This window comes from Leptinotarsa decemlineata, unplaced genomic scaffold, assembly GCF_025532065.1.
Source record: "Leptinotarsa decemlineata unplaced genomic scaffold, Ldec_3_MD MMD2_tig00000882_RagTag_RagTag, whole genome shotgun sequence".
Classification (NCBI taxonomy): domain Eukaryota; kingdom Metazoa; phylum Arthropoda; class Insecta; order Coleoptera; family Chrysomelidae; genus Leptinotarsa; species Leptinotarsa decemlineata.
Window position 1 is genome coordinate 21,003,428 of NW_027412556.1, and position 72,089 is coordinate 21,075,516.

Sequence of the window (72,089 nt, forward strand, 5' to 3'; positions counted from 1 at the left end):
TGGCAAATTTGAGAAATCGTTTTTGTTTCGTTTCCATTGATTCAACCTATACAATTCGGAGGAAACCAAGTTTTTGTCAGAAACCTAGTATGCTTTCTTTTGAAGGAAATATAAATTTTAATGAATAATCTCGTAGGTGTTGATATTGAATAACATTGAAGTGTCTTGCAATATTCATTCAAGTGTATTTGAAAAACCGTGGATGTGACCCAAATTCTCAAACGTCATATTATATACTCCTTGTGTTGCTTCTTGAGTTCGTTCTATTGAATTTGTATGTGTTTTGAAGTTGTAGGGGTGCGAAATCATGTAGGTCAAACTTGTTGAATAGATCGTGGGACGTTTACATCTTGTTAAGTTATATGACCGAACTCCAACATTCAGAATCCAAGAGGAATTCTAATGAAGCCTTTCATAGATGATATGAAACGTACACAGGTATGTTCTGATAGGGGCTGTCACAAAGTATAAACGACTTATTTTGCAAAATGGTTACACCTATACATAAAGAAAGTGTAACTGATCGCTTTCTAAACCTGTGAGATATTCGAGATAAAACTACAGTTGGGAATATTGGTTACCTAATAAATAGATCAACTTCATTCATTCAATATATTACTACACATTATATCATAATATTTTTACAGTTAAGTGGAAAATGATTTATTCTGAGGAAGTTCCGGTTAGGCAACCTGATGTCTGTTTTCTGAAACTCATCTTATGATTCTAATAATAAAACGTGCAACAGAGATAAGAATAGTTTGTACATTGGGTACGTCTGATCTACTTGACTGAGGATGCACATCTTAGGGCTTTTGTAGGGCTACTGTGGAAAAAGAGTGAAATATTTCGATTCGATATCGATTCGATTTTCGATTAATTTCTTGAAAAGAAGGGCAAATTATGAATATGAATCTAGAAATGAACTTAAAAATTATGACTGAACCGATATCTCGCAAGAAAGGTATTTCAGTTGATTATATTCAACGAGCAACCTAGCTGTGAATTTTTGTATTTTTCTACAGAGTTATTGACCATGTTATTCTCAAAGCTGAAAAACGATGATGAAGTTGAAGACGAGAAGGATTCTATAAACTTTCGCTGCAACTGAATGCTTTGGATCTGTTTAACCGACTGAAAGTAACGGAATTCGGAGATCAAGACAAGCATTGTCAACTTAGATCATTGAATTCATAGCTGTCACGTTTGTTTGTTTGTTCCGCTTGTGATGATGAACCGAACCAATCATACGACATGGACAATGTGTGTGCAACTTGCCATATATCATTCATATCCAAAACCGGACCAAAATTCATGATGGAAAAAGTCACGAAACGTCAATGTAAAATTCAGCATTTTCATGTCGAAGGATTCATTAATTGAAAATTCCAGCAATGACCCGAGGTTCATCATCACTATTCAAAAGATTAGCTGCTTTGAGGAATTCTACCAATATTGTCAGGAGACTTCTCAGATCCACTAGAATTTGCGTAGCATCCATCATATCTGAAGTCATCGATGATTATATAATGCAGAAGTTCTTTTCCAGTTGAGAAAATCTACTTACTTTCGCATTCAGAGTTCTCCCTATACAATATTCGAATGAAAAGAGAAAAATTACTTACTTTCTAGAAATAATATTTTGTTAATTGTTTCTTAGAATCTGTCTGTTTTGCAAGAATCATTTATCAAATTTAATCTTGACATAAAATTCCAATATTCAACCTGTTTTCCTAGAAGTGATATTGTATTATAATACAAAAACTACATGTTTTATCGGATTTGATCATTTATTTAATATCAATTTGAAGGTTGAGGTTAAGGTTTTATTGAATTCGGTGGAGAGAATAAAATAAGTTACAGAACCTTAACGTACTTAGGCCAACACACTACAAATATTTCAGATTTTCTGCAAAACAAAGGCGTGAATATCACTTTCAAAACCAACAACAACTTAGGCATGCACATCAAGAATAACGAAGAGAAAAACTCTTTTTCAGAAAAATCGGGAGTGTATAAATTATCATGTGAGTCATGTCCGATGTTTTATATAGGTCAAACAGTGAGAACGTTCAAAGCCCCCATGAAAGAACTCAACAATAGTTTCCAGAATGGAAAAATAAATTCCACACATGCCACTCATTTTTTCACAGAGGTACATGAGTTCAACCATGGAATCAAGCCCCTCCATTTTCAGAAGAATATCTCTGAATATCTTATGAAAGATCAAACTGAATTGAATAATTCGCCATTATTAAATCTGTTTATTTCTAGATAAAAATATTCAAGTATATTTACGGTACTTAAAAAAAAATCATTCATATAGTTGATGATTTCATGCCCGACCTTTTCAGGTAGATTCATTCATCAGAAAGTAGGCATATAAATAGGTAGTATGTTAGAGTTATAGTATAAAATAGTTGTAATTTGAAAGTAACTTTTAGTTCACGCTTTAGGAAGCTGTTTTATAGTGAAACACATGTCACCGTTTTTGTAAAAAATTTCAAATGTGTGAGTTTGCCAATGAGCAGTGACGGTATATCAATATCGATATATATTTTCATCCCACTGGTATATTCCCCTGACAGGCCAACGTCTAATATTTTTATTAAACAAAAAATATTGACTACTCTGTGAAATTCGCTAATCCTCAAGTTCAAACATGATAACAGATTTTTCAGAGTTTTCAATAATTCTGATATGGAAATTGAATCATTTGTCTGTTCCAGATACGAGTATCTGGTCCTAACTGACACGTGAACCTGACTGATCGCGTCGCATGTGAATTCCAATCCTTGACGGTGAACTTGATCTTATGATAATAAATGTGCGTGTACTTTCTCTCAAGTACTGTAGTAGATTATCATTACAAAGTGAAAATGAAGCACTGAAAATAGAACAAAAACTATGTTACATCAATTCGTACATCCGTCTTGCTATGGAAAGTTAATTTCAGAAATAAGTTCATTTATACCAGAGACAAATCAGTTTATACTGATAAAGTGCAAGTGGCAGACTATGCAATACATAATATAGGAAAAAGGGAAAATTATTCTGAGGATAAAAAGTATTCTTTGATGGAGATGAACTGATATTTGGTGAACGACAATATAAGAGTATATTTTCTCACGAAAGAAATATTGTGTAATAATTTTAATCGAATTTGATACATATCAAGAGTATATATACAAGAAAGTGGTCTTTTCACATCAAATTACGAGAATGGCCGTTAAATCTGATTAGCCAGTGTAAGGAGGCTTATATAGATTCAAGTGTGCGTGGTGATCACGCATCTATTATTGTTTGGGTTACTTTGTTTGATGGACAGAGTTTGGTAACAAAATTCTAGAAATGAAGTATTTCATTGCATAGCGGCAACACTGTACACTGAAAGCAACGCCGCTATATCAGAGTAAAAATGGAGGGGCTGGTTTTCAGTAACGCGGTGCAAAAAATGTGTTGACTGATGTCAACTGACAAATTTAACTATAGCATATTGAAAAATATCTATTTTATTCGTGGAATGCAGTATTTTTACTTTATTTTCGTAAAATCACCCAGCTTCAACATAAACCAGTTTCAGAGTTGATAACAATATTGTAATAATGGTGAATATAAAAAAAATCTCTATCAAACAGCCGTTCAGAGGACTGAGTGAGAATATTAAAATGCATAAAGTGCAAGACATATGCCATTGATTTGAAATAGTATTCACATTGCATTCTAGTCAAACACGACTTGGTTTAAAGTACTCTTTCTATATTCGTACCCATATATACCTATACGTTTATGTAATATTCTTGATTTTTTTTTATTGATAATTCGTCATGAAGCACCCTAAATTTCACATTTTCATAAATATTATGATTGACTTATTTTAAAATGTCAATGAACTTTTTGTTTTGTTGAAAAAACATCCGTCACCTTAAGTGACGGAGTTGAACCTTCATGACTGGTGGCAAGAGCAATTGTTACCATTTTGAAAAAATGTAATCAATGTAGTAAAAATACAATACTTCATTAACGGTTATTTGGTTTTGAACGAATATCATAATTCTTTCAATAATAAAAGAATTCACAACTTTTTTCGTTGAGGAAATAGGAGAATCACAATCAAGTTATTATTTTTTTTGTCAAACTGCTCGAATGATCAAGCTACCGTTGAATTATAGTTTCAATTCCAGTTGATAATCAGTTATTTTTGAAATCATAATCTCATCGGTCAATAATCGTGATCCTCTTAATGATAAATGTTTCGATATTGTACCTTGAAAAACTGTGAACCGTCTCAAAAAGTACTATTTTATAAAGTAATAAAAACTCAGTCATTGACAGACACGTGTAACAAATCGTAAGTTGATACAAAGGACCTCGGTAATTATTACTTCGTTATATTTAAGGGATATAATGATATCTGAAGTATATTTCGTTGATTTCAATGCAATATTATTCGAATATATGATCATTTTCTTAGTTGTGTGTTTCGAAACACACAGAAGTGTTTCGAAATTATTAAAAAAATTCACCAATAGTTGTCATTGAACATATACTGAACATATACACGAGACATTTTAGAAATCATCTTAGCTGCAGAATATCCCGGTAAATATTGAATTTACATAATATCGGTCGATGATTTCCTTTTCATGATTGGAATATTTGGTATAACATCAAACATATTGATTATGTCTTATATCAAATTCTTTGAGATGATACAAAAATGTATCGCTATACATGTCACCGTTGCTCACAACATTTATATGCAATGCGAATAACCGTATACATTAGCTGAAAAATGGACTCAAGTGCGTCTTCTACTAACGACGTACTAATAAGGAAGCGAACGCCAGACAACCTAGACCACAGAAATTTATGTATTTCTGTATTGTAGGAAAATCTGTATTTTTCTGATGAACTGAAAACGTTGAGATGGCAAAGGTGTATTTCCGTTTTTTTTGAAGATGGAAGTTATAAGTAAACATTATTTTGATTAAATTTTGAGGACGTCATTACAAGAGTGCGAAAAAGACCAATCATTTTGGTTATTCATATAACGTCACATACATTTGTGATTAATGGTCGTCACAGAATATAGACATTTGTTATGAAATGTTTTACCTATATAAATATTTAAAATATTTGTAGAAACTCTTACAATATTGAAAATTTCCATATCATGTTTGTGCTGACGGAACTACGTATTGTTCCAATCAATGACTAGTTTGTGTTTGTCCCGATGTATTTATTCAAAACGTTAGAAATATTGGTATTTACGTATAATTACAAACATAAAATGAACGAATGTTTGAAGCTATAAGTTATCATTTTATTTAAGGATGTTATAAATACATATAAACACAAACAGAAAATGAAAATATGTAGGAAGATAAAAATAATGCCTTTATTTTAATAAATTAATAATGTATACAACTAATTCAATAGGGAACATCAATAGTATATATAACATCAAAATTAACAGTTCATTCATTCAGTTTTCATTAAAAAAATGCATGCATCTCCACTATCGAGCAAAGTTGGGGAAATTGGTGACACGTGTGAATCATTGTATTCGTGCCAGAGGTGCCAGTAGAGTATGCAGTATCTGTTTTTTCGTTAACTAGTATGATGTATAGGTCTGCTGTAAATAGATCCACCGTGATTCGAAAGTGTATATAGGTTATAACGAAAAGGAGTCACATTGTCTGCTGCATAATTGTTCATATCTAAACCATCTAGGAGAAATTCGATGGCAACATTCAACTTGCCTCTAAATCTTTCTGTTAGAGAGAATCTATCAAAATGAACTGAAATACGGGGAAACTTATGGACTGATAGATACTTTTCACATTTTTTCTTTCTTTGCGACTCAAACATATCGGTTTTTCATTTTCATCCAAAGTTTTTTCTCTTGTGAAGGAATCCAAGCATTGTGATAAACTCAATTGGCCAGTTCTTTGTGGTATGGCAAGAGACAAATCCCAGAAAGGATCACAGGTTTCTGATGAGTGTCCACAGTGTGTGTACTTCATCGTGGATTTTAATTGATCAACAAAATTATCTACAAGCAATATGTACTCAAATAAATGAGCCATGACTCTTGTGATTTTCCGCTGTCGCTCATTTTTTTGTCAATCTTTGTTAAGATCGGTTTGGTGTTCTCATTATGTCATTAACATCATAATGTTAACCTTCTGAAAGATAAAGAAGGGACTCCTGGGCATCTTGATGCACTTGACCCATGAATCGAGGTGCAAAACTCTGAATCTGACTATTTAAAAAGACTGTGTTCACTCCTCTATTAGATAAATCTTTTAACCACTTTTCCTCAAAAACTTCTGTGAACACTTTGATTCAAGCACACTACATACCAGAAACATTAGTATTGAAATCTTTCATGTACTCAACTTTTCTCAAATATTCCACTAACCACCTCATATTTGATAAACACTGGATTACACTGTTCGTGAAACAGGTGTTGCCAATATTTTACTCATTAAAACCAAGGGTTTCAATTGAGGAATATATCACTAATCTAATTGTGTTGTTGCTGTGTGTGTTGATATGTGTGTTGATGATACGTTCGCCACTGCTGTTTGCTTTTGAGTAATCACGAATGCGATGATTTTCCGCAATATTGGAACATCGAAATGAGGAATTTGAAGTTAAATTGTTAAAATGGAATTTGATAGATTCATGGTAGTCTTTTCGAATTTGTGAGAGAATGGTAACTTCAGAAATTGTTTATTTTTCTCTGTATCTTCTGAGAAAATCGGGAAGAGGTCAAACTGCTTACCGCATTTCCAATTGTTCATAGAAAATTTTGATTTCATTTGTGAGTTCAGGAATATTTCATCTAATTTTTGAGTAAACGAAAGAGTACCCAATATCGATGTGGCATTACCCCTTTCAATGGCGATACTGATTTTTCGAACTGAAAATAAATAGACTCGATTATCATCGGTAGAGTTCGTCATTCTTCTACCAATTTCTTTCAAGGATTCAGAAGCATGAAATCACAAAACACCAAAGGTTTCATTTGCAACAGGAAAAAACAGTAAGAACTCAGCAAAGTGGATTATTTTCCAAATTTTAATTTTTCTGGAATCATAGACGTAGCGGCAAGATGTGAAGCTGCAACTGTGTCTACGCAGGTGAAGTCCTAAACCAGAGGTTTCCCAAATTTTCATGCATACACTCATCTCGTCTGCACGCTTTCCATCACCTCGACAAACATGAAGGGGGTTCAAAAACAGAAAGACCCTCTGCAGTGGATAGAGCTCTATTTATATGTTCATTGCAAGAATGATGTCTTGAAAATCTGCCAGAACTAAATTCACAACTTAGGCCATGGTAACCATTTTTTTCTACAGTGGATCCACATCTGCATTTATGACTAACACAAATTGAAAAACCAAATCGAAGACCTATCAAAATGCATCATCTAAGAAGTTACCCAAGGAAGCCACGGGAATAGCATTTAGCCAGGCACTAGATTCTTTGGACATAACAGCTTTGAGTCTAGCCATTTGAATATTGGAACGTTCGGCTGACTCAAGCAATTGATTATGAACCAAAGTAATCATTGGATAATCCCAGACTTTCTGACACTTTTTGTTTTTGGTACGGGAAATTTCCGTTTGAAAACCATTTATTTTCACAATCGAAGTAATACTTATCAGATATTTCAGACAAAGATTTGGAAAGTATGGAGTTTGTGATGCACTGTTTGGAAACTTTGGTGTAGTACTGAATATTACTGGAGATTTTTCCAACATCAAAACATTATTTTAACACTTTGACACGTGTTTCGATCACCAAGTGATCATTTTCAAGAGGAAGATCAAACTGGAGTGTTGGGAAAAACTCCAGTAATATTAAGTATGGAGTTGATCAGATATGACAAAGACTGTTATAAAAGAGAAGAAATGCTCGTAGTGAGCATTTCTACAAAGTATACAATAAATTGGGGATTGCTAAACAGTAATTCAAAAGAAAATATGCTATATGGGAAGGAAGGCTATTGAGACGAGATGACAATAAAATTAGAGACTCTGTTTTCTATGTGAGGCAACGTAATAAAGACTACAGAAATCTTCGTGAATAAATTTGTAAGCATCTGAAAAGAATAAAAAATTTCACGTTTGTCGAAATTTAATTCAATTCGAATCTCATTTTAGTGATGAATTATTTTTTGAAATTCCAATTGAAATTGGTGTTGATAGACTTTGTTAGTTCATTCAAAGTGAGGCAGAAAAAAGCAGGACCTAGAGGATCGTCTTGTTGAACCCCTCTCTGAGATAAGATAAGAAGTATTTTTTCCGAAATTCAAAAATGTTGAAATTCGATAACATTGGTTTATTAAAGAAGCAAGGCAAGGAATAATTCCGTAGGTTTTTCGCAAAATGAAGTTTCTATGAATGATGTTGAAGGCGTTTTTATAATCTAGTTATCTAGTTTATCATGCTATCAAAGAGGCACCGTACAAAATAGAAGAAATATCGGGATTCAGTCGACCGCTTAACGAAAAGCTACACAAGGAAGTCGAAGAAGATGAAAGCTTTTCATCTTCACATCCAGAACTTTTTGATATCAAGTCTTGTAGATAGGAAGGTCTGAGGGAGTCTATTTCTCCTGCTGAACCTGTGCGAAATGATAGGATTGCTTTCAAGACTTGTTTATCGTCAATTTAAAGTGTAGTACAGTTTGTGTCACGTATTGGTTTTTGACAGACGTCTGCCGATTGTTTAGCTTGAAATTCAGTTAACGTAAAATCATCAAAATCTACAGAACTGTCTGTTGAAGTCAAAATACGGATTGCCGTAGTAAGATCGCCATCTGAAACTTTATTCAATACAGATTTTATGAAATTGGTTTTCTTTTAAGATCGAATTTTGGATTTGTGGGTAAACCTATCTAGACAGGTATTGAAAATGTTATTCTTGGTGAGTGATGGGAGAGACTTTTCACGATTTTCTTTATGTGATGGAAGACAAAAGCATATGTAAGCAAAATAAAGTAAATATTTCCGGTGATCTAACGAATTGCTCTGAATGCATTCATCAATACCTTTGCTCAAAGCTTCAGCGGCACACATTTTTGCTCCTTTGGGAATTGTCTTCAATATGTGAGAATGGGGTTTGAGACAATATATCATTGATAGCTTTGGTAGAACTTCCATCAGATTTGGATTCAATATTCGGACTCGATGTACAGGTTTGGATGGAAGAAGAAAACGTTGTCGACTCAGATTTATGAATTTTTGAACAGTGGTTTCTCAAAACTTTCTGTAGTTTTGAATTTCTTATAGTAAGATTGATATAACGTATATTTGATACTTGCATCGTGTTAAGTTAAGTTAAGATAGTTTCTCTGTAGAGGGTTCTTTCGTTTGATGTGGTTTCTTGATCTGCACATCATGACTGCTGGATAAACGATACTTTTCATCTATGAGATTTCTATTCTGGAAATTTTTCTCCACAGCAGGCCGTAGAGTTTCAGGTGTAGTGCATTGCAGTTTTATTGCATCACCGTTCTCTATCCGATGTTCAGCACATTTCTTCAATGATTTTGATAGCATCAGTGAATCTCTCACAAAAGATGTGTCATGTTTGGTAATAGGAATTTGCATTTTTGACTATCAATAGAAAAATGGAGGAACATGGACTCAGCGATCGGAGAAAAATCAGTTTTTAACGGAGTGCAAAAAACTCGACAAGTCACTTTGGGATTGAGAACTAAATAAAAATAAATATATGTATATATTATTTTCTTCAAATTCTCAAATTCAGTAATACACATTAGTAAACACATCTTATATGGTACCATCTCCTGTGGGTTTCATAACACTTGTATTATGTATCAATTGAATAAATAATTTTAGAAAAAATTATAAGTGATATTGAATGTCACTATGTATGAAGTCTATAATGAGAAATTCATAAAGTGTATTATATAACTGAATGAAACTATTTCACCAAGTGATATATTTTATTTTGATCACGTTTTCGATTCAATTCCTCTGTATAATTTCTCATGGTCACATTTATATCAATTTTATCAATCCTAAGCTTTGGATATTTGAATATTTCTCACATTCTTCAAATAGCAAGAATTTTTCGCATTTTCACGTGAATTCAAATTTCATTTGACTCCTTTCTATAAATGCTTTTGTTTCTCTAAATATCCCATTCTCATTAGGAAGAGTCAATTGTTCAGGATGCGTTATTTCCATTTTTTGTTCAGTCAAACAACAAAAAAAGCTGTAACAACATTTCTCATTTCAATTAACGAGAGAAATAAGTGAAAAGCCTTCTGAAGAACTTTTGCGTTATTCGTTGTTTCCTAATTAACTAATTGCCTCGTTAAAATTGCACGCATACTTGAGCAAATTCACCAGATATTTTTTCAGCATAAATAAACCATTTTTCAATAAATTGATGGATGTAGCCGTTACTATGTGGTAGGAGATCATGATGAAATGAGAAATGAAAATTTCTATGTTTTTTACTACTTTATTACCAGTTTATTGTTTAAGTTTGAAAATGTCCATATAGGACGAAACTGCAGTAACGTTAGTTACAAATAAAAGTGGTAAAAACATAGAAACCCTTTTTATTCTTGCTTATAACTATATCTTTCATACGGTTGATGTACGGATGAATATCTTTGGATATTTGGTGAGTGTATGAAAGAATGATCCATTATCAATTTCGAGTTTTAGATTTTTTTATGAATTCCCATGGTTTCCAGATTTTGGTTTATCAACGACATTCAAGAAATATCTAACTGGAATCATTCCACATTCGAGCAATATGCATTTCGTTCGAAGGTCTTGAAGGACACTTACCAATTGGAGGGAGCTGTGTCCAATCTCATTGGGGAAAAACTCATTCCCATCGAACGTATCTTAAATAATATTAATTTGTATATTTCGCAGTAACCAGGAATCGATCAACGTTGGAGATCAGTAGAATCCAGTTGGAATGACATTCTCATTGAGTGACTGGAAATAGCATTGACGAATGGTCTAGAAGTAATAGTTCTTAGCCATTCTTTGAAAAAAAAATGCGATGACCACACCTCTCATGATAGGTGAAATCATCGCAAATGTGTTATCAGTGGTAATAGAATGACTAACGAATGCCAACTGTGGAATTCATGAATATAAATGATGAAGAAGGCTCCTCAAAGGTGGCCTGTTGTAAAGTCAAGCTTCAACATGGATCGACGACTGAGATTCGTCTTTTGTCTTTCTCTGCAGCTTTCAATCCTAGGCATGTAATAATTTTAAGTGTTTGGCCTAGTGGTTACCGATTGGCACCACCAACGTCACTCCTCTAGAACGATCTGGGTCTTTTTAAACGAAACATACAAAGTGGCTATCGAACTGTTGAGTTTGTCAATAAGAGGGACAAGTTTTAACTCAAAAATAAACAACAAACACTTTATTGTAATATTTTCACTAAACTGTTCTACACAACTGTTTTTTGTGAAACAGTTTAGTAAAAATCTCACGACTAAGTGTTTCTTGACTAAGTTATGGATTTTCATCAAGTATCGGCCGATTCCATCACATATTAATAATCACAGCCAGACATCCAGTTCATTTGAAATTTTATAAAATTGCTAATTGAGATCAATGGTCAAAAAGCTCGAAAAGTGGGTGTCCCACGATTTGAACGATCGACAGGATTTGTCACGTTTTTTTGCTTCTGCACAACCGAAACGATACTTATCAGATCGTAACGTTTGATCAAAAGTGGATCTTCTGCAACAACAGGAGATATTTAGGACAGTGGAAAAGGCGAAAACTCAAAAAAAAACCATGGTTACTATATGGTGATCAGTGGCTGGTGTGATTCACTATAACTTTCTGCAACCGGACCAAACCATCACAGTAGGGTGCTATTGTATGGAAATCGATGAAATGTACCAATAATTGCATCAGCAGCAGCCAGCACTGGTCAATAGAAGAGGTCCAATCCTGCTCCACGACAACGCCCTTTCGCATATCACGATCCGAAAATTAAACGATCGTCGATGTTTTGCCTCACCCTTCTTACTACCCAGACCCCTCGCTAGCCGACTCCCACCTTCTCAAGATAATTTTTCAATCGACTTCTGTTACGTTGGCACAAGTGCACTTGTCAAAGGCCCTCATTTAGATCAAATTGAATTAGTATTTGCTGAGATATCACAGTTCAAAATAGACCCATCAAAAAGAACAAAACTTTTGAAAAAACTTTATGTACCAGTGAAATTCACCTACGTATCTATTGATAATTGGGAAAAGTTGAAAATAATTTGTCCTGAGAAAAGTTGAAGAGAGTTTTCAATTTTGGGATGAATCTTTTGTTGATTCAAATATAACTCCTTCTATTACTACTCATCGACGGATATATTAATATCGGGTTCATCTCTAATTTGTTGATGATAAATGATTGAACTCACCGCAAAGTTTAAATGAACATCTCGATGAATAGATTCACTTGTATTCGAAAACGAAACGAAATTTAGAGCAATACATATTTTTCAACTTTATTTAGGTCATATTTCGAGATGGAAATGTTATAGTATTTGGAAATTCAAACCAGACCATCTTCCATCTCATCATTTTTCACGTCATAAAGTCATCTCATTTCAATAATGTCACTCTCACTCTGAAATCAACTTCTAAAATGATCCGGATTCTTCATAAACTATGTCAAATTTTTCTACAATATTGCAAATTAATATCTTCATAAATAGGTTTTTTCCATAGTTATATTTATGTATTGATGAATATTGAAGAGGATTGACATTTACCTTCTCCTTTATATATTAATAGCAATGAAAGTAAGCATTATTTCACGAAATAACCTTTTTTTTTTAATTTTTATTTTCCTGAGCACAATCAACTCTCTTGTTGAACTCAAATTGTTACCGTCCACAATAAAGAAAAAATTAAAATTTCTAGTTCATCTCGATAAGTTTTTAGATAAATCCAATATACTTCACTCTAGAAAAAATAACCTTTTTATGAAATAATTTGTCGTATTTATCAATCTTCTGGAAATCACAATCTAGTCTATTTTGAATTGTGCCTTTTCCACACCCGCAGTTTTTTTATTTTTTAATATTTCGAATTGTAAGTTTTTTTAAATTCGGCGAGAAAACTGATGAAAAATTACTTTCGCTTGACAACAAATGATTTCTTTTCGCATTCAAACTATCGAAATTTAAAATTATTATTCGAGTTTGTGCACGACATATTTTGTCAATGAAAATTTTATATTTTCCGTGATCTTTGAGCACATAGAGATCACCTCACAAACAAGTTCCCAAAACACACAATTCACTATCCATAACCATAACTCAAATTATTTACTAGTCCATTCATGAACAGATAATCCGAAAAAATGTCAGCTGCAGTGGGAACAAATTTCACTGTCTAAGGCAGTATCCTTCTTTCACGATTACAGAAGACCAAATGAAATATTCGTGCACTCCTTGTGAAGAATAGTAAACTCAACTGAAGAGATACTATTAACCCTAATTCTCGGGCTTGAACTGGTCCATTTGACATACTTGCGGTATGGTGTGTGCGGATCATATAAAAAGTTAGTCTTTGGTAGGACATCCCATTCGATTCGCAACTTCGGGCATGTTTCTTCTGTTTTGAAGAAGCATTGAAAAAAATTAAAAGTACCTTCAATTGTTTCTTCAAAGTTGGTGAAAATTATTGTGACAATGGACTTCAAAGTGTTCTGTGTTGTGTTTGCTGGCTGTTTTTTGTTCGAGTTGATCCATGCTGGACCCATGGTCGATGATAAAAAAGGACACATCAATTCGGTAAGGCCCTTTGGACGAGTTATCGTCATCACCAATCATATTTTATTCTCAAATTGGGTTCGAAAATTTTTGCAAAAAAGTTTATGCTAGATTTGAAGCAAGAAAACTTCTTTCTTCGAACTGAATATTTTGCTAAACAAACCTATCAAAAACAGATATTTTTCAATGTTGTTCAATGAATCATCGTTGAAAATTGTCATGAATATCTTATCAAATCTTATTCAATATGTGTATAACAAAACGTGAATAAGGAATATTTTGTTATATTCGACATAAATTGATAAAACTCTTCATTAAAAACATAAAAATCGAGAATACCAACATATCTCACTGAAATCCGTAATCTTTAAATATGCAAAGAATGAGAATGAAACAGAAAACATCACCAATCATATGCATATATTTTTCTTTTTTTTTGTACACGCCTGAACAAGCATTACTAATTGCGACTAATTGCGAATCATTATATATGAGCTGATTTGTAATTGATCATAATCATACAATTGAATAATTTATATCCATAAGAAATCTCTTCGAACACCAGTCAATCATTTTATCATGAAACCAGTCAGATATTTTGATGTTTTATCAACTATAAAGGGGATTTATTTAATTATTGATCTAAATTCAACGAATGAAATTATTTAGATCGAACCTCACTTGATTTTATATATTTTCTCGTTTATACAACTGATATGATCATAAGTGATTGTGAATTGGGATGTGAATATCATGAGATCTTATGTTATCTGATCGTTGAAGAGTTTATTAACCGTCTACAAAACAGTTTCTGAAATCGAGTGTGAAAATCTGTTTTATGTTTGTAGAGTTGAAATTTCATACATACTACTTCAACAGTAATTTGTATGTGCAATGATTATGACTGAAATTTCGTTACAGTTTCAAATCATGTTATTTCAAGATTTAGCAGTTAACAATTGAAATTTTGGTGTTTTTTGATGCTTTGTAAGTAAATATCATTTAATGAAAATTGTGAATTTATTTTTTGAAGAATATTACATTGTTCAAATCAAAAGGTTATATTTTTAAGAGATATTGATTTTTGAGGAAAAAATGTTTTGGTCTTCTACTTCTCCATCTTGATACAAAAAATGTGGGAATCTTCCAAAGGAAGGAATGAAGCAATCAATTTCGAAAATCTATATTAAAGATGTGAAGATCATGCAGAGAAGTAACTTCCAGACACAAACATTGTTCCATTTTCACTTTTATGAAAGCCCGCCGGAATTTTATCAAGATAAAAAAAATGAAGAAATGAAAACATCGAAGTATTTCTTTAAAAAAATAATATGATACCTTTTGTTACTGGTTTTGATATCTGTTATCCATTTTGGACAAGCTCAAGTAATAATTAAAATCGATAGATTACGGATCGAAAAAACGAAATATTTGTCAATTAGAATAATTATGAATTGAAAAAAATCAATGGTTTCTATGTTCACAACTTTTGGTTGATATCGATACAGAGATCAAAATCTCACAGTAATAAGTAAACAAAAAAAAACACGAGAAAATACAAGAGTAATAGTATCCGGAATGAAAATTTCTGCAAATTGGGGAAGTGAAAAATGAAATTGAATATCTACTAACAATAAAGGAAATGAACTAGTAGTGAAAGTTTATGAGATGTGGAGTTGAAAAAAACATGTCATTTTCAGTAACCTGAAGAGATTGGTGATTATGAAGTAATTTCACTACAGTTTTCGAAAGTCTGCGGCTTTGGAATGTTTCCATCTACAATGTCGAGTAATTAATGAACTGAAGACAATTTTTTCAGAAAATATAGAATTTTGTAATTTTGAACTTGTTATTGAATTTTGTGATTTTTTCACAGAATATCTCAAAATATGCCAAAAAGAATTTCACTTAATACTATTTTCTTCAGGCAAGTTTCACTATCTAATTCACCCAAAAATTAATGCAATATGATGGTTCATCATATCTCAATTTCCTTGATCAGTTGTTTCAAAATTCATAGCCACACAAATATTCAACAGAGTGTATTTTCGCATCAAGTAAAAAAACTATCCTACCATTATAAAATAAAAATTAAAAAATGGTTTTCACGTTTGACTTGAATTTTCAATTTCCCCACTGCATTTTGGCTATTTGTATTCATATTGAAATTGAAAGTACAGAAATCGAATCGAGTTTTCCTGAACTGATGTCTACAAAAAGCACTTCCAAAGGAATTAGAAACTGAAGACACATTGAATTATTCAATTTATCATTTTGAAATGCCTTCATTTTCAAATATGAATTTTTGAAATAATGTTATTGATTCAATTCACCTATGAAATTTTCATTTCTGTCAAATATTTTCTAATCAACTATCAATACTTATCATGTGTTCAAATATTCATTCTAAAATAGAATTGACATATATCAGCAAACTTTTTTCTCAAAACAGAGATATCAAATTCAATCATTACCCTGTTGTTTTTTTGTTTTCTCTTGAAATTATATGAACAAAACTAAACATTTGTTTATTCCAAGCGTTTCATAAACGAATATTGCCGTAATTTATATACTGCTACTACCGAAAGAAATGAAACAAAAATATGGAGAAATAATCCATACATAATTAGTTTTTGACGCATAGTAATCAAAGTTATATCTAGCAGAAGAAGTATTATAATCAACATTTCGATTTCGCCTTTTCAATCATTGTTTTTTCTTTTGACAGGTGAATTCTGAAAACCCGACAATTGAAGAGTCCTTACTCAAAAAGCTCAATTCGAAATGCTCCAACCAAGATATCAGTTCTTGTATGATGTTGAAACTTGTCACTTACTTCAACAAGTTGATGAAAAAAGTGAATATCGATTTAGGGGAAGTTGAAATCACCCAAACTTCAACTGAACCAATCAAAGTGGAGAATTCTAGAAGTATAAATGACATCGAAAAAATGTCCGAAGGAGAACAACTGACTGAAGTTCTAACCGAAAAAGCATATGATTTCGTCAAGACAAGATCATTGAAATGGAGAGTGAGTATTAAATCATTCGTGATGGCATAAAAGTTATTCATCAGTTATGGTACAACTTATGGATTATCATTCGATTGAATAGTTTCCAAAAGATACATTTTCACTTCACATTGTTGCTTAAAGTCTTTGTCTTCACTTTTGATCCAACCTCCAAACTTTTTTGAAATACATAGTTTATGCCATGTATGCGAAGGTTCTCGTAAAAGTTTGAACGGGAGTTCAAAGTTTCAGAAATGTAAAATGAACTCCCAGTTCAGCCATTTCCGTTACAGAAGTAGTCCACAAGAAAGTATCAGAAAATATTTCAGGTACAATCCACAAAATTAGATTGCAGATGAATTTTTATCAGTGAAAATCTGACTTTCACTCTCAAATCAATGATGGAATTAAATCATCAAAATACAAATAATTGTGAAAAAAGCTTTATGGCTTCCACTTCTCGATCTTTATACAAAGAATTGTGGTAAACTTTCACAGTAAAAAGAAAAACGATCATTTCAAACTCAGTTGCTTTCTTCCATCTGAATCAGCTCAATATATTTGAAATATATTTCACAAATATGCAATCACATTTCAGTAAATTCAACTTTTCAGCTGATATAATTGTGATACCCTGAATTGCTGCAAATTGCAAACAATACTTTTTTTCCATCAAAGAGAGGCTACTATAATGAGCTGTATAATTCGAACGAGTTACCGAAGTTGCTCATTTATGAGTCTTTTGTAGGAATGTTTGATATTGCAGTTCAGAGAGCAAAGTCAAATTATCGAGAATTATTTAAAATTTCACCCTAGATAACTAGTGAAAATAGAAAATTTTGTTTTGCAATAGTCCCAAACATAGAATCCAAATGATCGTATATGAGCCTATATTTTGAAGTGGAATTCAAACAGTTTCAACTCGGTTGACGTAAACAGTACCAACGAATTCGGACACCGAACATTGTGAAACGTATGAAAACACTCAAATGTTCAACACTTATTGTTCCACAGAGAAAATAAAGCATTGCTCACATATGAAATATACTTCAATAACTATATTTTCATATTTCTAGGACTGTATGAAGTTTGGCTACTGTGAAAAATTATTTTCTCAACATTTCTAAATAATAATTTTGAATGAAAACAAAAACTGTTCCATAATTAACTGAACATATCATTATTATAATTGAAAATTGCAAAAAGAATACCAAAGAAACTCTTTTTGGGAGTTTCCCATTAATCTGTTAAATAAATATGAGATAGTCCATCTTAATATTTATTTTTCTATATATTATCTGCATGAAGATTCATAATATGAAAATTGGTGCAGTTCATTCGTCTAAAGTGAAATGATTATTCTATATGTACAACCATGGAATAGACTACTTACTGTCAGTGATGTATAAAAACCTGAATTATCATTTTACTTATTTCTCTCATCAAGATATCATTTTTCAACTCACTATACTTCTCTAAGTAAAAACTTTTCATGATTGAAAAAGTTACGATTCTGAAAATATCATAATCGGAAATATTCCATTGAACAATTGACTTCGGTCTAAGAATATAAAGCATACACATTTTTTATATTGATTTGTATAGGACACCAAGGCTGCTCCATAGTGACGTGGATGCTGATCTGTAAATATATTGATGAGCTGAAGTAACTGGTTGATAGAATAGCCTACCTCCTAGGGGTAATGTCAAATAATGAGGTTGTCGGAATTGGTGATAGGTGTATTATTATTCAAACGGACAGAGCGGTCATCAACAATAAAATGTATCAACAACAAAACACGAAAAGGAAAATCATAAGGGAAACCTCGAGGAACTAACGCTAATTCTTTTCTTGATCAGCGAGGAAATTCTAGAGCGGGTTTAGTTCTCGGCGGAAACCCCAGAATAATAAATAGTTCTCGGCCGAAATCCCAGAACAGAATGAATGCACCGGCTAAGAAATGATTTCGAAGTAACTCTCGAAAAATCATCACTAGCAATGGTAGGGGTCATAAATATAGTCAAGAAGGATCAACCACTTAGCACCGAATTCCTTGTCTCAATCCATAAAAGAGTCAACAATGAGTACCTACCCCAAACACCCCAAGTGATGTCGTTCTAAATATTCATCTTTTTTTCGGCAATAAACTTTCGTTTCGAAAGAAGAGAGCATTCCAAAGATATGCGATGAGAAAATATGAAAATGATGAGTAAAATTTGAAATAAAAGAATCAACGTAAAAAACCAAGCAGATGGATATTTTGGACGACTGCTCGATAAAAGAGTACTGAAAAGTTAATGTCCTAACAAAAATTTATAATACAAGATAAAAATCAATAAAGAAATAAAATGTTTCTGAACTGAGTAGTTGTAGGAAAAACCCTTCAATGTGATGAGAAAAACGAGTAACGAAAAAGCTACTGAGTGACCATTAGGTTCATATATGGGCTCTGAATCAGCAGTCAAGATAATGAAAGATTGGTATGTTACCAAATTAGGAAATCAATCACCCAGACAGTATACAGAATGAATATTCCTAGGAGCACTCTAGAGAAAACCTTCATGAAAGCACTGTTTGATTCAATAGATATCTGTTTCAATGGATGGGCTCAGAATAAAAATGAAGCTTCATCTGAAATACACCAGAAAGAGTGAAGAACAGAGACTTCAGTGATAGGTAATGCATCAATGCAACAGAAAGAGTTTGTCTTATATTTCGCGAATGTGAAACATGTGAAGAATTTAACAAACATTCGACTGAGGTCTTGTACAAACCAGAATTGCGAAAAAGTTCGCTGAGATGGATAATTTGTGAAATAGAAAAAATACTGCAATGAACTCAAGGAATTGCAGTTGCTTCTCCGGAGTCCTGAAAAAATAAATAGGCAGCAAACGAATTCTTCGTATTGGATTTACTCTTTCACACAGAAATATGTTTCGATTGTCTATCAGAAAATTGGTTTCCTAGTTGATGATAAGATGTATTTCAATTCACATCCGTTAGATACCCCTTCAAGGAAAATATTCTGGTTCATCCTTGTAGTTGAACTTTGTAAAGAGAAATGTTCTTTGTTACTATATCTTTCCAAATATCAATTTTTCGATATATTGGTATATCCTATATAGGAATAGAAAAATAAGAGAATGAAGAATGAATTCTCTGGGATTAACGAAACAATTTTGCGATATAGAATATGTTGGTGAAAGTGAACAGACTATCAAAGCTCACTTCAAGAAATTTTTTTTACATATTCGGTTACATAGACCACATGAGTCATCGGAATAACTTAGGAATGATTGAAATTGTTAAGAGCGGTGAATGCCTTTCGAAAATTCAAAAATGAAAAAATTAAAATTGAGATCTCTGAATGGTGAAAAAAGGTCCTTTTCCTAACCACAGTTTGTTTGCACTTTTACGTAATTACAGGTAGAAAATAGGTTGATATTAACAGGTAGCAAATGGAATCAGGAAGAATAACAAAATACTTGAAATTGATTAAATGACCCATATTACAAAAGGTAACGATTCTTGAGAATGGTAATATCATGATGATGCCAACTTGGTCAGCGAAACGCATGTTGAAAGACATGTAGGGAAAATTCTTCTCGAAAGATCCTTCTCTACTGTAAACTGAATTGCTTACGTATCACAATTGCATTAATTTCAGTATGATAAATTACAAATGAGGATTTCTCAACAGAAAAATCATATAATAAAGTGGAAAGAGTTCATTTCTAGAAACCCTTGAATTCACCAGTATCTTATGCTATGAATGCTACGGGCACACTACATATATTTCTGAAACTGTCAAATATATCGTTGACTGCAATTTTTTTTTCTTCAAATATGTTTTTATATGAACATATGCTCTAATCAAAATAATGAATTGGTTTTTTTTTTCATAATACTGGTACAAGGCACTATTTGATTATTTAATCTAGTTTCAAGTGATCTTCAATAAAGAATCACATCATTTCGAACTGCACTTTTTTATTGCTGATTCGAAAATGAGAATCACAGGGTTCCTGCTACTAGAAAAATAAAAAAATGGCTTATGTTCAAAGAATTTTTGGTCATTACTGTCTAAGTACACCAATTGAAAAAAATGTTCGTCCCATGATATTGACTGTTTGGAGACTTGATTCACATCTTGAAAAATATTTTTTGTCAAATCGTAATCAGTGATTTTTTACGAATATATGTTGATAAAATATTCGAGACACAATTTTCAATATATTTTCGAATTCACATGCAGATATCAAATGAGCATTCGTTATAGAACTTCAGAAATGATTTCCTCACCATTTAATCAATTCAACATAGCACAATCTGACAAATTTATGTGAAATGTGCCAGTGTGTGATGGCATAAATCAAATTTTCCAGCACTTTCTGCCGGAGAACAAAACAAGAACAGCAATAAATTCCTTCCCATCACGAGCATACACACTCATTGACCTTTATACATATAATAAGATTCAACAAGCGCTGAGTATTATGATTAACGTAAAAAGCCGACGGAATTCTGGGTTACGTAGACACTTACGCCGATGTTTTTTTCCGATAAAGAATTTCTAACACGTCGATTGAACATTTGTGTTCGATTGATGAACTTTCTTATGTTATTCCGGTTTTTTATGAACCAGAAAACAATGTAGGCCAGATTGACCTGAAAAAATCTGGATCTTATTCGAAACTTCCTGAGAAATTCAGGTCGAATATTTGAGTTTATTGGGTACGCCAAACTTTTCACCTGGGTATTTAAACAATATCAGTTACTCGTCTTTTGTTCGATGTAGAAATTTATTTTTGTACATGTACTGTGAATCAAATAAAATCATCGAAAAAAATATTATGATATCTATGTCAGCTGTTAGCACTTGTGACTTTTTTCATTCTCATTTGCATGAAAACAATCAAACGTTGAATTGTAAGACCTCGCCAATCTTAAATCTTGACAATAATGGGTATTCACTCTTCCAAAATCAAATGAATTTTTGAAGTGAATTAAATAATTCTGCGATTGAATAAAGATTCATCCAACTTCATCAATAACATTTTATATTATTGATTTTGCCTTAATAGTTTTAGACAGCGAAAAAAATTCACTTATTTCTGCTTATAGAGCTTCGATCTTGAATGATAAGGAAAACTGAAAATGAAAATTTATGAAATGTCTACTCATTTTTCGAAAATAATTATAATAATAGTTTTATTAACACCAAAATTATACATAGCATCAATTTATTATTCTGCAAAGTTGTGAATCAACATGAGAAAACGGTAACATATTAAAGCCATACGGTCATGCGTTGAATTTTTTCCAACCCAATAAAATAATGGAATCATTTCTGAGTATGATGTTTTTTATGAATGAAATGATATAATTTTGTTGTCGCGGAAATATTCGTAGTTTTTCGAAGGATTGCTACGAAAAGGTCCTGAAGGAACATTTAGTAATTTTGTTTTATAATTGGCGGTTCAAACCGTCGATTAGTGATAATGGACAGTTTTTCGGTCACAATAGACACCTTGAACTGTCGATTATGAAGAAAAATCATTGTGGCATATCAGCGCCTTTACAAGTTGCAGATTTATAGCAACTTATATCAATACTATTTTTTTTCTTGGAAGGAATATATAATGTAATTGTGTTATACTGTTTGGAACCTTTGGTGTAGTGATGTATATTACTGGAGTTTTTTCCCAACAACAAACAGTTATTTTAATACCTTGACATGTGTTTCGATCACCAATTGATCATCTTCAAAAGGAAGATCAAACCGAAGATATTCCTCTTGAAGTTCTTCCCAACAACAAACCGTTATGTCAACACTTCGACATGTGTTTCAATCACTCGGTGAACAAAACACGTGTCGAGGTGTTAAAATAACGGTTGGGTGTTGGAAAAAACTTCAGTAATATTCAATATATAATGTGACAAGAATATATCAACGTAGAACGAGACATCATGGTTCCAAAACCCTTTTCTCTTTTTTGGTGTTCATCTAATCACGTGAATTTATTCATTTCATTATATTTCTAAATTTCGCATAATTTTCTTTATTGAGTATCCAAAATGAATATTGAAATCATCAATTATTCTCAAGTATTTGTTTTGCAGCAATTCGTATTTTTTATGAATGAATTGCATATTCCGACTGGAAATGATTTGAAATTTCAAAAGGGGAGAAGAAGAAGACCATACAAATATTTTTTCAGAATTTCAGATATTCACTTTTAATATTCTCGTTTTCATCCCACACTTATCATCTATACAAATACAAAAAATATTTCCAATAAAGTTCCTTGTTTCATCGTTTTTCGAATAATATTTGGGAAATGATTTCCACCTATAACATTATTAATATCATTCCTCAAGTACAGTGAATTCGAGAAAATATTATTTTGTAATTTTTATTCGTATAAGTTGTATCATTATTTTCACATTCAATTCAATCAGCACAAGTTTGAGTTAAAAAAAATTGTTTAAAATCTGTTTTTCCGTTAGTCAGTACTGAGTAGGAATTCCAAATTATTTGATATGAACAATATTTCAGAAGCTTGAATTACCGAACAATTAGACTTTTTTCTTCTTGATTATTTTTCAAGGTCATCCAGAACATACTTCGGATAAATGTTGCCATTTCCACTTGTTTTCTAAATTAAGAGGAACTAGCCATTTTGGATCTATTTCTGAAATAGTACCTGGGTTATTGATTTTTTGATAAAAAAAATCACTTTCAAAAACAATCATAGTTTTATTTCTTAGCAAGTTCACTTATCCACTTTGAAGATAGAAGAAATATGGACAATTTTCTCCAGAAACAAATCGGGTAATGCTGTTTCGTTGAAGTTTTTTAGTTTTTTATTGTTTATGGATAGTATTTTTGATATTTTATTCGTTAATTACAATTCATTTTTTTCAGAACAGAACACATTGGAACTATTGAGTATTTTTCTAATTTTCGTTTTGTTCTAAAAATGTCCTGAACAATTCAGAGATTATTTTTCAATTGAAGAAGGTAAACTTTCACGGCCTTAGATAACTGTATGAAGTCAATTTTTTGGGTTTTCTGGCCGTGATCTGCAGGTTTTCATGCCTGTAGATCACGTCCAGAAAACCCAGAAAGTAGCCTTCATATATTTTCTAATTACTGAAAATATAATCACTCTGAAAATCCTTTTCAATATTTTCGAAAATGAACTTGTAGTTTCTACAACTTTGCAAAATAATTAGAAATGATTTACTCATATTTTATAGATATATACACGGGTTTTTAGAATGATAGTTTTCCTTCTTCCCAAAATTTTGCCTATTATTTTACTCATATTATCATTTTCATCCACTTCTGACATAATAAACTGGAAAAAGATTTTCGAATAAGTGAAAACTCTTTCAGCTATTTCGTTTTCACTCAATTCATGTGAACTCTATTCTATGTCGGAATTCACCAAAGTTGGAAATTTCACATCGACATCTCGATTTTTTGAGAAATTGGGTATTTTCTTATCCAGGATAGTTTAACGGTGGAATATTCAAATAAAAAATAGGGATTGAGTTACGAGAAGAATTATTGATTTTTGAGATTATTCGAACAATCCCACTGATAAAAAGTCAAATCTGATGTTTTCCTTATATAATTTATTTTCCTTAAATGCTGAGAATTAAAACTATTTTTGGGTAATTTCTGAAATAGAGCTCCTATGAACTACTTAGTATTCGACAGTTACAAGTCTGCATGTAATTAATCAAAACGATCGAATAGAGTTTTCCTAATTTCAAACTATCATTGTGCAAAAACATTCAATTGATGGGTTTCAGGAAAGTTGGGAACATTTCGTTTGATGTGTTGATAATCTCGTTATTGTCTAGAGCTCCCTTGTCGGTTTGGTCGTTAATCATAGTCGGGAGACCGAAATCCACTAATCTATCACTTATTTGCATATCTCAATTCAAAGTGCAAAGAGACTGTCTTTCATCTCAATTGCGACAGTAATGTATTATCATTTGTGAATAGTGAATGAGTTGATTCAGAATATTGGATTCTATCAAAGAAAGGTGAAAATATGTGAAAAATACTTATCGGTTGGAAACGCATGAATCAGTTGGACTAATTACATGCTGTTTTTGAAATCCAGTCTGTCATCTCGCTGATATAATTTTCATTCCCGAAATGAAGGTTTCAATCCAATTATGTACTTCGAGTACCACTGATTTTCAATGTAATTATTGAAGAGTTAGTTTCGAAGAGAGAATATTTTTACCACAAGATGATTTTCATTTTTCGAAATTCATATTGAACTTATCACGCGTTTTTTATATTTTCATAATACTATTTTTTTATTTTAACAGGTTGTAGATGGAGCTGAAGTCGTATTGTCAGGTGGTTCCAACAAGGACGGTGGACTGAACATTGGCTTGTCTCTCAGACCTACCAAAGACGGAGTTGAAGAGGGCCGCAAGAAAAAGAATAAGGGAGGCGACGGCATGAATGCAATTATTGCTGCTGTTGTGATGAAAGTCGCTTTATTGAAAGCTCTTGCATTCAAGGCATTGGTTTTGCTGGTAGGAAAGGCACTGCTCGTGAGCAAGGTAAGAAAATGTTGTCAAAGCGATTTTTATCCTTGATCTGATATACTAGATACTTATAGACTCGAACTAGAATAGAATACACTAGCACAGGCATTACTAATTATATTGAATACAAATAGTACCAGAGCTGATCAAATGATGAAAACTATTATTCAAATACATATATCAAATATGTATTCCACGTACGTTTCGACGTATATCTACGTCTTTTTTGAGGCTGAAATGAATTATTAGTGCTGAGAATATAAAACATATGAAAGCTCCAAAAATCAAATCTAACGGAGCACATTATGAAGATCCAAATAATTAAAAAAAGTTTCGTTGTTTCATTCTTTAATACATCATCAGTTCCATATATTAGGCCCCAATTATGTATTGCTGTCTTGAAAAACACGTGAGTACTTACGCGTCGAAACTCCTGCAATTGCTGTTCTTATTTTTCGCACCTCTCTCAAGAAACAGGCTGAAGAGAACAAAATTCGGTCTGGCAGACAGTGACCAAATGGAACCTAAAATAACGAATGGTTCGTTTGATACCGTGGCAGACATCATCAGTGTATTTGCCTTCACTACGAGGAAGAAGGTTATATTTTGAAGGCTTTTATTCTCTTCAATTGTCACTCCAGCCGTGGAAGCCTATATTTTTATAACGTAGACTGAAGTTCAGTTGAAAAATGATCGTTGAAATTTAACAAATTCAAAGTGAGAAACTTCAAGTCACAAAAAATTCGTGATGATTCTATGAGTTTTCAGCATAACGGGTTTGTTTTCCTATCTACATCTGTATTTTTTCAATCTTCATTGAATGAATCGAAAACTCCATAATAAAGCTGGCGTTTATGGAAAATTATCAGTAGATTATTGAACAATGAACAAACTGGACACAATTTAATGTCGATTAATTGTTGAGGAATGTTAGTAAATCTGCCATGAAATGACATATCTGTTCCATGGAGATAGGATGACTATGACTATTTGCTCATTTTTGTTCTATATTCAGTCGATAATTTTCCTGTTATATATTTATTTAGAACGGTACAGCTTTTTCATTGCATGAATTCCTGTATTCAGAAAATCCTTCACGTGGCATTGTTCGTTTGTCAAATAATTGAATTTACTAAGGACCACAAAAATAACATTTGATATTTTGAAGGTGACTTCCAAATCAGTTTTGTTTGCTAAAATTGAATCACTCATTAAAACGCATTTTAGTCCCGTCAACGTTAAAAAAAGCATATATGAAACTCGTTTACAGCATATTTACCCAAAGTTAACGCACTTATTTTGATGCAATCAACTGCTCCAGTTGAAAACGATATCACAGTGTATTATTATAGTGTATTTTTATATAATATAAAGAAAATATCAATCATCGGTAATTAATTCCAACGCTCACAAATACGAGTTTAAGATGATTGAGTGTGTCGAAATATAATTGAAGATATACGTGTAAAAGATATTTTAAAATTTCCCGAGGTTGCTCTTCTCGTTTATATACCTATATTCAAGAGTATCAGTGGGAAATGAACATGCACTAAAATAGTTATGGATCAGCAATTCAGTTTTGAGAAACGTTTCAAAAAGTAATATCGTTATCGTGATACTGATTATATCAACTTTTTGAAAACTCGAATCAGAAAACGCAATAACAAGGTTCATAGTGCAAATTTTTTCTCCTAATACCTATAATGTTTCCGTTTGAATTTCAAAATACTCGTCTGACTTCAAAACCTCCGAAGTCATCGTAAGTGAATTGATTTTCCACCAAGATTTTGACAACCACTACTTACAATAAATTGATGGATGTAGCCTTTATTACGTGGTAGAAAATCATAATGCAGAAAAGAAAATTTAAACTTTCTATATTTTTTACCACTTTTATTTTTAACTAACGTTACTGCAGTTTCGGTCAATAAGGACATTTAAGTTTGGAAATGTCCTTATAAGACGAAGCTGCAGTAACGTTAGCTTCAAATAAAAGTGGTTAAAAAAGTAGAAAGTTTCAATTCTCTTTTCTTCATTACCACTACTTACCTCGTCGCAAAAATGATTTTTCTGGAACAAAATTAAAAAAAAATATGAATATATTATCATTAACACTAGCAGAATTCAGTTATTCTGTTAATAATTTAATTTACAAAAAATTAAAATTTACGTTCTTTTTTCTCAAAGCCCACTTGAACTAAAATTATAAAGTGGGTTCTCTATTGGATTTGTCAATCTGTTTGTAACCTCTATATTGGTAAATTAATAAATAATGAATGTATTTTACTTTTTTCCAGTTGGCTCTTGTCTTAGCAGTCGTCATTGGTCTCAAGAAACTTCTCAGTTCCGAGAAACACGTGACATACGAAGTTGTAGCCCACCCTCATCATGATCACCATGAACATATTGATCATGGCCATTCTGGAGGTGGATATGACGCCCATGGAGGCAGTGGTTGGGGCAGAAATTTTGATGCTCAAGCAGCTCAAAATTTGGCGTACAGCGCCCAAATACCGGCAAATTGATTCCAGTTGATTTTATGTGATTTTATTTCAACTTACACGCACCATATTGGTGCTGACCATTCGTTTTAAGTAATTTATTACATTAATTTATTGAATTTGCGTTATGTTGTTTCTGTTGTTCCAATAAAAAAATACTCATTGTTGTTACATACCATGTGGTTTTCCTTTGGTTTCCTTTTGAATGAATTCTTGAACAGAGAGAATATTTTCATTCAACGTCACAGGATGAAATGATTTTCCTCAAACCATCATGAATTGTGGACGACTTCAAGAATGCTAATGGTATAGAAATCGAAGTAGACAAATACACAACGGTTCATTTCATACATCTCAAAAGAAAAAAATTAAGGGCTTTTCTCAAATGAGAAAAATGAAAATATTGTGGAGTTTGTGACCAGAACTCTTGTTCTGATCAGTATGAAATGGAACTCGTTAAATATAAACCTAGTTCACCCCAAGTTCACTTGAGAATGGTTTAGTATTTTTGTTAAGTGCAACTTTCATTTGTATAAGCACCAAACTAATTAAAACAGATTTAAAAAAACGATTCCATTTCAACATACTCGTATGTTCAAGTCAATTACAAAAGCTAATGTCGATTGGACAATTCAGCTACAGATATATCCAACATAATGTGACAAATAATTTTTTGCCAATTTTTCTGACGAAACTAACGAATTCACTTGTTTTAAATATTTCATAAGATTTGAATAAAGATGATTCTTTCAGTTTCAACGATTTGTATAGTTCATTCAAAACGAAACGAGTTTCATTATCAGTAACTAAAAAGATTATTGATCTCATTGACTTCACATAATATTATTAATGAGTTCATTCATCGAAAAAAACATAATCAAAATAATATTTCTTCCTTGGATGTAAGATGTCTGAATCGGCTATCAACTCGATTCTTCCATTGCTGAAAATTTTCATAAACATGCTTACCCGCGACGCCAGAAAAATCAGCATACATCTTGTCTATTTCTCAAGTTGAAAATCTTAATCTAGGATATCACCAAAAAATATCACCGTACCGAGGTTTGAGATGAAGAGCATTGTGATCAGAGTGTGATTGTGGTTATGTTAGGATGATAGAAGAATCGGAAGGTTTGGAAAATTTCATCACAGTGATTCCATAGTAACCCTATGGTGGAAAAGAAATGAGATAGAAAGTATATTGGTGCAACAGAGTACCATGATTGGTACCATGGATAAAAAAATCTCTTCTGATGTATTGATTGGATGCGAGTAGTGGCAATATCCTCAGTGGCTGAAACAGATTTTAGAAAATTAGTCTCATTCTAAAATTATGTGTTCAACTTCTTTGAAATGAGTGGAACAGTTTTCAGATAGATCGAAAAACTTTTAAAGTATTGAAAAATTTCGAAAATGGTTGACTAGCTTATGATATTAAGAGTATTTTCAGTAGAAGAATCAAATTGAGAATTGAAATCGATTGAAAATATTTATTTGATGATAGACAGAAACGATATTTTGTAGAACCTAAACTCGCGCTGAGTTGTCATTAAATATTTCAAGTAACTTATTGTTTCACGGTATGAGCATAACATCGATAGAAGGTTTCAAACGTTTCTTTGAATACTACGGATAGATTTTGAAAATCGTAGAAATATCAGAGAAATACTAGGAAAATATCTCAAGTGAGCATAACATCGATAGAAGGTTTCAAACGTTTCTTTGAATACTACGGATAGATTTTGAAAATCGTAGAAATATCAGAGAAATACTAAGAAAATATCTCAAGTCAAAGCGATGCAAAAATAAATGTAAGCATAAACAATTTGTGCCACTACCGAAAGATGGAATAAACAATGTGTAATTCTGAAAAATAATAAAAGTTGTTCCTGAAAGGAAAGTCCTGGATCGTATTGTTCTTCTGTGCAGTTGAAAATTTCGCCTAGATTTTGTAATTTGTAATTTTTGAAAAGTAATCTCCGGTAATGTGGATTCTAGTGTGGGAATAGTGGGTGATAGCTTTTCCAGAAAATCGACTGTGGAGTGGGACGCAAATTGTTCAGCTAGTAGATTTGCTTCTTTATGGCTGTTGTTGCAATTAAATAATCCGCTCGTGTTAGTAATGGAAAAGTTGATTTCGTAAAGTTTTGATTTGATTGAAAAACAAAATAGCATTTCTCAATAATCACATTGCGGCGATTCCTATCCGATGTTCACCGAACAAAAAGGTTCTAGGAGTGTTTTCAAAAAGAGACTAACGAAAACTTCATCTTATCAAGAAACGAGCAACAAAACGAAAGAAAAACTTGGAGATAACTGAACGAAGGAAAATTCTAATGAAAATTTGGATTTTTGAAGCGATTCCATGAGAAACAGAAAAAAATCACGGGAACACAAGCATCATCAAATTTACTGAAAATTGAAAGTAAAAGAAAAGACCAGATGATCACCAATTTAGTTAGGGATCCAACTGAGCATGTTATGGAACAGGGCCGGGAGGACTGGAAAGTAGTCAAAAAAAAAGATTCAGAATAAAACGTATGGTTTATGGTGAAAATGCTGACCTCACTATCAAAGGAATACCACAACTGGAATCACTGCACGTATGCAGAGTAAATAGTAATACCACATCCAAGAAACTAACGAAAATTTCAAAAATTAATTTTCATGAAGTCGAATGTCAATCATTATTTGCTAGATTTCCGGATCGCCATTCTCTGTCTGAAGTGACTATTCATGAAATAAACTGTGAGCGGGCAATAAATCCTCAAACCTGGACGGCGGGAACTTGCGTCAGCGAGTGTTTTCACCTGAGACCCAAGACGACAATAGAGACTGGAATATAAAATCGATGTGATGAATATCTCCTTGAGAAAGTATAGTTTTGATGTACTTTGTGTCTCTGCACACTGGTTGAGTGAAATTGAATTGTAATGCCAGTTACTACTATATATATATATATATATATATATATATATATATATATATATATATATATATATATATATATATATATATATATATATATATATATATATATATATATATTACAATGTAGGTTTTCACGGATGGTAGAATATGATGTGTTGATTTTCCGGGTGTTCATCCGTTGTGTACTATTCGATAGTCGACGTTTCGCCATCATCTCAGATGGCATTATCAAGACGAGTTACTGCTTCGCTTCGAGAGGTGTAACAGTTACACCGTCGACTATCGAATAGTACACAATGGATGAATACCCGGAAAAACAACACATCATATATATATATATATATATATATATATATATATATATATATATATATATATATATATATATATATATATAATCTAGAAATGAATAGATAAGTACTCTTTGATCATTCCCATATTGATTTCAATTCAAGAGCCACCGGTATACAGCTGTTTCAGCCTATTGGGCATCGTCAGTACCGGGCAGGCGGTCCTCGATTGAAGACAAAATGAGAAAAAACCAAGAAAGTACTTGATAAAAATAGCTGCGTAAACGCAAGCGAAACATAAGTGGAACCACCTATTGGTGTGACACCCAAGTCAACTTGCCAAGTTGGCGCAATTTTGGTTGCGCCATTTCTTTGATACTCAATTCTTAGAACTGGAAAAATTGAAAGCTTGTAGTGAATTATTGTATGCAGGTCATCTACTTGTTTTTGAGAGAGTTCACTGTGCAGCACAATATTAGAAACAGAAGGAGTTCAAATTTCGCATGCCTTCTACAAATGGTAACAGAAAACATAGATATGAATGTTTTCGAGTCAAATCCTGTTTTTATGAGTGAAATTAATTATCCAGGTATTAATAGCTTGACACCACGTGATAGGTCGAATATACAAGGACGCTGAAGCTGAAGGGAGCCAAAGAAAAATAAATCAGAAAAATTGTTCTGAGAAATTCTGAGATTTTCCAAAAAACGAAATACACCTTGAGATTTACATCTAACTATATCTATGCTACATCGTGCAAGATCGTGTTGGAAGGGGAGGTGGTGTGGCCGTATACTGTGAAACAAATATTGAACTGACAAAAATTGAATTAGAATTTAATGAAACTGAATTAGAACATATGTGGGTGAAAGTGAAAGTAAATAATATTCGAATAGGAATAGGTTGTTTATATCGACCACCTAATACAAGGTTTTCTGACTGTATTAATGTTTGAGAAAATATACTTCCTGCGGCAATACCTCTTGTTGACCTTATTATGTTAGTTGAAGACGTGAATGTAAATTTACTTGACACTACGAATAAAAACACTACTGATCTCCAAAATTGTTTTCAAGCTCATAACCTAACAGTACTAAATAACGAACCTACAAGAATAAGTAATATCAGTAGTACCCTCATTGACATAATATCATCGAGTGATGTTGATATGAAGTAATACTTGCACAATAAATGTTGATGGAATATCTGACCATTGTTTGGTATATACGGAGTTGACAAGTGAGGAGCATAAACAAAAATGCTTTTATAGAACATATCGCGATTATAAAAACTTCAATTATGATGAGTTGTTTGTAGACTTACTAAAAATGCCCTGGTATGACCTTTATTTATTGAATGATATACATGAAATCGTCTTTCCTTCAATACATATATGATTTCCATATTTGAAGTGCATGCACCAACAAAAACAGTAAAAATTAGTAAACCAAAAGCAACATGGCTTACAGACCCTTTACGAATGATGATTCGGAATAAAAATAATGCGATGGGAAAATTTGAAAGAACAAAAAATAGGAATGATTGGGACAATTTCAAGAACTTGAGAAATATGGTAACAACAGCAATAAGGAGAGAGAAAAAAGGGTATCTTAACTTTATTCATAACCAACTTGATTCCAAAAAGTTTTGGAATACTCTTCATCTTTTTGATATTGTCAGTAACAAAAAGTATAGTTCTATACCAGAACATCTAAAACTGCCTGGTAAAATTAATAAGAATTTTATAAAATCAGTTGAAAACATTGTGAATAAGCCCTCTAAAAAAATATTATATCACTATAGGATAAATAGTTTTAACGAAAACATATGCTTTAAATTCATGCCACTAACAGATGAGCAAACTTTCTCAATAATAAACAAAATCAAATCAAATGCCACTGGTTCTGATGGAATCTCCATAAAAATGATCAAACTATGTACACCTTACTTGATTCCGATAATCACTTTTATGGTAAATTAATGTTTAACAAATGGTATTTACCCCTTCTCATGGAAAAAATCACTAATTTTACCGATTAATTAAATTTCTAAGCCAAAAACATTTTCAGATATCAGACCTATCAACATATTACCATCAATTTCGAAAATTCTTGAAAAAGCAGTTCATGAACAAATGTATAATTATGTGAATGAAAATAAAATACTACCACCACATCAACATGGATTTAGGCCAGGTCATAGTACTACTACTGTACTCTTGGGAATAACTGATGAAATTATAAATGATCTAGATAAACGTAAAACACAACTTTTATTATCCATCGATTACAGCAAAGCCTTTGATACAATGAATCATCATTTAGTGTGCACCAAAATGAAATACTTTGGCTTTGATAATATGTCGTGCTCATTCATTGAATCCTTTCTAAATGATAGAACTCAACGTGTCGTCATGGAAGACATAAAATCGTCTGAACTTGGCGTAGCTCATGGCGCACCCCAGGGATCAGTATTAGCTCCCCATCTTTTCACTATATAGACTTCAGATTTCTCTAAAGTCTTGAAAAAATTTCAAATACAAACATATGCAGATGACACAAACTTATTTTTTAGTGATAGAATCGAGAATATTATGAACCAACAAAGTTATTTGAATGAAGATATAAAAAAATTAATTGAAATATCCAAGGATCATTCACTCACTATACCAAATCAACAGCCATAATATTTGGAAGTAATAAAGATCGTCAGAGGGCCATAGACAATATATCTTTACAAGTTGATGATCAGTTGGTGATATATAGCGAATCAATACTAATTTTAGGTTTGATAGTTGATCACAATTTCGAATTTATAAAACATGTAAGTAATCTTATAGGACACTCTTATTCAATACTGAGAAATTTATATTTCAATAGGCATTACCTTAATAAAAAAATTAAAATCAGGTTATGTGATTCACTTATATTATCGATATCTAACTATTGTGATATTGTTTATGGCCCATGTCTTGATTATCTAGCCCGCTCTAGAATACAGAGAGTCCAAAACGCGTGTACTCGGTTCATCTGTAATATCAAATATAGGAAGAATGTGACACCTCATATTAATGACAACGAATGGCTGAAAATGCATAATAGACGAGAGTGGCATCAAGTTTATTTCCTTTTCAAATTATTTTTTAATAAAATACCAGAAGATTTGATGAAAAAGCTCACTCCACGCCATCAAGTTCATAACAGATAACTTAGGACAGTTACCACCCTCACCATACCCAAACATTTCACTGTTTTTTATGAAAAATCATTCACATATCAGGCTGCTACCCCTTTCAATATACATCATAAATAAATAATACCACAACCATGTTTATCGTTCAAAAAGGAAATTAGGAAGATCATATTCGATAAGCAGTGATCACAACAATCTGTAAGACAATTTGTCTATCAATAATTTTCGTTTATTTTTTTTGTTGTAACTATATATATGTATCAATTTGTAAATGTACAAAATACTGGTTGAGTGGAAGAGTAGCGTAAGGTAAACTCCACCAGTATAAATAAAGACAATTTATTATTATTATTATTATTATATACCCGGATATACTCTTTCGTATCCATATTTTGATTCAGTCCGGAGATATACGACGTGTTTATACAGTCAAATATAAAATTTGGAGTCCGGTTTGAAGACTAATCTCAAAAGGTCTTAGTACAGCGCAAAACTAAATGAAAAAAAAGTTGTCCAATCGATTGAACAGAAGCACAAGTGCAATTATTTGGGAGTGTAATATAATTTAGTAATTAAAAAAAAAACAGAATGACAGACACATTTTCCATTTACAGTCCGATTTAACTGAAATTTGATATATCTTCAACCGTAACCATCACGAACCTGAATCTAATGTGCTTCAAAAATTACAAAAATATCTATTTCAATCAAATATATGAATTAAACATAACCGCTTCAATAAATTTTTGTTCACATTTCAATTTTATCAAATATTGGTATATATGTATTTCAAACCATCTCGAAATTCCACAAGGAATAACAACTTTATTCAATAGAGGTCTCCTCATAACTGATTTGATATTATTCATATATCGTATACATATTTCAACATTTTCAAGCAAAGAATGTCCCGAAAAGAGCCGTTTCATTTCATAGATGATATACAAAGACCACACAACTGTTGTTCTTAGAACTATTAAATACATACCAATATGCACACTTTTTTTGAGACCTGTCTTCCATTTCCATAAACAGATGTGAATATGCTTGCTCAGGCCCTATGAATTCAAAATGAACAGAGAAATGAGAAAAAAAATCCGCAAACTGTCTGTTTGCGGATTTTTTTCCTAATTTTTATTCAAAGGTGTGTGATAGGAGTGAGTGGAATGTTAAAATGTTGATTCATGACAAATAGGGGTGGTTACTTCAATAACGCCAAAGTTACATTTTCAAAGTCACTATTCCAAGAGGAGACAACTTTTACAATATATCATATTCCCTTAGTATTGCCTAATTGATCTTTTTGATTCGACTTCCATAAAAAGGTTTACTTTTTAATACCAGTACTTTTCTTTGGTTTCAGCAAGATAAATGTGATATTCACAAAACAGATTATTTCAAACATTTCCTAATAATAGAGAGAGGCGTTGCTCGTCATATATCCAGATAACCAGAAAATATAGAATAAATAAGCAATTCCAAAATTCAATAATTATCAATATGATTTTAAATAACATATATCAAAATATATTCCCAGATAATGTTAAGAAATTAAGAAGATCGGTGGAAATGAGCTCAGTCGTTCATTTGTCGTTCAACACATACAATTTACACTATTGACAGTAGAAAACTCATGAATAGTAAAGAATATTTGCTTCCAGCAACAGTTCATTATTTATTTATGGGCTGGTATAATAAATGAAACATTTTTGAGCTATCTGAAGAGAAGGTGGACAACCGTTTTTATTATTTTTGCAAAATGTCCCGCCAGTTTTGCAAGAAGTACCTTCAAACCAGAATTATCTGGTTTTAGTCAGAAAGGGCTTCAGCACAATTTTTCCTCCTCCTCCGATGTCCCCGGATCTAAATTTATTCAGGACTACATCAAAAAGTGTATCTATGTACGTGAATGAAATAACGACCAAGAAATTTCAGGTACGAATCCACATTGGTGTGGAAGAAATACAAAATAATCTGCTAATATTTAGCATCTTTTCCAAAGAAATTTACTTCGAAACTGCGGGCGAGCTACGTAATATTGCTGAAGGGTGATATTCATTGCGAGTATTTCTCTTAAACTATATTACGTATTTTTATTTTTGTAAGTGTAGTTTCTCATTAAACTAACATTTTCAATTGTTATAACTGAATATTACTAACTAATAATACAAATTGAATAAAAGCTAAAGAAAAAGATATTTCACAAAGTAAAATTTTGTTTCAATAATAATAACTATAGTTGTTTTACCAATAGGAGTAAATTTTTTGGCTATGATGTCCTGAGATAATCCTTTGAAAAATCTATGATTATTCACTCAAGCTTTTCAAAAATTACTAGAATCGAATTGTCGTTGGCAAAACCTTCCGAAACTAACATATAAATATATGTTCTAATCAACATCTCTCACAATCATTAAAATCAGGCCAAGAATGAAAAACAAAATCATCATAGGACCTATTTATTGAATTAAATCCCCATTTACTACATTTTTGTAGAGTTTGCATATCTATTGAAGATGGGTTATTTGTCATTTCAAATTTAAAATCCAATGTCACTCCCAAATATAAACTTAATTCATGCAAAATATTTTTGATATCAGCATATCCGGTTAAAAGATTGATAAAATGTTACTACCCTGCATGGCAATTGCATTGTTATTCTGCCTTTTATGGCACATCTTGAATGCTATAAAATATCTAGATATTCTAGGTGAAATCCAGAAATCTCTTCTGAAATCCAAAAATTCCAGATCAAATTCACAAATTCTCAGTGAAATGCAGAAATCCAAGTAAAAATCCTGAAATCTAATCGCATAAGACAAAACGTCATTTGTCAATATAGAGGGAAAATTCACATACTTACTTAGGCTGTTAGGGATACATGCATGAATTTGGTGTGGATAGAGTAGTTTATATTCTTCAGTTGAATACGATCATTCAGTTCAATGAAATCGTATGCCTTTTTTATTTCATCATAGTGATTGACATCTATAACTACAAACAATTTATTATTGATAGCATTTACCGTTTTCAAGATACGCGACTTAAAAATGTGCGCCATCCGTACTTTATTCAAAAGGTTTGCAACTTCCAAAACATAGCTCACTTTCTTAATTAATCTTTAAGAATTTGTTTATAAATTTTTGATTTGACAGAGGAGCTGGGTAGAGAGCCAAAGTATTCGATTATCTTCCGATTGACATGAATTCCATGGGGAACATTTGAAGTCAAAACAAAGGGGGGGTTATTTGATTGAAAAATATTATGTTCCTTGATATTTGAGTTGTCTAATTCCAATATCCACTAAGTCCACACGGAATACTTTTCCATAAAAAGCAAAAAAGTGTATTACTATTCCCGAGTAACTGTCTTATTTATTCCAATAGGTAATGTAATTCAAATTGGTGTATAACCCTGATTTATGTAATTTGATAAATAGAAAAGATAATAAACATACACATAAATATGAAACAATGGATTTAGCGGGTTTTGAAGGAAAGGAGCTGATGGAATTCGGAGAAAATTCGTAAGTTTGAAGTCAAATTTAGTCGGGAACTGTCTAAATGAATTGTAATTATTCCAATAGGAAATGTAATTCAAATTGGTGTATATCCCTGATTTATAATCATTCAATTAATAAAAAAAACATACATTTAAATATAAAAAATGGATCAGCAGGTTTTGAACAAAAGGAACTGGCGGATTTTGGAAAAAATTCGGGACAGACGGTTTTAGGCAAAAAACAAACAGAATGAACTCGGAGAATCTACACACAAATATAGGTGAAAAAAGTTTGAAAGTGGAATTAGCTTGTTTTGGAATTATACGACACTTTTGTCCAATTTTTTTGTGGTAATTTTTTTGTAACAATATTTGTGCTATGTCACTGTTTAGTAATGTAACTCAGAGATTGTTTCTATCAATATCTCTGTGTCAATAATAATAAGTATTATTATGGATCATAACGGATCCTATTTAGCGGAGATATATTCAGTATTAACATAGATTCAATAGATTAAAAAAAATCAATTGAATTGAAGAAAAGTCAGGCCTTATCACCTTATAGATTTTGCTTTCTAGTTCACAAACTTCATGATAAAAATAATAAATATTCACCATGATGATACTCTGAATAGTCATTTCAACTTAGCAGTTTTTTTATGATAACCGTTCTAGCCTTTATCCTCATCATAATGTACGTGAAAATGTGTTCCTAATTTAATTTTCGGAGCTGATTTGTTTCATTACCAACACAGTCTTAGATGACAGAAATCTGGGTTTCACCCAGATTTCTCATTGAAGAAATATATTTGCAACTGCTTTGGAATTAATGGAGTCCTCACAACAACCGATCCATTTTGTGAGGACCGTCCTAATAACGTACGATCTATAAAAAGTTGGTTCGGGGACTATCCCTACAAAATACGTTAAATAAAAACACGTTGCAAGAACCGACCTCATAAGCACTAAATGTCCCCATAATATACGAAAAATCCCACACCACCACGTCCTCATAACTGCAGCTTGACACATATATATATATATATATATATATATATATATATATATATATATATATATATATAAATATGAAAGTTATTGAGTGTCTTGATATAGAAACAGAAGTTAATATCGGACATAGCACTCATGAAAGTGGCAAACCATAGACACGTGTTTCGGGCTTTTGGCCCATCATCAGTATGGTGCAGCCAAGTGTGAGGATGGGCAACACTTGGTTACCAAAAGATAGAAATACAAATGCACGGAGCCACCAACAGGAGCCAACCGCACATTTGTGGTTTCTATCTTTTGGTAACCAAGTGTTGCCCATCCTCACACTTGGCTGCACCATACTGATGATGGGCCAAAAGCCCGAAACACGTGTCTATGGTTTGCCACTTTCATGAGTGCTATGTCCGATATTTACTTCTGTTATATATATATATATATATATATATATATATATATATATACATATATATATATATATATATATATATATATATATATATATATATATAAAGATATATATGTTATTGAGTGTGTATAATATAAATCAAAAATGAAAATTCATGGACACAACACTCCAAATAGTGGGCAAACCGCGGACACGTGTTTCTGACTATTGGCCTCATCAGCGCGGTGCAGCCAAGTGCAAAGATGGGCAACACTTGTTTGCCGAAGATAGGAAGCAACACATACGTACGGAGCCAACAACAGGAGCCAACCGCACATTTGTGGTTCCAGTCAGAAGACCCAGAATTCCCAGGCTACATCTGACATGAGCACGTAGGCAGCTATAGCTACCTGCGTGACATCCGGGTCCAGGATATAAATAAAGATATAGATGTTATTGAGTGTATATGATATAAATCAAAAATGAAAATTCATGGACACAACACTCCAAAATAGTGGGCAAACCACTGCCTACGTGGTCATGTCAGATGTAGCCTGGGAATTCTGGGTCTTCTGACTGAAACCACAAATGTGCTTTTGGCTCCTGTTGTTGGGTCCGTACGTATGTGTTGCTTCCTATTTTCGGCAAACAAGTGTTGCCCATCTTTGCACTTGGCTGCACCGCGCTGATGAGGCCAATAGCCAGAAACACGTGTCCGCGGTTTGCCCACTATTTTGGAGTGTTGTGTCCATGAATTTTCATTTTTGATTTATATTATACACACACTCAATAACATATATATCTTTATATATATATATATATATATATATATATATATATATATATATATATATATATATATATATATATATATATATATATATGGATATATTCTGAGAGCCCGCATCAAGTGCCAATAGCAAAATGTACAGATTTTCAATATGTCTGTGAATAAAGAAAATATACGCAAAAAATAATTTAGGATTTTTTTGTTTTTCCTGTATATCTCCAGAACCAAAAGAGCTATATTCGATTTCTTCACATCATTGGATAGATCTCTAAAATTCGCAACTTTGCCATAATTCAACCGACACTCTATCTCTTATCGTTTACGAGATCCCCATGTACAGAAACGAATTTGAATAGCCCTGTATATACAATCTATCGCTTCGAAAACACTTCACTATTTCTTCTTCACTTCACTGTTTCTCTATCACTGTCTCATTTGAATCTATAATGAATTCATTTCCACCATTAATATGGAAGTATTCAATCTCCATATAGTCTTCTTCAACTGAAATTACTCTTTTAATCCTTTTGTTTTTTAATCCTATTACTTTCTTATCAAATTTTGGAAAATTATTTTAACGCCTGATGCTTTGTTTCAATTTTCCCCAAATCAACTAGATGGGATTGAAAACATAAAAATTCGGGGAAAATTTCAGTATGGTATGTCCATACTTTTCAGCAATACTCTCAAGGGCATACACTTTTTCAAATGTTTTTGTCTGTAAAACTTCAAGTAGTTGGTTTCTGGTATAGTTATCTTCAAAATACAAATTGTTATCCATTAAAAAACTTTGTATTTCATCTTTCCTCGAATTTTTATTCGATACTTTGATGAGCTGTCGCGAATGATAGGAAGCGTTGTCAAGAATACACTATTTGAATCCTAATTTCGGATTGATTTGTTTTCAAACCATTCCCCAAAAATATTAACTTCCGTTTCCTTAAGATAGTCAACATTGCAATCCTCGAGTTTTTTTCCACATTATTTCAAAGAATTCGGAACCCATCCTTCACTTTCTCCGCAAAGCACAATGGTTAGTCGTGATCCTTCGTTTGCAGGCATGTTAGGTGTACACATTCTCGAACCATCAGTCCACTCTTTGATAACTGTGTCGTGAGTAACATACCAAGTTTCATCCAAATAGAAAATTTGCCGTTGTTCTTGTCTCTATTTAGTTATTTGTTCTGAGTATTTGTTACGCAATTCCACTATTCTTCTGCTTTCCGTAACTGCTTGACATTTGTTTTTTATTTTAAATCTAAATCCTAGTTTCTTTATCCAGTTCTGAAGAGTTTTGTCACAGCAGATCACGTTATGGCTGGAAGTATTCAATTTCTTCCTTATGATTGCAGTTGTAGGGAACTCATTGCTTTTGTAACAGTTGTATATTGTTTTTTTCAATGATTTTATATTAGATGAACATCTAAAGGTTTCAGTAATCCCGTATCACATCTCGTCTCGCCTTCATAAGGGTTGTTTTTGACTATTTTACATACAGATGAGAAAATAATTTTGGTCAAATCCGATGATGCTTGTAATAGTTTGTTTCCCTCGAAACCAAACTTGAGATGTAGATTTTTATATACATTGAAACATATTCTCTGTGTTTCAATATTCAAATGCATCCGAATCTCATTCACTGTTATTGTTCAAAACTAATAAATGTATTCGATTCCTAAACAATACTACCTGAAAATTTGATATCATAGGTAATATTCCTGATGACCGTTTGTGTTTTGTTTTGTGTTCTTGAACCTTGTCTATCGAATCACCTGGGACAATACATGCTCAGTGAATTTATAGTTACGCTAAAAAAAGGTACACTTAACAGTAGAAAACAATTTTTTCACCTAAAGACACATTTAAGGGCGCCCTTGAATGTTCCGTCTGGAATATTTTCGAGAACACGGAGGATCTCCGGATGCTTTGTGTAAACTTCTTGCGGAGGTCTCGAAGGGCTATTTGGTCAAAATGTTTCTTTTGGGGAGGGCGAGACATCATCGCGATCAAAGACCACCAGTCAGTTGGTTCCGTGATGAATTGCGCTCTTAAAGGGAAATCCTTTCGAGCTCAGGGTTGTCTAAAACGCTAGAAAAGATTCAGTGACCAAAATAATTTACCAAACCTTACGCAAAGTTTACAAAAAGTTTATACAACTGGTAAAACGAAAATGATATGAGAGTTTCTCTTGCATTTTCTCCAAATATCAGTACAGATACTTGGAAGATGATCAATTATTATGAATGTAATAGGAGATCTTCGAGAAAGATTGATACTCCGCATTCGGATAACACCTTTCATGATTATTTTGTCGATATTGTAGTTCGTCTCATTACACCTCTTTCTGAAATGAATCATGAAACAACTGATTTCTTGAAAAATCTCAAAACGCCAGTTGACTCCTGCGTTCCCCACCACTCCGAGGAAAGTGATGGAAAGTATTCAGTTTCTCAAGAACTCCAACTGTTCGACCTTTTTTGAGCTCAACACTAGGATCATCAAAAGTAATACCAATATGACTGCGTACCCATTATCCCTATTAATGAATGAATGAAAAATTCTTTCGAAACGAATACTTTTATATGAACACTGAATTATACAGATAACACTTTTTTCTACTCAGTTTGTATTCCAAACATTCATTATGAAATCAAATCAAATATCATCCATAGGGTTTCTACACAATATACTAAATAAAAATGGAAATTTCACTTACATGGAACACTGTCATGAAGTGTCTTACGGCGAAACATCGATGTCTACCAGTGAGCATGACAGTGCTCCATGTGAGTAAAATTTTTATTTTCATCTGGTATATAGTGTAGAAACCCTGTGAATGATATCTGACTCAATTTCATAACGAATGTTTGGAATATAAACTGAGTAGAAAATGTATATTGTACAACAAGTGCGCTCACGAGCGCAGAAGTTCGTCGCATTTCAAGCGAGTCAGAAAATATGTCATTTTTTCACGCATTGTGCACTGTACTTTGTTTACGGTTGCGTTGTTTTCAAGTAATAAAAATTAAAATACATATATAATAATACTTGTATATCATTAACTCATTTTGATATTTCATTCAAAATAGTAATTAACAGTTATATTTGAACAATTTTGTAAAGTAATTCCTGGTAGGTTGTTTTGTTTCAACAAAGTTTTCGGTAATTCAAATATTAGCTGCGGTCGAAGTTGGGGTTGATGGAGAAGCGTACTGAATTTCCATAACATTGTTGTTTTCAAGTTCTAATGGCGTTGGAGGTTGAATGGATTCTACTATACTTTTTGAAATTTTTATTTTGTTAGCTATGGAGTTGTTGATATAAGATTCAGCAGCATTGCTGAATTTTCAACCCCCATGGCGTTTCACAGTTGAAAGATCTGCCCCTGCATTAACTAATATAGTTAGGGTTCGGTAATTGCAAAAATTTTGCTATATCTTTCGCCATGGTGCCAAATTTATTCATAACCACAGGCTGTTTCGTACATTTGCTAATTTTGTAACTTAAAAAAAACGTGTTTCATTTGTGCATGGTTGCAAAATTCTCCTGTGACTGTGAAATTTCTAGGAACCTTGATTTTAGTATGGGGTAATTTTATTAAAAGGGTCGAAATTATATTTTCCATGTTATCAATTTTTAATTTTCAAAGTTCATCATAACGGCATGCCTCTGTTAGGCCAATAGCTGAAGCAGCCTGAAATCAAAATGAAACATTCAGTTTTCGATAACAATTTAAAAATTTTCAATTCATATCTTTATCAGCAAATACTTTTAATCAGGCGCATCTTTGAAAAATTGTTTGTTTTAAAAATGCACGTAGTTTCACGTATTTTGATATATTTACACAGCTTTTAATAACTAAGGTACTCCTCACCATCAAGTACTCAGACCATAATGTTGATGATTTCATTGTTCTTGACAACTCTTCAAAATGAACTAACAAAGTATTATCGGAACAAGAATTTACCTTGGCTTTCATTTTCCAGTCCATCAAGTTTCTTGATTTGCTTGGTAGCAAATTATTGCAAACATCTATTGCTTTCTGAACAATTTCGTGGAGGTGTATTTTTCAACTCTGAATCTTCTTATTTGATCATATTCAATATTTAATATCTCTGAACTGTTTATACTATAACAATCAACACTGAAACTATTTTCGTTGGGTGAGTTGACAGCAATAATTATGCAGTGCTTCGGGTTTTTGGTTGTGAAAACGCCGACAATGGGCTACTTGAATATTGCACGCGAATCGTCGGCGTACCGTTGTCAACATGGAGAACGTCCCATCCAGCAAAATTGTTTTATAATTTCATGGTGCTGCAACAGTTTTATTTTGTTGGTATTTTATAATTACTTCCAAAATGCTAATTGATTATATTAGACCAGCCGTGAATATAATACAGTTGAGAGCAATAGAATTGTTTTATAAATTTGTCTTAGAAACGTTTATGAAATAAAATTGAAAATCCGTTATAAAATAGTCACGAAATTATCACTGAAACGTTTTTACAATTAACTTATAAAACATATTTTCCTGTAAAAGTAAATCGATTTGTAGCAGTTTTATAGCACTTTTCTGTGAGGCTTTTATGCTCTTCATAAAACTACTTCAAGATTATTTTATAACTTCTTCCTTTAGCTTCAATGAAATTATTTTATTGAAATGCTTTCAAAGACAATTTTGATTTCATCATCATCATAATGTCACTTTAATGATAATTTTCCCACTATTTCATAGTGTAGTATATTTACTACAATTCTAAAACAATGAAATAACTGTTATAAAATCAAATTGCTTTCGCTAATATATATTTGCAAGAATAAAATGCAGCATTTAAGAAGAAATAGCTGACATTGATTTTAGAGGGCGTCTAATGAAGTATAATTTGTCAGTTTTATTTGACTGGTGTCCTAATAAATATACTTATACCTAATAAAGTCGTGTAATATTGGTCATTGGAAAAAAAATAAGAAAAGTGGTTCGTTTAAGACTTAGAATCACGTTACCTAGTGCTTCAATTTTGTTCTTTCTAAAAACAGACAAAGGTTGTTGATTAAAGTCCGTCGATTTAAGTGGAGCACCATGTTTATATACACTGAAATTACTAGCTCAACACTTCTTCGAAATTCAGCTTTTATAATGGATGGAAGAAGCTTCTTAGCCAAATCATCCCGACAGATGATATTCATCAAAACAATATGTGGGAAATCCTGTCTTCATTTTTATAGAAATCTATAACTTTCAAACAAGTCCGACTCTGCCGCAATACTCTCACTCCTAGAACTAAGTGTATCTTAACAGTTTTATAGTGGTAATATAGAAGCTAAAACACATTAAAACTCTTGCTATTATTATGAATAATCAATAAATTTTTCAAAAAATTTTAATAAAAGAGTGGCGTGCTTAAATTTTACTAATAATAGGCTATATATTTGTCAATAAAATTTCATTCGCAGTTAAAATATCAATGTTTGAAGAATAAACCATATCTCTAACAGTTTTATGAATTCAAAAGTGAAATTATTAAAATGCCCCAACGTTTCGATTTGTTAGTTTTTAGTTGGTGACATATCTATAATATTTTCCTAGTGTCCAATACAAAATTACTTCTCGTGCCTTCAATAAAACATTTTGAACACTTTTTTATTTTATCGTTATTGTTTTAGGATGCATTATATTTTATAAAGCTTACTTGGAATTACTAAAAAACTGTCATAAAATTGTATTCAAATTATTTTATAGTAACTGCCGAAATGTTTATAAAACTGTGTTGTAGTGTTTGTGAAAGGCCTTACAAAATATTGATAAAGACTATAATGTTTTATAAAACGGTGCCAATTTCCTATTTATAGCTGTTTTATAAACACATTGAAAACATTTCTGGGACATATTCAGTTTTATAATTTGTTTCTCCGAAATGTTTTCACAACCACTATGAAATATAAAATTGCTAGTTGGGGTGTCATATCAATCTAACATGTAACAATTCATGACTGACTTGGGTTATCATGATAACAGTGAGAAATTATTTCTCAATGTAATGGCGGATATTTCTCACTGCGTGGGAAATCTTTTTTTTAACGTATGAAAGCGATATATACAGTACGAAAAAGAAACTGAAAGGGAAAAGTCACCCAGTTGGCATTTTATTTGAATTGTTCTCCAACTGAGATTTCATTACGTGACTAACCAACTGGGAATTCTGTTACCTCCACCAAAATTGTTTTTTTTTCAACATGTTTGAAAAGGTATGATGTTGGCAAAAGCAACTGTATCTAGTTTAAATTTCAATTCATAAAAATCATAACTAATACTAGTCAAATTATCAACTCAAGCATTATTTATCACTTGAATAAGTGTATTGTGTAAATTACCAAAATGTTCTTTGAAATACAAATTTCGACAAAATTTCTGTTGGTTAGTGAATCCTGCTCATGAAACTGCCACTTTTATGAAAGTTGGTTCAGACCTAACTCTGAGATAATTGATGTTTACTGTGCTGTGAACTGTGCTCGAAATAGCGCATTGAAACCTCGTTAATCCTCAGCTCATAAAATTTATTAACGAAAAAACTAATTTTAAAAAACACTTTTTTCAACAGAATGACATTTTTATGTACGAAAACTTTGAGAAATCGATCTCGTTTTGCCAAATTTTGATCTCATATCTTTTGGAATGAATTATTATATATATATATATATATATATATATATATATATATATATATATAAACTAGGTCGTACTTATATGCACCATTATATGCCACCTATCGACGAGAAGAAATAACTAGCGGGTACCATCATCTTCATCAGTGCGAACGTTTTGTGAGATCTTGTTTGAAGAATTCTCGCTAAACAACATGCATACACTACAAAGAACGATGCAAATAAACTCTTCTAATAACTGAGCAAGATGGCGTAATGATAATTCACCATAATTCGTAAGAAGTTTTGATTACAGAAGATGATTATGTGATTTGCATGTAATAAATAATACATTACAATGAGATTTAAAAAAAGTCACAGTGTCACACAACGTTCCTCCTTTCCCTGAAGGGCGTGCTTTTGAAGATGCGATGGGTGGAAGTTTTGACCTCGTAAAAAGTCCAGAACACACTAGAGTATTTGAATGCATTCTACAACATTTCAGACCATCCCAGACTATTCTGGAACATTAAGGAATTGGTGACTTGTCCGGAAATAGTCTGGAACGTTCGTAAGGAAGTTCCATGTTATGGTAGTTCTATATCATCCATTCAGAAATCAGGAAATCAAACTCAAAAACCTTTCTCTTGAAAAAGTCGCTAATTGGTAAAAACCCTATGAAAATTAGATAACTAGCTTTGAGTTTATTGCGTTCGAACACACAGACAGACGCGGTTGAAAAACTTTGTTTCATAACATCTAGTTATATGCGTTTTCAAAATTTTACTGATTGTTCCATCTACTTTATCTCTAAAAGGCTTCAAAATACGATAGATACTTGTCAAGTTTGAATATGGGGTTGCTAGTTAGTTTTCAATTCCAACAATATTGGATTGTTTCATTACTACTCATACCTTGTCTCATATTATAAAGGGTGTAACATAAGTACGTTAAAATATTCAAGTGACGTATTCCTGGAACAATTTTAAGGAAAAAAGTATATATGAACTTGTGTCCGAAAATTCTTCGTTTCGGAGATACGGGGTGTTGAAATTGAATTTTTTTGTTCGCTTTTTGAAAATAACTCTTGCAAAAAATAAGTTATTTGCACGAAATTTGGTACCTAGGGTTTTTTTGATGTGAGAAATCATAATTTTCTATTAATTTTCATGTAACATCTAGAGGGCGCTGCGTACGCTGTTATTATTTATTTCAAATTGCCCTAACTTTTTTGACAGTAAACTTTTGGTATCTTCCATGAAAAAACCTAATTCCCACATCTTTTCCAAGTCAAAAAGATTTATTTCCTGAACGATGCTGGAGGTAATCGTTTTCGAGATATTTACAATTTTCTATATCGATGCATATTACTTTATAGCCAAATTTGATTTCAATAATTTCTGTCACTCTCCGCTTGCAAATTGAGTTAATCAAATCGAGTAGGCTATGAAAGTTTGTTTATAAAAATAGAAGTTTGCTGTCACATTTTTAACTATTACTTGACAAATTCACAGTTCGGAGTTCATAAAGTGATTTTTTGGTACCATACCCGACTTTACAAATGCTGAAATGGCTGATATGGTTTTTTGTATACGGCTTGGCTGACGGAAATTCAAGCGAGGCCAGACGCATCTATCAGGTGAGGTTCCCCAACGCGTGACTCCTTGTGCAGTGACATTTGCCAATATTTTCCGGCGACTTTGGGAATCTGGAAGCTTTGAAACAAATTCTGCAGTAGGATGGCCACGGACTACAAGAACTGTAGAAATGGAGGAGGCCCTTCTCAAATAAATTAGTGAACATCCAGGGATAAGTAAAAGAAAAATTAGTCAAACTATGAATGTGAGTCACATGACAGTTCACAGAATTTTGAAGGAACAGCAATTATATCTTTATCATATTCAGCGTGTTCAGCCACTTACGCTACGTGATTTCCAACCACGTACCGAATTTGCTCAATGGCTCCAAAGAAAAGTAGAACAACATCCGCAAATTTTATCGAAATTCCTCTTCACAGATGAGGCTAATTTTTCAAGAAATGGTATCATGAACTTCCATAACAACCACATCTGGGCGGAAGATAACCCACATGCGATAACGCAAACTCATTTCCAAGACAGATTCTCTTTTAATGGATGGGTAGGCATAATTGGGGATTATTTAATTGGGCCCTATTTTCTTCCCTCACTTTTGAATGGAGATGCTTTCCTACATTTTTTGAAACACGAGCTTCCCAACTTATGAAAGATGTTTCCATTGGTCTCCGAGCAGTTCGATAATGCTCAGTTCAGAAGTCTGTACGGGTATACTGCGTATAAAGTTTGATGAAAATAACTTAAACTGCAAAAAACTCAAGACAAAAACCTACCATGTTTTGAAAAATTTCAACAATTTGTATTTCGAAAACGAATCATTCTTCGTTGAAATTTTATAGGACGAGATCCACCACATACTTAGTTTTCGTGATGTTCTCAGCAAACTTCACTTAGCGCCCTAGGTGCTAAGTAATATGCATGGATATAGAAAATTGTAAATATCTCGAAAACTATCACCTCCAGCGTTGTTGGGGAAGTATACCTTTTTTATTCGGAAAAGGTGCGGGAATTAGGTTTTTTCATGAAATGTACCAAAAATTCACTGTCAAAAAAGTTAGGACAATTTGAAATAAAGAATGACAGCGTATGCAACGCCCTCTAGATGTTACATGAAAATTAATACGAAATTATGATTTTCCACGTAGAAAAACTCCGGGTACCGAATTTCGTGCGAAAAGCCTATTTTTTGCAAGAGTTATTTCCAAAAAGCGAACAAATAAAATTCAATTTCAACACCCCGTATCTCCGATATGACGCATTTTCGGACACAAGTTCATGTAGACTTTTTTTCTTAAAATTGTCTCAGGAATGCGTCACTTGAATATTTTAACGTACTTATGTTACACCTTGTATATGTACTTAAAAAAAAAAGTATGGTAGATAATGACTTGAAATATGAGTGAATATGTGGTGAATATCAGGTCGTTTCAAATAAAATATCTACATGAAAATTATTCCTACTGTGTCGTGTTATATACTGCTCGATAGAGAATTCTGTGAGTGATTGAAAGTGATTGAAAAACTTGTCAAAAGGATGGTATTAGCCTCTCTAGACAGTCACAACATCTTATCAAACACCCAGTTTGGTTCAAAAAGCACCAATGATGCAATCCTTCATTATCTTGAGCATGCTTATACGAACCTTAACAACGGGGAAACTGTAGTAGCATTGTTTTGTGAATTTTCAAAAGCCTTCGATTGCGTAAATCATAGACACTTCTAAAAGAAGCTCTGATGCTATGGTTTCAGAGGTGCTTGTTATGACTGGTTTAGCTCATACTTGAACGATAGAAAACAAATATATAATCGAATGGACATCTATCATCCAGCGAAGAGATCTTATCTGTTGTCACACAAGGATCAGTTCTGGTTCCAATTGTTTTTCTTCTGTATATAAATGATCTGGCTTTCATTCCGATCAGAGGAAACTACAATTTTTGCAGATGACACTACATCCTCCGGCATAAAAAAAACGCCCAGCAATTGAAATATAGTATCACTAGTGATATTGAAATGGTAAAAAATGGTGTGATTCCAATTACTTATGTTTTAATACAAATAAATCGAACGTATTTACCTTTATTACCTTCTGTGATGATTTGTGCCTGAACGGACAAATTTTAGAGAACAAAAATGATTCAAAATTCCTAGGAATATTCACTGATGACAAACTGAGATTTGTTCTGCATATCAGAGCATTGATTGAGGCTAACTTAAGTATGGAATTGTCTCCTAGGGATTTCTTAGTCAACAATTACTGCAATCAGTATTTGTCCTACAAAAAAGGGCAGTTAGATACCTATGCAAAGCTCGAATGCGTAAACCCTGAAAACCATTATTTATCAGCAATGGCATTCCAACTCTCCTGCATATTTATTCTAGAGTCTGTATGTCTAATACACAATAACCCTGATACACTTGATACCCCAAAACCAAGCAGTCAAAAGAAATCTGTTACAAGGCAAATATCGGAGAATAATATACCTCTCCCTATTCCGAAATCTACTTTGACAAAGGACTCTCTGATTTATGGAAACAAAAAAATAAAAAAACACGTACCATCTGAAATTAGAAATGAGAATATTTATCAAAAATTCAGAGAAATAATGGAAGAAGCTCTACTCAAAACAGAATTCTATAATCTCGAGGAATTTTACACTGAAACTCTGCTATGATGTTGATTTCATGTGATTATTTATATACCCACCCATTTTATCTATATTTGACAAATGTTTATTTTTTTAATGATTATTATAGGTTTCTTCTACTTTTGTAAATATTTTGTATGTTTGAAAAACACTCTACCAAGGAGTTTGGCTGTTTCCGAGAGTTGGATGTTGTCGAGTTTCACTGTTTTCCTTAACGCGAAGCTTAAATGTACTGTTTTACTTTCGTTCAGTTTTAGTTGATTTCTATAACACCAAGAAATCATGTCATCCATGACTGAATCAATGTTATTTTCTAACTCCTCCGCAGTATTTCCGGAAACTGTTATGGTAGTGTCATCTGCGAATAGGATAATAAAACCTTGTGTTATATAAAATGGACCCCTGTGGTACCCCAAGGATTATATCTTGAATATCAGATACTGCATTATTCACAGTCACTATCATTTTCCTATCTTCCAATGTTATATAACTTACTGACCATTATGTCACTATTTACTGAATCAAACGCCTTAGCCAAGTCAAATAATATTGAAACTACGTACTTTCCCTTATCGATTTAATTGTAAATAAACTCGAATTTTCTAGCAATAGCAGTCTCAACTGATCTAGCTTTTCTAAAACCATGTTGATGATCAGTTAGAATCTTGTATTTTTCTAGAAACGCAATAATTCTATTTGCTACTATTTTTTCAATAACTTTAGATGGAATACTCAGTAATGATATTTGGCGATAGTTATATCTTCATGTGAACTCTTTTCATGAATAGGAATAACTTTGGCTGTTTTGAAGACACTCAGAAACACGCCTTCCATTATAGAGTGATTCATAAGATTCAATAGAATTTCAGATATAGATGGAATGATATATTTTAGAACTTTCATTGTTATATCGTCTAGGCCATTCGATTTCTCATTTTTTAGTTCGGTTATTGTTGAAACTAGTTCAGGTTCTAGCACTTCTTCAAAAAACATTGAGTTTTCGTTGAATTCCGAGACCGCATGTGGTAGTGCCATGACCTACATGTTTTAACAGAGCTGCCAAGGCTGCTCTGGCAAAGTGGCAAGCAAAATTATTGTACTGCTGTTCCGACATTGATCCGGATACCATTTGCTTCAAGATGAATCTCCCTTTCATTGTCAATTTTGGTTTTCCCTCTGAAACTATTTACAATATCCCATGTAGCTTTCCGTTTGTTTTCAGCTGACTGCTTTCATTCTGAACTTTTCTCGTTACCCAACTTTTTTTTTACTTTCTGTTTTTGTTACATTTATCCTATTTTTAGGACATGACACGTCAAGACACCAAGTCAATTCCTTCATAAAGGCCTCAAATTCATTATTTGTAGTAAGTCCACATACACAAGTCCAATCAATATTACTTAGTCGTGTCCTAAGTTCTTATAAGTTCTCATCTGTGAATTTTCTACTGAAGTAGGTAGTTGTAGCCAGAGAATCATTCGCTAAAGAGTTGGTGAGATTGCATGAGAAAATATGGGCAAGATGTTTGGCTAATAAAGTATCATATAAGAATACACTGAAGTTTTCTTTTGAAATATTTGTGACAAGGTAGTCAATTGCCGTTGCACTCACATGGTTATGTTTATTTTTTAGACCATGTGTTGGCCCATTTGTTGTTTTGATAAGATGAAAAGATTCTAAGCAATCTTCAATATTTTTATTTTGCTATTTGTGATATCCAGACTGTTCACGTTTAGATCACCGCAGACAACGAAATAATTAAAATTTTCCTGCAAGTAAATACAAGTCTGCTGTAAATGCAACAGATAACTGTTTTATATTTAAAACTATCCACTAAAGTGACTGCATTTATTTCAACATGCGACTATACCGAGATATTTTCAATATATTTTATTGACCTGCATATTACCTGTTCACGAGTTAAAATAAGAGTTACTCCATATGGAACTTGTCGAGCAAAATAAGAAGCCACCTGTAGGTTGGGAAATGATAGTTGAGCCATATCAGAACTTTGAACCCAGTGTTCAGATATACAGAGTATATCTATATTTTGATCATCGAAGAGGAGTTCTATTTAGTTTATTTCATTTTTTATACTTTGAGAATTTACATGAGCTACTACAAGAGTATTGTCGCATCTTGTTTTCACAGGTTTAGTCACATGCTTAAATTGGGAGCATTTTGGTATGATAGGGAGATTGTTAATAAAAAATCATTACCTTCACTTACACTTCTTTCTGGTTCTGAAAATGTTTCACCAATTTGTGATAATGTCTCGATGTATACTTTGCTTTTTTGGATTCACTTTCTGCTAGTGCAAGTTCGTTTGCTAAACTTTGGGTAGCCATCCTTTTTGAATTTGTCATAGTTTCAGTATTGAGAGGTTGTGGTTTGGATAATTTCCTTGGGACACAGTTTGACAGAACATCTCTACTTTTCAAATGATTTATTATAGCTCTGCTTATGTACCATTTTTCAATTTTGTTTACATCGCTACCTCCATTGGTGTAGTTACGCCTTCTGAGGATATTGTTGCAATCCACGAAACTAATATTAGATTTCCCAAGCCGAAATTTTAACTCTATATTTCTTTTATAGATTATTGCATTGGCGTTATTATTGTCAAGGCGATAAGGTTCAGTCAATATTATACAGTTTGTGTGTTTCAATTGCAGGTGGATGTTTTTTAACTTGCTTTTAATTCTGTTTGGCCAGAAGATGACTAGGTCTTGTTTTGACAGCCTTTTGAATACTATGAAAGTGTTTTCATGAGTTCATCATCAGTGGAATGTGGTTTGAGAATTGACTGGATAGCAAATTTGCCATCAGTTTGTCTTAACAACATCTGCATCATATCCCTACCCCTGAGTCCACTGATCAAAATTATTTTATTTTTTTCCTCTTCACTGAATATTTCCTGGCACATATCAGCATTTCCGGAATTAATACTGTTACAAACGAAATTTGTTGTTGATGGTCAAGTAGACATATTAGTATTCGGAATATGAACTCCCGATTTTATTACGTCCGCTGACTGGCAACCACTTGTTTGGGTACAAGCATGCATTAACACCACTGGATTGGTTGAAGGTGTTATGTTATTTTTGGTTTCTTTATCTCTTTGCACACTTATACTCTGGGTACTAGCATGTGTTGAAACCAGTAAATCGGTTGAAGTCGCTTTGTTTATTTTGATTAAATTTTCTGTTTGAACACATACACTAATTTTTTCTACCGTCATCCAGGCCAATTTTTTTTGAAACTCTTTTATATTCTGTTGTTGTTCTTCAATGGTTTTGCGTTGACTTTAAATTGAATTCATAGATTCAAGTTCTGATTCCTGTACATCTTGAAGGAGTACATGGTTTTGATTTTTCAGTTTCAGGATATGATTTGTTCTCTCCAAGTTCTCCTCACTTGAATCATGAATATTTTTTTCTAGCAAACTTGTATCTATATTACTATTTTCTTTCTGACAGCATCTGATTTTGTGTGCGTTTATATATTCAATTTTGAACATGTTTTTTTGAAATTCAGAGAACCAAAGTTCAATCAAGTCACCGGCAAATATTCTACGGTTACTTCAAAACCTCAGTCCTCTTTCATTAACATCATTTTGTTTAGCGAATATTAGGGGTACTATTTTTCACAAATAATCTCAATGGACCAAAATTGCACTTTTGCAGCTTGACGATGTGTTCCGAGAACAATCACTAATTCTTGGTGTTCCAGGTAACCATTGTCATAACTTCAGGTTAGTATCGATTAGCATTTGGTTACTCTCATTCTATGGTATCATGTGTATCTCTACGACTTAGGTCCAAAGGGAGTGGGTCTACTCGACCCTCTACCGCGACCTGCAAGGGTTTATTGTGGCTCTCTGCGACTTAGCGCGATCTTTGAAACATCAAAAATATCATTTCTGGTTCATTTACCGAAACAAGAAATATTTCCGTATGAAAATATATGACAGTTTTCTTTTCGAACTGTTCTAAACTAAAGAAGGGTGTGCTTATATTTCAAGAATATCAAAATGATTGGACGTTTGAATTTTTCAATTGCCATTTTCGAATAATCGTTGAATGAAATAAATAAGTTTATTGCATAATTTATCATTTTCGAAGTCTTGGAATCCTGCGATGTATTTGTAGCATAAAATGTGACTCTGTAGATTCAAAATCTCATAATAAAATACGCGAACAGAATATTGTTAAAAGTACGGGATTTTAAATAACTAGTTATTTGTTTTCTATACATTCATAAGTATAATCATTGAACTATTTCCTACATATCTGCATATTCATTTCACTCCTACACTTCTCAGTGGGACAGACAAAATATTTTTGAAAAAAAAAATTCAGGTAATCAATGCTTTGCTCCTCTTCCCCCTAAATGACTCCTGCATCAGGTTTACTGTACCGTCGTATGGTCAAGATCGATGGTGTGACCTTCCTCCAGTTTTGATCATGCCGCTTGGTTCCTGGTAGCACCTGCAGTAGTGGTAGCGTGTCATTGCCAGGTACTTCTATTGTTGCGTAGTTCAATGTCGATCCAGCCGCACTTAGTGGGTATCCGCTATACGGTACGTATGAATTCATATTGGCGCTGTAGCTGTCAGCATCACCATAACCTTGAAAAAATTGAATACATTTTCATCTGAAGGTTTCATAAAGTTCCTTCAAAGAAATGTTTTCAAGAAAAACTGACACATCAGCCTGTATATATGGATAAACTAGGTATTGGCTCATAATTTCAATAGTGAAGCCAATAAATATATGTTACTGAATGCTCAATATTAAGTAATATATGATTTCTTTGTTGAAATAAAATTTATATGTAATAGTCGCAAAAAGTTTGAAAAACAAACTTATCACCATTTTTAATTTTTTTATTATACGTTGAGTTTCTGTCTTGATATTAGAAATTTTTCAGGATGCTTGAAATGAAAACAGTAAAAAAAATCTTACAAATGTTACAATACTCACGAGTGAATTGAGGGAGTGTACCTCATAATTAATAATTATAACACAATATACTGAATGCTGAAACTTTGAGTATATTCGACAAGGTGTTGGTAATTTTTCTATCTACGTGCCAACCAACAACCTGTGACTTACATTCCTTACATTGAGGAGAAATACCTTCAACCTCAAATGAACCTCAGAGTAGCAACTAATTCATAAGTGGTAACTTTGGCAAAAATCAGGACGATTATCACCAATGACTTTCTCTCCATTTCTATAAACCTATGTTAGAAAAAACATTTCAAGGAATAGTCAAGGAATTCTCCACTGCAGCAATACCTTGATGGCCTTAAGGAACAAGATTATCTGAACTCAGGCATAATTGAAGATGTTATTGCCTAGAAAAAGGTCATCAAAGCCAAATTATTTATATGGTATATTCCAAGGTGGATGTTTACCTATAACTGACTATATTTGAATGTTAATAGTCAAGGATTTGAAATGTTGTTGAAAAGATCTTATACACCTAGTTATTGTCTTATTCGCACACCAATGGATGATAGAGATTCATTTGAACTTTTTTCCTCCTATTGATAACCTCTTGATATACCGTGGAAGCATTATCTCGATTAAATATTCACAATGTAGTCTAAAATACCCCAAGGGGAATTCCTAAGAATAATTCATTCCTAATAAGAAGTCGACAACTATTTCAGAGAGTTGGCCAGAAAGTAAACTACAAAATTTTTATTCAATATTGAATTAAAGGTATTCCCAAATTTCGTCTGTATTTGTAGTGATAAATTTGATGATGAGATTTCAAATAACAGTAAAAGGAAAATAAAAAAGCTTACAGACACACTACCAATCAATATAGATTGATGTGTAAAATATGTTGAAATGAAGCATATTCTTCTGAAACCCACACCAATAATCGATACGACCAATCAGCCTCACATCCTTCCTGTTGAAATGACTTGAGAAGATACTGGACATCAGGAGGGTGGCATTATATGAATTGCCTCTGAACAATCACCAGGATACTCATTTAACAAGCAAATCGACAGATTTAGCATTGAACAACCTTGTAGAGAAAATCTTTCAATCCCTTGACAAGGAGATGGCGGTTGCTGTATTTCTCAATATTGAAGGAACATTTGACAATGCACTACCCAAATCTATAGTATCATCACTGGCTAGAAAAGGTATAGAATCGACCATAACTTGCTGGATCTATGCCATGCTGGTGAACAAAACTGCAATTACGACTCTTCAAGGCGAGGCCATTAGGTTCATGGTCACCAGAGACTGTCCTTGAGGTGGGGTACTATCCCCCCTTCAGTGGTCACTCCTGATGGATAGTTTGCTTGATGCTTCCGACAGAAGAAAAGTAGATCTGGAAGCTTATGCAGATAACCTTGTCATCTTGGAATTTCGTTATGATGTTTATAAAACTCAAGAACTCAGGAATATATAATAATAAATACTTTTTTTATTAGAAATGAATGGAAATTATAATGAAACTTTACTATCAATAACGAATTGAACAATTAGTTCATCCATCACTAAATAGGCGGTACAGTCAAGTGCAAACTTAAAGAGTACTTGTTTGCTGAAAACTACACATATGCTAACATAGGCCATATCTGTACCAACAGAAGCCAGAAAAAGAAACAAGCAGGAATCAACCTCGTAGGTACTTCTCAGAGACTAAGTACAAAAACTCATATGATTCCACTTACCTCCATAGTCCTGTGAGGGGTAGAACTCATATGTTCCAGGAGGACTAACTTCTACGTATTTTGCCGGCTCCTGTTCTTGTTTCAAAAATTTCAAACCGAGAATGAGAAGAGTCATTATCAGAGCTGCTTTAGCTAATACAAGGGATTTAATAGCCAATATTTTCAAAGTACCAAGTGCCATAGTCATGACACCAGCTTTAACAGCACCTAACAGGTAGGGAATCATCATGTTACCCAGCTTTTTACTTCTTCCTAGAACATAAAGATATTAATACAAATTTTCTCTGGGAATGACATACATGAATAAAACTATTTTACACAAGAAAACTTACTTGAGAATCACTATACTTGAAAAAAGGTTGGGTTAGGTTAGGTTTGAAGTGAGAGGGTCTATTCGATCCTCCACCGCAACCTGCAATGGTTTATTGTGGCTCACACCTATTCACACCCGGCCAAATAAACCCAGCTTCTTGACGAAGCCGATTAGTTTGTATGGTGAGTGGTCTTTCAGGTCAGATTGTGAGAGTACGGCTCTGCCGAACTCTAAGAACCTGATTCGGTCCCAAGCGGGGCAGGCACAAAGTATATGCATATGATGATTCAAATGACAGTGGCCTGTGAAAAGGCCTGTTAGGCATCGTAGTTCATCACTACTGTGATGAACAATTGTTTGGTATCAAGCTTCGAAGGTGAATGAACGCCTTGGGGTAAGCCAATCCTGGAAGATTCAGCCAGAAGTCCATGAATCTTCTTGCCACCTAGGTCTTCAATGTTTGCTTGGCAAATCCTGAAGCGATGCCAATGACAGGTTCTTGTCCAAGGAAGCTGCTTGCAGCACCCTCCATTGCAAGGTAGTCATCAGCTTCATTGCCTTCCGGGCCACTATGGCCAGGAATCCAGTCCAGAGACAATCTGTTGAGTCTTCCTATCAAGAAGAGTCTTTTTTAGTAATTTGCTACCAATTTAGACGTTGCTCGGTAGGAGCCCAGAGATACCAACGCCGCTTGACTGTGCTAGAATATTTTTATCGACTCGTATGTGCACCAGAACCGGAAGGTATTAAGATCCATCTGTGAACCAACAAATATCTGCTTTTAAAATTTCCTTCTCCCGGAGGATCCTGTCCTCTCTACTCGAGAATACTAATTTATAAGGCAGTTCGTAGTTGACAGTTGGAGGCATGAAGTTAGAGATCATTTCTAGAATGATGTGACTTCCAGTATCAACCAACAACCTGTTGCACTCTGCATTAAATTGATTTGTGCAATTGGCAATGTGCACAAGTCTGTATGCAGTCCATCTAGCTTCTCTCTTCAAAAAAATGTGGAGAGGAGGTAGATCTAGCAAGAATCTCCATGGCCGCTGACGGTGCGATACCGATGGCACCACTGATAGCCAGGCGAGCCTGTCTCTGTAATCTTTAGAGCTTCGCTTGGTCCGTTTTCTGTAAAGCCTTCGGCCACCAGGCAATTTCACCATAAGTGATCATTGGTCCACTGGATTTGTTTGGAACCTAAACCCCAACTCTTACCACAAATCCTTCGACATGTCCAGAGAGACAGTCTGGCTTTGTGTTAAACTTTTTCCAAGTAAGCGTTTCAGGTGAGTCTTTTATCAAGGACAATGCCAAGATATTTCACCTGCGTTCCAAATGGAATGATATCACCATTGAGGGAACTTGAAAAAAGGAAAACTATAATGACATGACATTGAACAACTGATGGATATTCCAAGGACATATAGGAAGTTTAAATTTATGAAAAAAAAAATTATATTGTTTTCACCTAAACTAAACTTTTGATATAACTTTACACACTATCGAGTTGAGAAATGCAAAACATTTCTTTGGGAAGTATTTCTGAAAGATATATTCGTTCATTTGGAATATATGGATTATGAACATAAAAGCATGACTACATTAATTCATGTGCTGAAATATTAGGATCTCTGTTTTCAGGTATCGACGAGGTTGGTGATGATATTTATAAAGGTCAAGATTTTGATTTTGAACAGTTATTCTAGATGTTTGTTTGAAGGTGATTGACAATGTTTCGTGATGAATTTCACTAGTTTGGACTTCCATTGTCTATTATATAAAATGATTTGAAATCCCTGAAACAAGTAAAAAAGAATAATTAAAAAGAATAGTTGAAAATAACAATTATATTAAGCAACAATAAACCTGAATTGAAATGATAGTGAAATAACCTACAAGTAAAAATATAATAATTGAATAAATAAAAATTAAAGGAATGCAAAAAGAAAATGAAAAATAAAAAAGTGTAGAGATTCCAAGTCACGTTAGTTCACGACGTTTCGATTGTTGGTATCTACAATCGTCTTCGGGTAATGACTGGACTGATTCCTCCGAGAGATGACTATTTTATAGGTCGTTGAAATACTTTCACTTTCTCTACTTTCCATTTTCCGCTTCACTGATTCCGTGAGAGACGACCGATTTGGCGGGAGTTGGTCATTTTTCGTTTGATGATGGGTTTCCATATGTTTCGTATATCTACGCTGGCCTGGCTGAATACGTTGTTGGACAACATGTATGCGGCTTCCTTAAATTTTCTCCTGAACCAATGTTCCTCTCTGTGCAAGATCTCAGCTTGAGACCACTCGATGTTGTGTTGATGGGTCCAAACATGGTCTGCTATTCCTGATTTGCTGGTTTCTCCTCGCTGTGTGTGCTTCTTGTGCTCGGCAATGCGAACATTCAATGGCCTCTTAGTTTCACCAATATAGGATTTTCCGCACTCACAGGGTATCCGGTAAATGCAATTCTTAAAATCGCAGTCCGCGTTTGGGGGCCTGGTTTTCGTGAGGCTGCTACGGATAGTGTTACCGGATCTGGAACAGGTTCTAATGTTGTACTTGGAACCAATTCTTCTTATCCTCTTCGATAATCCTCTGATGTAGGGAAGTGCAAGCACTGGTTGTGACGGCTTCTCTTCCTTGCGAGGCTCCTGCTGTCTTTTAGCCAAAGTCTTTTCTACCATCGCTTTGGAGTATCCATTCCGCTGAAGATCATTTTTGATGATGTCTAGTTCCTTTTCGAGACCTTCCTTTGTATTACAGAGCCCAGAAGCACGGTCCAATGGAGTCTTGATGATTCCTCTTTTTGTCGATTGATGGTGGTTGGATTCGTGGTTCAGATACTGTCCCGTATGAAGGAAGATCAACAACAGGAAGATCAACTAATTAGTTTCGACGTGGAAAGCCTTTACACCAACGTTCCGGTCGAAGAAGCACTCCAAATCATACAGAGAAAGCTATCCGAAGACGGGAACCTGAAAGAGAGAACGAATCTACCTATAAAAGTAATTATGGAATGCTGTGTACGAAACTGTTATTTCCAACTGAAGGACGAATTATTTACACCAGATGAGGGACTGCCAATGGGATCGCCACTTTCACCAGTCATAGCCAACATATATATGGAGTGGTATGAAACTCTGGCCATTGAAGAAGCCCACAAGAAACCTCGAGTCTGGTTGAGATATGTTGACGACACCTTCATAATATGGAACCATGGGAATACGGAACTAGACGCCTTTCTGAAACACATCAACAGCGTGAGACCGTCCATCACTTTCACAATGGAGAAGGAAATCCACAATGAATTGCCATTCTTAGACGTTTTGGTGAAGAGGACCGACACTAAGTGGGAAACATCTGTATACCGAAAACCCACTCAAACGGGACAGTATCTGAACCACGAATCCAACCACCATCAATCGACAAAAAGAGGAATCATCAAGACTCTATTGGACCGTGCTTTTGGGCTCTGTAATACAAAGGAAGGTCTCGAAAAGGAACTAGACATCATCAAAAATGATCTTCAGCGGAATGGATACTCCAAAGCGATGGTAGAAAAGACTTTGGCTAAAAGACAGCAGGAGCCTCGCAAGGAAGAGAAGCCGTCACAACCAGTGCTTGCACTTCCCTACATCAGAGGATTATCGGAGAGGATAAGAAGAATTGGTTCCAAGTACAACATTAGAACCTGTTTCAGATCCGGTAACACTATCCGTAGCAGCCTCACGAAAACCAGGCCCCCAAACGCGGACTGCGATTCCAAGAATTGCATTTACCGGATACCCTGTGAGTGCGGAAAATCCTATATTGGTGAAACTAAGAGGCCATTGAATGTTCGCATTGCCGAGCACAAGAAGCACACACAGCGAGGAGAAACCAGCAAATCAGGAATAGCAGACCATGTTTGGACCCATCAACACAACATCGAGTGGTCCCAAGCTGAGATCTTGCACAGAGAGGAACATTGGTTCAGGAGAAAATTTAAGGAAGCCGCATACATGTTGTCCAACAACGTATTCAGCCAGGCCAGCGTAGATATACGAAACATATGGAAACCCATCATCAAACGAAAAATGACCAACTCCCGCCAAATCGGTCATCTCTCACGGAATCAGTGAAGCGGAAAATGGAAAGTAGAGAAAGTGAAAGTATTTCAACGACCTATAAAATAGTCATCTCTCGGAGGAATCAGTCCAGTCATCACCCGAAGACGATTGTAGATACCAACAATCGAAACGTCGTGAAGTAACGTGACTTGGAATCTCTACACTTTTTTATTTTTTATTATTTTCTTTTTGCATTCCTTTAATTTTTATTTATTCAATTATTATATTTTTACTTGTAGGTTATTTCACTATCATTTCATTTCAGGTTTATTGTTGCTTAATATAATTGTTATTTTCAACTATTCTTTTTAATTATTCTTTTTCACTTGTTTCAGGGATTTCAAATCATTTTATATAATAGACAATGGAAGTCCGAACTAGTGAAAGTTATTCTAGATCTTCAACTAAATTTTTGAGAAGCCCTTATTGGTTGAATGACTCCAAAATTCCTTCATAGACTATTGTTTTTTTGAATGTAGCATATTTGTCATTTGTGTGTATTTCTATTATGTTTTTTTGCATTTTTTTATCTACTGAAAGGTCTAACATAGAATAAATGAGTTTTTGTTGAGTTAACACATGTAAAATTATATTGTCGGAAGTAACCATATGAAAAATATTGTGATAAGGCCCTGATGATGTGATTATTGAAATTAGATCAGTTGTAATCATCGAACCAGTCAGATAAAATAGTTTATTTTCGATCAGAAATGATATAAAGAAGAGAATTGATGAGATATATTGAATTCAATATTTGTAAATGGAAGCCTAAAATTCAATATCAATTGGAGAAATATGTAACGCCAATAGTTACTACATGTTCGCTAACTATATTAGGTGCCTAAATGGCTTCGAGTCAAACAGCATACAGGGCAGTTGAAAAAATATTAAATTCTTTCAATTATAACGTGTAATACCTCCATTTCAAAAAATAATAGAACAGAATATTATTCAGAGGAGTTTTTCTGAATTGAAGATAATATTCGAATACCACACACGGTGCATCATCAAAAAATTCTATTGTACAGGGTGGTCAGATAACAAAAGTCAGTATCATCGAAAAATGAACGTTTGGTGCGAAATATTGAATTGATAAATGAGAACCGATTTTTTCAAGGTATTCAAAAAACACTTCATTGTGAGATTTTGTACTAAACGATTTCACAAAAAGACAACAGGTGTTTCGTCATACAATGGCTTCTTCGGGCGTGTCCTGAATCGTTTAGTGAAAATCTCACAATATGGTGTTTATTGAATACGTAATTCATGGATTTTCAAGTATTGGTCAATTCCATCTAGATTTTTTTTTCGAAAAATTTGAGAGATATAAGTAAGTTGCGATTTTTGAAAAACGAATCTGTTTAAAAAAAATCTGTTCCAAATCTGTTTTTCCGTTAACCAGCTGTCGCACCCCTACGAACGACAACCTTCAGAAGCTAAGGATTGAGCTAAGGATTAACGAGGTCTTACCTTTTAACGTGTGATTCCTAACACGGAAAACGAATGGGGAGAGTATTTGAGATATACTATAAAAAGTTATTTAGAATTGAAAATTATTCTAGCATTCTCCAAATTACATATCACCACATATTTCTACAAAATGGTGAGATGAACACCCAAGTTTTGTAAAGGATAACTAAGATCAATATTATTCTGAAACAAACGTTTGGTGCGATATATTCAATGATAAATCAATATTGCTTCGTTTTTCGACAGAATTCAAATAGTAATACTTCAAATTCTGTGAAATATATAGGTATTTAATCATCACTTTGCAAAAACGTTACAGTTTGTAATACCGATATAATGAATGACGTGCCCACCAGTATCATTTCTCAATAGATGAATAGGAAATTTGGTGGTTAATGATGAGGACCTCTGATTAGTCCAAAATGGCCTCCTTGTTCTCTGGACCTTACACAACTCAATTTTTAATACGGAGATATTTGAAACAAAACCTTCACAATGATTGACCTTCCACTATAACATTTTGTTGTAGAAATATTTCTGCGATATTGCGATCTATTTCAAATGAATTATCTGAACAATAGAGAATACTGAAGCATCTCACTAATTCTCTAGCTCCTCTGAAAATTTAAATTTTTCAATCAAAAGTAGGCATTTTCCCAAATTTCAATTTCTATTGAAATTTCTATTTTTAACTAATTATCTAGCTATCTCACTTGTGAATTCAGATTTTGATCAAAATTCAGAATTTTCCCAACTTCTTATCTCTCGAGAATTTTCATCAACTAATCCTCTAGAATCCACTACACTAAAAATTTCAGTTTTTCAATCAAAATTAGAAATTTCTCCAAATTCTTGAGTCTTTTGAAATTTTCATTCCTAACCAATTCTCCAGCTATATCCTCCTAAAAAATTATTTTTTTTTAATCAAAATTAGGAATTTCTCCATAATGCTATTTCTCTCAGAATTCCTATTTCTAACAATTCTTCAGCTATCTCCTACAAAAATTTTAATTTTCTTTTTCAACTTCACTTCACTAGGTTGTGCGACAGTTTTAGTAAGTTCACTTACTTGATATCATCCCTATTTTCATAATCTTCTTGAGAAGTTGAAATTTGACATACAATTTTCATCTTCATCAACAATAATAATGTATTTAAATGCCTCAGTTGAATATTTCCGGAATTTTTCAATACTGTTGAATATTATTGCAACAAAAGTGCTTTAATTTGAGAAAAAATCTGCTAAAAGAAGTTGATTGGATATTTAATTATTCAGAGCATTGAAAAAATATAACATACGCTAGTAACTCAAATTTTCCCAAAGAATAATAGATTTGGATACCTGTTCCAAATAATATTCTGTTGTATTTTCAGAAGTAGAGTCAAAAAATTAAATATTTTTTGACTTGCCCAGTATGCTGTTTGACTTGGAGTATTCCAAGTTATCTCATCATGTTTATTTAACTCGTCAAAAAAATTCTATCTGTGACATATTTGTCAGACCATACTGTATAAAAGAGTTTTCCATCCAAAAGCTGAAACTAAAAATTTTTGAAATTTTTCGAATTCAATTTTGATGTCCCTAAAACATTTTAGATAATATATATCTGAGAGCAAATACTCAAATCACCTTCTTCCCTTTCCTTCACGTAAAAGTCCAACTCGATAGCTTCATTTTCGGGCTTTTGCGTAGCACTAACACCTACGTTTCCAAAGTCAAATCTGATAGCAATCCTATCTAATAAAGAGTTATTTTTCACTTTCGTGTCTTGAAGATGAAAAACCATCCCTTCTCCAAATTGCCACCCCTTCGGAGAAGTCATGTCACTGAGCCATGTTGCCTCTGATGTATACACGCAAAGCGTCATCATTATCACTACTCTACACATCGAAATCATTTTAAAAAATGATATTTTTACCACTGAAACCAAACGATCATTGCACTGCTCCTGATATTCACGTTATTGTAAATGAATAGCAAAGTTATTATCGAGATCTTTTATGTTTCACAGATGGTAGTCATCCCCAACCATCGCGTGGATTTAATTTTTTTAATATGTAGTATTTGCACGAAGAAAAGTAGCAATTAAGAAATCATTTCGCGAAAGGAAAATCATGTATCGATTGAATGAGTCATAAGAACTCAATGTAGGATGTAGTAAGTAAGCAACCTCATTTGAAAATTAATTTATAATGGAAATTATTGTTTTCGATGAAAAAATAATATTATGTTCGTGAAAGTATTCAAAAAAAATTTAAACTCTCTCAGTAAGTTCAAATAATGTAAAATTTTATCTGCAATTGAAGAATTAGTTCACAAACCCTCTGAATAAAATATTCTTCAAGAATCTCACGAAGAATTTTCAAAATACACGTCTTTTGAATTTAATTATGTCCATTGGAAAGTTAAGCTGGAACCTCCAACGTAAAATATATTTGATACAAATACATCCTAACAGCCTAGAACTCCCACATTCTTCTAGATGAATATTAATGAAGTTTTTTCCCCAACACCAAACCGTTATTTAAACACCTCGACACATGTTTCGATCACCAAATGATCATCTTCAAGAGGAAGATCAAACTGATTTTCCTCTTGACGATGATCACTTGGTGATCAAAACAGGGTTCGAGGTGTTGAAATAACGGGTTGGTGTAGGGAAAAAACTACACTAATATTCATTACTACACCAAAGGTTCCAAACGTGCATCACAAATTCTTCTAGATGTAAATATTTTTTGGAAACTGCACCTTCAAGCAGGTACACTGAAGATACCTATCCTCAAATATACAACTGAACGTTTTTCCAAATTATGTTGAATATGGATTATATTATGGAACTATCATGAAACAATGTATTCCGCCGCGATTCTCTGTTTTTCTCATTCTCATATTGACTTATGTGGTTTTTGTGATTCGCTGGAAATTGAACGATATTTTCCGTCAGACATCGGGGTGATGGTGCTACTTATGCGAGGTTCCATAAAAAACGTTGTCTAATCCTTTGAGATATTACAAAACAATTCACTATATATTGTTTTTCTTTCAGACCCCATCAAAAAAGTTATTTTACAATATCTTTTGGTCGGTCGGTAGCCAAGCGGTTCGGCGTGGGTGATTTGTTCACTCACTCGAATTGACTGCCGTGTTGGTCGGTGGTTCAAGCCCCAGTCTGAACGATCGATCTTTATTTGCTATTGTCCAACCCGTGTTAAGAATCATACGTTGAAAGGTAAGACCTCGTTAATCCTTGGCTCGCACAAGTTCCGACTTCTGAGGGTTGTCGTTCGTAGGGGTGCGACAGCTGAATAAAGGAAAAACAAATTTCAAAACATATTTTTTTTCAATAATATAATAATGTTTTTATATTATTATTTCAAAATAATAGCCACATAGAATGTTGTAGATGGAAAGCCATTCAGATAAACACGATATTGATCTGCATCAAATGAATACGAAATTGAAACAATCACGCGATTGAATAAATTAAAGTGGCCTGATAAACCAGTGCGACATACCTGATAAAGATAAGTTGCAAATGGGTTGGTTTTGTTTCACATAATGGATTATTTCAAAAGTTGAGGTCGCCAAATTGATCAATATGGATAAACTTTCGTTCAAGTGAATTTTATCAAAGGTCTTCATTATCAGACACTAGCTAGGAAGCCTGGTTGATATGAGGTTATGTGTTCATTGAAATGAAAGTTTAAACTTCAAATCTGAGTTCGACGAGTCTTGCTTTATATACTCCAAACAATGTGCTGTGTTACCTACAAAATTGACGCTTCAAATGGTACGAGATGTTGCAAAATGTTCTAATCTTTCAGACAGTTATAAAGTTTCCAAAAGGCGAAAATTCTAGCACTATATCTTTGAATGCACATCTTTCAGATGGAAGCAAAAACATTCTTTATAAATAGGTGGCGGACGGCTGCTAAAACAACAAATAACTCAATTTCATTCAACAATGATCCTGTAATATTTCGGGATATTTTCGAAAGTTCCTGATCATTCACGAACAGATCATCGGCGCTTCATCAATATCCTGGAATGTTCTCCAAAACTAACAGCTCTTATATCTCCAAAAGCACAGTCATCATGTGAAATGAAGAGTCTCGTTTTTGCAGATGGACATCTACCTCACCATTCAACACCCTTGATAACTCCTTAATAGTCTGAGATGATCAAGAATTTTATAAAACATTCCAGATCATTCCCGAATATTTTACAACATTCCCGGAGTATACTCCGGGATATCCCTGACGATTTCAGACTGGCCAAAACATAACACAACATCCCAGAGTGTTCCAGGATGTTCTTTTCCAAAAGCAAAACTTAAAATCATATTGGCATACTGGAAAGATTACAGTTGATTGGTTCTCATTGACATGGTTGTCAACATCCTTTCCAGATGAGAGCATCTATGAGTCAGCTATACTTGACGCTCCAGATTTGAGTGAATCTTCCTTTTAGCATGAATGTTTGCTGACATGATTGAAAAAAATGTGATTATCCTCCTATAGCAGATGTTGCTTTTACTGGCCAAGAATTTAGTGCAAAGCAGATTCATAAGATATTCTGCTTTGAAAATGCCAATTAATCGCTTTCTGCATTACAGAACTCTTCAGGGCGCTTTGGAATCGGTGCCCATGCGAAAGTAGACTTTCATCGGAATCGAATCGCCGTAGATCATATCCATTTAAAAAAAATTTCACGAGAATAACATTCTATGAAGATGCCATTTTCAAATGAAAAAGTTCTGGACGTATGTTGAGATGAACTTTGAAGTAATTTGTTGTAATTTGCTGCCGGCAGTCTGACTCTCCTCTAGATGGCATCGAACAAATCAATTCAATCGAACACTTTTCGAAAGGATCTATGAAACAGTGGTGATGTCTCAACCTCGCTTGGAAGTTATAAGGAAGATCGTTAGGTTAGAAAGAAATGTCAGATAAAATCAAATTAACATCTGTGATGAAAAAACGAAAAAGGCATGATAAACTAATTGTTATTATTTAGGAATGATGTAAAATTCAAAATTTATTATTGTGAATAACTTCCTTAGAAACTGACATAAAGTGGTGCCTTTGAAAAATAGTTATATTTACATAAAAGGGAGGTTAACTAGTGTTGTATGAAACTATAAAAAGAAAATGTATCTAAATTCAAGAGCCAATGTTATATTAGTAGAATAGAAAATTTTCCTGAAAAAGAATTTGAAAATGTGTATATGTGAAAATTGATAGATGGTAACTAGGAGAACGAGATAGATTTTCAAATTTTTCATCAACAACGGAATTCTTCTTGAGGCAACGAAATAGACGCCACGCTTAATTTTTCTCTCCGTGAAATTTTAATTATAAAGTATATGAATTAAGAATTGAACAGAATAGTAGTGAATACTGATTGGTAATAATGAATTCAGTAAAAAAAACTTACCTGTTCAGCCAAGTCGAGTAAGAAATCCATGAGTTCCAGCTTCACAGAAATATTACACCACACAGACACCAGCGTTGGAGGAAAGTAAGGTATTTACTTAAACCATTCATAAACAATATATGCATATTTTAATGGAAAGACGTAAAAACTGAATAAGACCATAAAAAGTACTTGAAATCAGAACCAGAAATGGGACTCTGCCGAATTACAGTGACCTGCAATTCATAAACTGACAATTACCACATTTGTTCGGTGTTTTCACATTGAATAGTTCGTTGTTCGTTGAAGGTTTAGGACATCCTCAGATTTAAGGAATTTTCTATTTTGGCAATTGATATATATATATATATATATATATATATATATATATATATATATATATATATATATATATATATAAAATTTTTGAATTCAACATATTTTTACTCTGAAAATTAAAACTGTTATACATTTACTAATATCAATTGTGTCTTTTTCCAAATTTATTCACAGGAAAATCTAAAAGAAAATTCAAGTTTGGGTAAGTAATTGTGTTTGTGTTTGTGCCTGAATCCACCTGAAAGGTTGAGAAAAATCTCTATACACTATGGTATAAGATTTAAACTCAACATAAGAGTCGAGCCGAGTGAAATTTTCATCACAAGTAATGATAATAATAATAAAAATGAAAAAAAATCATTTTTCATATATAATAATATAATATACGATTTTTTTGTGGGTTTGACAAATGTTAAGAGAAGGTATGAGAAGATATCGTTAGTTATGTTCTGAAGACTTTAAGAAGTTGTTTTATAATTGCTTGCGTTGGAAAAATACTTACATACTGGCAAAGAACTCTGCGAAATACATACATATTTAGTAGGTTATATCCGCAATGCTTATGCCTATGAATTATCAAGGATTCCAAATAATGGAGTTTCCAACCGTTGCTTGCATAGTGCAAAATTTCCGTATCGTTAAGATTCGGGAACTTGTAGTTGCATTACTAGGAATGATTTGAAAGCGTCGAAAAATTTTCATCTAGTCTGTTCAGTATATCGTTTATAGAAATTTCGGGCACATTAAACCACATAAAAACTAATACATTCCGGACACTTGAGCGTCTATCTTGTCCTCTGTATCTTTGGCATAAAAAAAAAAATTAAATAACCTGACATGTGGCCTGAACACTACTTCCACATTGTTATTTCTGAAAAATCCTGCAAATGTCTCTGTTCTTTCACCAAATCATGTTGAAGTTACAAATTTCTTCATTTCTGATCGTTTGAACTGGATGAATAATAACCTATATGTGAAATTGAGGCTTTGTTTTCTGACTAACTTCAGGAATGTGTCTGCGTTGCAACCATTTTTTCGTCCTATCTGCATAGTTTTAATGTCCTTATCCAACTTCTCAGCAGACAAAGGTGACGAGAAAGTTTTGTGTAACATTTAAGGCTGCTGATTTATGACTTTTGAGATGAAGAGAATCACTTTGGATTGTAAATCATTATAATATGTGATGGTCAGGTCTAAGAAATCAACTTGTTTCCCTATCTCCGTTTCGAGTGTGAACTGTTTCTAATAAGATCAATATCAGGATCTAAATGAAAAAGCTCACATGGAAAAGCTTTTATTTTTCTCTATTTCATTCTTGCTAGTTTCAAAAACAGTTCTATTCCTTTTTTACTTCAATCACAATTCATTTCTGTAGAATTTAATGGATATATGTCTATTTCCTCTACAAAATACCGTATGAGTAACTGAAAAATTCAATGTATTGTTCTTCGTTTACATTCTGTCATACATTTTCCAGTTATTCAGTTTTATGACTGAATGACCTCCATTGAACGCAATCAAAATTTCAACAGATAGTTCAATAAAACCTGAACATTTCATTTTTGAGGCGATATATTGTTTGATATCACCAATAAAGAGTTTTGTTACCTTTATAAATGACAAACAAATATTGAGAGATTTTGCTTTTATTGGCCATTTTTACGACGCAAAACGAGAATCCTAGGAGGCGTTTTAGTATCAATAAAATTGAAGCGTAAAATTTTAGGGTTCAGAAAATAAGATATTTGAGCATCAGGCGAGTAATCAATTGCAATATTTCAACAGCAGTTAGCTTTCGTACCTTAAGAGGTTTTGGAATGTTATGCAAGACTTTTGAATAAGTGACCTAAATATAGGGGTTATCAAAAGAATATAGGATGAAGAGAATAACTTTTGTCAGATGAAAATCGTAGTAGAAATCAGACAAAAATTATTTTCTTCATCCTATACTCAATGTGAATTTCAACAAAATAAATAGGTTATGTTAGGTTAGGTCCAAAGTGAGTTGTCTATTCGACCCTCCACCGCAACCTGCAGGGGTTTATTGTGACTCCAGTGTCAACCAACAGTCTACTGCACTCTGCAATTAATTGATTTGTTCAATTGGCAATGTGCACAAGCCTGTATGCAGGTGTCATGTCTGATGAACGAGGAGGTCACTTAACTGTACTATTGTAGCAATCCATCTGTTTTAAAAACAGTCTCGCAACATTCTTTTTATGCCACTGAAATTATGTCTTGTTAATAAATCAATTTAATGGGGTCCGTTTAAGGAACCATGGTAGAAAAATGGACCGATAATTCTGCCTCTAAATAGACCACATCAAACATTAATACTGAATCGTCTTTACGGATCGTGGGGATGCACTAGAAATGGATTAAGGCTACTTCAATATTGAAATTTTTTCATTTATACATTTCACAATTTGAAAAATTAGCCTCATCGGTCTATACAACATTTCTATAGAAGTTTGGATCTTGTCTGCATTTATTCTTAAACTTCTGGCAAAACCCCAATAGTCTCTCGGGGTCACCAGTTTCTAGTGTTTGCACTGATCTTAATTTATTAGGAGAAATCTTAAGTTCCTTTAGAGTTCGTTGCATAACAGACGGTGGTACAGCAATTTCCCTAGATAAATATCTGATGGAATTTTTTGGATTTACTTCAAAGTATGCTAAAACGTCAATATCGGTATCTTCAGATATAACAAAATGTTTTTTAATTCTCCTCTTCTCAGAAACGTTTTCATCAGTCCTGAATCGACAATGAAGCACAGCAAAAAAACACCGAATAGGTAATTCACGATCGGGGAACGAATTGCTGTAGTGTAAGAATGCT

The 72,089-nt window shown here is 33.1% G+C and overlaps 2 protein-coding genes across 2 annotated transcripts; one reads left to right on the forward strand and one right to left on the reverse strand.

The window, feature by feature from the left end:
- Positions 1-13,614: 13,614 nt before the first annotated feature.
- Positions 13,615-28,076, forward strand: LOC111505192 (uncharacterized). Its single transcript, XM_023159964.2, has 4 exons — positions 13,615-13,830; positions 16,538-16,840; positions 25,176-25,415; positions 27,698-28,076. Exons 1-4 carry the CDS (start codon positions 13,729-13,731, stop codon positions 27,923-27,925), a joined length of 873 nt encoding a protein of 290 aa, XP_023015732.2. The 5' UTR covers positions 13,615-13,728; the 3' UTR covers positions 27,926-28,076.
- A 26,928-nt stretch (positions 28,077-55,004) lies between these two features.
- Positions 55,005-65,500, reverse strand: LOC111505190 (uncharacterized). The gene is made up of 3 exons (XM_023159962.2): positions 65,123-65,500; positions 57,596-57,847; positions 55,005-55,519 (listed from the first exon to the last, which is right to left on the reverse strand). Exons 1-3 carry the CDS (start codon positions 65,388-65,390, stop codon positions 55,278-55,280), a joined length of 762 nt encoding a protein of 253 aa, XP_023015730.2. The 5' UTR covers positions 65,391-65,500; the 3' UTR covers positions 55,005-55,277.
- Between the last annotated feature and the right edge of the window lie 6,589 nt (positions 65,501-72,089).

Excerpts from the sequence above, each read along its gene's own strand:
- LOC111505192 (XM_023159964.2), top strand. The coding sequence starts at position 13,729 with ATGGACTTCAAAGTGTTCTGTGTTGTGTTTGCTGGCTGTTTTTTGTTC. Across the intron at positions 16,841-25,175 it reads CAAGATCATTGAAATGGAGA|GTTGTAGATGGAGCTGAAGT; the intron begins GTGAGTATTAAA and ends TTATTTTAACAG. Across the intron at positions 25,416-27,697 it reads AGGCACTGCTCGTGAGCAAG|TTGGCTCTTGTCTTAGCAGT; the intron begins GTAAGAAAATGT and ends ACTTTTTTCCAG.
- LOC111505190 (XM_023159962.2), bottom strand. The coding sequence starts at position 65,390 with ATGATTTCGATGTGTAGAGTAGTGATAATGATGACGCTTTGCGTGTAT. Across the intron at positions 57,848-65,122 it reads CGTGAAGGAAAGGGAAGAAG|GAAGAAGTAAAAAGCTGGGT; the intron begins GTGATTTGAGTA and ends TTTATGTTCTAG. Across the intron at positions 55,520-57,595 it reads CCCCTCACAGGACTATGGAG|GTTATGGTGATGCTGACAGC; the intron begins GTAAGTGGAATC and ends AATTTTTTCAAG.